Genomic DNA, 60,948 nt, shown 5'->3' on the forward strand with positions numbered 1-60,948 from the left:
AATCTGAGCGCGTGCACAGGTATGTGTCTCCATAATTTCGTCTCCATGTTTGATGTTCTTGTAACCCTAGTAACCAATTTCATCTCACTTGTTGCAGGCTTTCCAGATCTGTCGTCCTTTCTTTGTCCGTCTGCTTTTGATTGTGGTGCTACCGCCAGACCTGTGTGGTATAAGCATTCCTCCAACCCCCCTTATTCTTCTTATACTTCGGTATTGTTGCATGGATGATGTCGGTGCTGTGTATATCTAGATCTGTGAATGAAATATACTTCTGAGCTCATGTCCAAGTCAGTGATGATGGTCTTTAGATCTGAGCATTTGTCCAATGCCAATGATGATTTTCCCGTGCTTATTCATATTTTCTTTGAAACAATGTGAGCATTGTCCATTGCTAAAGATTTTTGTCCATGCCTTACTTGTTGGTTTGTATTTTTCTGAGCACTTGTTCAATGTCAATGATGATCTTGATGTAGTACTAAAGATTGACATAGTACAGGAAACCAAATATACCCTTATTTTTATTGCTTTGTTGTTTGGTTGTGTTCATTGCACATGTGTTGCTTTGGTAGATGGCTTTGGAGGACCAGCGACGACTGTTGATTGCTCGGGCTGCTGCTCTTATCACTGCTATGTACGCCCTCTTGTTCGCTAGGCTTAGAATGCATCATGAATCTAGGCCTCGGATAACTTATGGTCCTCTGCGAATCATGGATGAGGAAAGACAAAAAAAACTTGGATTTAATTTACAACTACAATATTGATGTAGAGTGTGTGAGCATGCTCCGTATGAGAAGAGCTCCTTTTTTTAGGCTATGCCAACTGCTTAGAGAAAGAAACTTGCTCACAGATAGCTTGCATTGTAGAAGAGCAAGTAGCAATGTTTCTTCATATTGTTGGCCATAATCAACGCTTTAGAGTTGTTCATGTCAACTGGAGAAGGTCCATTGAGACAGTGCATAGATATTTTAAAGAGGTCTTGTATGCCATTAGCGAACTGAGGCACGACTTGATTAAAGCTCCATCTAATGAGACACCACTTAAAATAAGCAACAGCCCAAGATGGTACCCATACTTTAAGGTAATGAACAAGCCATGGAGTTTGTAGGATGATGCCCCATATTTGGATACATATTTAGTAACATCTAAATGTTGGGTTTGGATGTAGGATTGTATTGGGGCAATAGATGGGACTCATATCCATGCTAGGGTCCCAGCAAGGATACAAGCAGCATTTAGGGGTAGGAAGAACCACCCCACCCAAAATGTTCTTGCTGCTGTTGGCTTTGATTTGAAATTTACCTACGTGTTGGCCGGCTGGGAGGGTTCAGCACATGATGCTACCATCCTTGCTGATGCACTAGAGAGGCACGATTGGTTAACAGTTCAACCAGGTAATCAACTACATTAGCTAACTACTTAAAATCTGTCAATGCAAAACACTCAACCTAATACATGTGTGTACTTGTTATAGGGAAATTTTACCTAGTAGATGTTGGATATGCTTGCAAACCTAGATTTCTCCCACCTTATCGTGGCACCAGGTATCATTTGAAAGAGTACAGTAGGAGGAACTACCCCACCAACCCAAGAGAATTGTTTAATTTGAGGCATTCAAGTTTAAGAGTAATCGTTGAAAGGGCTTTTGGTGCTTTGAAGAACCGTTTTCGTATCATTGACAACAAACCATTTCATCCCTTTAGGACTCAAGTAAATTTAGTGCTTGCTTGTTGTATATTGCATAATTGGATCCTTAGACATGGGGTTGATGAGGTTATTCCTGAGGAGTTCTCTTGGGTGCCCAACAATAATGGTACTGATGACCATCTATTGCATGGGGATGACAATGCTGCTTGGGCTCATACCAGGGATGAAGGGATGAAATTGCTAATCACATGTGGGCAAACAAGGGAAACTCTCGCATCTAGTATGTACTGCAATGTGTTTGTTCTATGTACTCGAGCTTATCTGTTGGTGTTTGCAATGAATAACAACAACTGCTACTGTTCTATCTTTGCTGAACTATGTTTGTAATCTTTGATGCATTGAACAATGTGCAATGATGATTTATTTTGAATTCTGATGAGGCATTGGACAGCATGCTATGATGTTTTGTTTTTTAAGCTACTCTTCTTTTGAGGCATTGGACAAATGCAATGATGTTTTTTATGATGCTACACCTTACCTGAGGCTATGGACATGAGCAATGATGATTGTTTGTATTCTAATAAATCTGAGGCTACAGGCATGTGCAATGATGATTGTTTGTATTCTAATAAATCAGAGGCTTTACACATGTGCAATGATGTTTATCTATTACTCTAATTTACATGAGGCTTTAGACATGTGCAAAGATGATTGTCTCTTATTATGAGTGGGGTGTCCTGCTAACTAATTAGGATATGGCTGAGGACATGAATGTCCCGGATGAGCTTGTCTTCCCTGGACTTGTTGTCGATGTTGATGCTTTGCCTGGTCAGAATGGTGTTGCTATTGGGTCTGGTGCTGGGACTGGTCTTGGGGCTAGTGTTGGGGCTGGTGTTGCTGCTGGTGTTGGTGCTGGGCCTGTTGCTCAGAGGAGTGCCATGAGGTGGACAGATGTGAGCTCTGGCTTTATCCTTCGCCGTATGTGCCAGTTGATTGCAACTGGGGTGAGGAGTGACAAAGGGTTCAAGGAGGTCCATCTAAATTAGGTTGCTAGGGCACTTCAAGAATTCAATGGAAATGAGGTGATTGGTACATAGATCTACAACCACTTGAGGAAGTGGAGGCAAAAATGGATTAAGATCTCCAAACTCAGGGAGCTTAGTGGTGCTTTGTGGAATGAGGAATGTTCCATGATCGTGCTTGAAGAAGAGCACTACAATGGGCACATCAAGGTATTGTCTATGCATCTTAATCTTGTTAATTCATAGAACAAGTAGGTGTACCCAAGTAGCTGACACATTTTTTATGTAATACCAGGCACATCCAAAAGATGCTGAATATCTTAACAAGCCCATTATGCACTATAAGGAGATGCAAATCATCTTTGGCAATGGCCAGGCAACTGGCAAATATGCTATGGGGTCTAATGAGGCTCTGGGCACTCCCTCTGATTTTGCTGAAAGTTCACTGAAGACTAAGGTCACTGATGATACTAGAGGTGGGAAGATAGAGGGAACTGAGCCAACTAAGTCTGAACCAGGTGCTGGAGGTAAGAGGAAGAGGTCAGTGTTGTCTGAGGAGGATGTTGTCCTCTTCACTGGGATGACTCAGGCAGTTAACAATGTTGCTGATGCCATTCGTGAAACTAAGGTTGAGGATTCCCACCCTGATTTGTATGATGCTGTCATATTTATGCCTGGGTTCAGTGATGAGGCACTGTTGTGTGCATATGGACAACTTCTCGACAACAAGGCCTAAGGATCTGCTTTTGTGAAGATGAATCACTCTCACCGTGTGCTCTGGCTGAGAACCTTCTTGGCCAAGCACTTATATGTGTGACCTGCTTGCTCTCCGGTTGATCCATCTTTTGTGTGTAGTCTTGGCCTCTCCTTGTTGTATTTTGTGTGGTAGGTTTGGTGCAGTGACTGCCCCTTCCTCGCGGATGCATCTAGTGTTCTCTAGTGGCTCCTTTTGTGCATAACTTCCTCCTTCTGGTGGCCTTGGTTGTGCAATGGTTCTATGTGCAGTTGATTTTGATCTTGCCTTTCTTTTGTGCAGTTAACCTGCAACTCTCTACTATGGCTAATTGTTACCTGTAGTTAGTGACTTAGATATGCCACTATACACTTGCATTCTTTTAGGGGTCAACCAAACTAATGTTCGAATTGTAAGTGCAATCAAGCCCTATTGTGGGTTTTGGTGATAATGACAACAAAATTAGAGGACTAACAAGTTTTATCGAGTTAATGAGCAGGGGATCAAACTATAGAAGTGATGAACAGGTTGCTGGTGTTCTGAAAGCATGTTGGAGCTGATCCAAACTCAAGGACGTGTTACTCAGTTTTATATTCTTTATTTGAGTTTAGGAAAAGCCGCACTATAAAGGGGAATTCTAGAATTGTTGATCAATTGTGCAACCAGATGCTCATCTTTTCAAAACAACTTCCTCCTTCTCAGCCAAAGCAGCTAGCAAAACAGTTTTTCTCTTAAACCTGCTCTGGCCAGGGCGGCAGTGCCGCCCATCATGGGCGGCAGTGCCGCCCTCTTATGACCGTTGGGACCCAGGGGAGGTATATACCTCTGGACGCTCCTCACAACGGTAATCACCAACCTCAGACGACTTACCTCGTGCTCAGACAGAATAGAGCTCCCTCTCTCTCCCCTCCATTGTTGCTCCTCCTTCCTCAAGCAATCTTTGATTCCAACCATCAATCCTTGAGAGAAAAGGCAGCAAAACTCGATTGGAGAGTAGATCCATCGTTCCCCAAAGTCTAAGAGCATTTGGTTCACGTTTGGTCGGCGGTTCTAGGGTTTGTTACTCTTGGAGCTTGCTCCTAGCCGGCTAGGCGTCGCCCATGAGCTTGCCATCCTATGTGGCAGCCTTGGGAGGTTTGTAAACTTGTTCTTGCAGCTAAGAAATCACCCCTCACTTCAAGAGTTTACTCTCTTGACTTGAGAACGAGGGTAGGGCAAGCCTTTGTGGCAAGCCTAAGCCTTTGTGGCTTCCTCAACAACGTGGACCTAGGCAAGCCTTTGTGGTGAGCTGAACCACGGGATAAATCTCTGAGTCTTGTGTTCTCCTTGCAGTTTATTTCTCAAAGTTTTACTCTTCTAGGGTTTGGTAACCCGATCTAGTCTTGTGAGACTTTTCTGTGGTATCCAGTCTTCGTACTGGATCTGTTCTTTGTTTTGTAGGTTTGGACTCTTCTTTACCTAAGTTAATTTACTGCGAAGTCTTAACACCGTGGGATTTTTATTTGCAGGCCGGCAGTGCCACCCTCTGTTCTAACACAGTGTTGAGTTATTTTTAAACAGGCCTATTCACCCCCCTCTAGGCCTCCTTTACTTCTAGGAGATCCTACAAGTGGTATCGGAGCCTCGTTACTTCAGATACGCTTCACCGCGTGAAGTATGGAAGTTGGAGGAGGTTCGAGATCCACCCGAGAACCAAAGGATGATGTGATTGTCGAGGATACAAGCAGTGGCAGTGAAATGTCACTGTCCACAGCAAGCAATGCCACCCTCAAAGATGACAAGACCACCGATGCGGAAACAAAGAAAGAAAGAAGTGCAAGAAGAGAAGCAAGGAGAAAAGCAAAAGAAGAACAACAAAAGCATGATGAGAAGCTGAAGAGAAAAGAAGAAAGAAAGCGCATACGCGAAGAAAGAGCAAAAAGAAGGGCTGCAAGAACAAAGCAAGAAGAAAAGAAGACCTATGATGCTTCTTCTAGTGAGCTATCTAGTAGCTCGGAAGATGGTGATGATGATGCATCGTATCACATTTCCAAGGAACAAGAGAAGAACAAGAAAAAGGCAAACAAGGACAGGGAGAGCAGCAACAAGAAGAAATATTCAGCTATATCCTTTAATTATTCTTACTTGACTAATCGCGACCGCAAGTCCTTCATTAACGTGCCCGCCGGGAAGTTGCCTCATTTCGATGGGACAAAGTTGCCAAGTGGAAGCACTTAATGAAGGCTTATCTTATCGGTCTTCACCCCGGTCTTTGGGAAATTGTGTGTAGTGGATTTCAAGCACCGGAGAATCCCGAAGAGCCAACAAATGAAGAGCTAGCTGCTGTCCACCTCAATGGTCAAGCCACAAGCATTCTCCTTAGTGCTCTAGATGGAAATGAGTACAATAGAGTGATGAATGTTGATGTGACAAAACAGATTTGGGACACCTTGCATCTTGCACATGAAGGTGTGGACAAAGTGAGAAGAGCCAAAATTGACCTACTAATGGCTAAGCTAAATAGGTTTGTGATAATTGATGGAGAAGGTCCTCAAGAGATGTTTGATAGATTGATGACCTTGGTTGGCAAAATTAGAGGGTATGGTTGTGAAGAACTTGATGATCACAAGGTAGTAAAAATCATGTTGGAAGCATACTCACCAAGAAATGAGACCGTAGTCACCTTGATTAGGGATAAGGAAAAGTTTGAGCACTTCACACCAAATGATGTGCGTGGAAGATTATTGGCTTTTGACACGCAAAGAGAAGAAGCAAATGAGAGAAGGAAGCTCGGTGAGCTGCAAGCAAAACTAGATGGCATGAAGATTAAAGAAGTTGCTCTCAAAGCCAATAAATCAAGCAAGAAAGGAAGCTCAAACAAGATCAAGGACAGCAAGCAAGCATCAACAAATCAATCCAAAGAACCAAAACAAGTGCAAACAAGAGAGGACACAAGCTCATCTTCAAGTGAAGAAGAAGGAACACAAGGGACTGATTTCGAGAAAATTGATGACATGGCTTTGTTTATAAGGAAGTATCACAAGGGGCTGAAGCAAAATGGATATAAAGTTGTCCAAAGAAAGTTTCCAAACAAGAAAAAGAGAACTTGCTATAATTGTGGCAGCACCGATCATTTTGTTGCCAAGTGTCCTTATGAGAAGAAGGAGAATAACTACAAGAGGGACAACACTAGAGAAGGCAAGCATGAATACAAGAAGAAAAATAAGCAATTGGGAGAAGCACATATTGGACATGAGTGGGATTCAACTAAAGAGTCAAGTGATGAGGATATGAAAGTTGCAACCTTGGCGATTCAAGGATCATCCTCAACACCGAAGCTCTTCTCCAACATGTCCGATGACGATGATCATATCTCCCCTCACATTTGTCTCATGGCAAAGGGTGAGAAGGTAAAAACAAAATCCAAATCCTCTTTAATTCCTAGTGATATATCAAGTAGTGAACTTAGTGAAAGCTCTAGTGATGATGATCTTAGTGACAATGATGAATTCGTTCAAATAACAAGAAATTTAGATCCTACGACCAAAGTATTTATCACTAAACTATTGGAGGATTTAGAGAGTGTGCGAGCTGAGCTAGCAACAAGAGATGATGACTTACTTGAGCAAGAAAATATGTACATTGCTTGTAAGGAAGCTCTTGTGTTGGAGAGAAGTGAGGTGGACTCTTTGACCAAGGTCTTGACCGAGGAACAAAGAGAACATGCTCTCACAAAGAAGGCAAATATTGTACTCAACGATAAGTATTGTGTCTTAAAGGAAAAGCACAACAAACTCGAGAAGCAATATTATCTTCTTTTGGAGAGCAACTCACAGCCCTCTAGTACAAAAGACACCTCTAATTCCTCCACTAGCTTAAAATGTGAAACTTGTCATAATGTTGACAAAAATACTTATGCTACTAACCTTATGAACATATGTGAAATGAGAAAAGAGATCTCAAGATTAAATGTTGTGATAAGTAAGAAGTGCAACAAGGTTAGTAGTGGCAAGGAGAGTTCATCAAAGAAAATACAATACAAGGATGGAAGACACCCCTATATAAGGGATGGACTTGGTCTAAAGAAAGGGGCCAAGACAAATGGAAGAAAGGTAATGAATGGATATGAGTGTGTGAAATTTACTAGCAAAGGACAAATAGGTACAGAACAGCCTGCATAGAAGGTGACACCATGGCTGCCTCGAGCAGCACTGCCAACCAACGGCGGCAGTGCCGCTGTGAAGGGCGGCAGTGCCGCCCCCCACTGGAAAGGGAAGGCTACCCATACCTCCTACGCTAGTGACAAGTCCAAAAGGCATATGTTCCCGCAGGAGAAAAAGATTCAGAAGCCAAGAGATCCAGTCTGGGGTACATCAAGCAAGCTTAAGTATCAACCCAAGGCACAAATATTTCAACAAAGCTTGAACTCTAGTTTTGTGCTGAAAAACAACAGCAAAGAGGAAGTGATTGCCAAATATATTGGCAAGGACAGAAATATTTATCTTCACACCTCTATTTGGGTTCCTAAGGTTCTTGTGACTAACATGAGAGGCCCCAAGAATGATTGGGGACCTAAACCTAGCAACTAAACTTGTTTTGCAGGCATACTCCTCCGGTGGATCAAGTTGGGTGCTTGATAGTGGCTGTACAAATCATATGACCGGAGAAAGGAGTATGTTCACATCATATTCCCCAACAACAAACTCCAATGACAACATTGTTTTTGGTGATAACTCAAAAGGGGAAGTGATAGGTCTTGGTAAAGTAGCTATATCACTTGATCATTCTATTTCAAATATTTTACATGTTGATTCGTTGAGTTACAATTTGCTGTCCGTTTCTCAACTATGTGAAATGGGATACAATTGTCTCTTTACGGATAAGGGCGTGGAAGTTTTCAAGAGTGAGGATGCCTCTATTGTCTTTACGGGTCGGTTGAAAAATAAACTTTACCTTGTTGACTTCAGCAAGAGTGAAACCAAGATTGAGACCTGTTTAGTGGCAAAATCCAGCATGGGTTGGCTGTGGCATCGACGGCTAGCTCATGTTGGGATGAGGAATTTGGCCAAACTCTTGAAAGACAACCACATCCTTGGACTAACAAATGTTAGTTTTGAAAAGGACAGGATTTGCAGCGCTTGCCAGGCCGGAAAACAAGTAGGTGTACCTCACCCACCAAAGAGCATAATGACTACCACTCAACCCTTGGAGTTGATACACATGGATCTCTTTGGACCGGTCGCCTACCTAAGCTTTGGGGGTAACAAATATGGATTAGTAATTGTTGATGATTATTCACGTTTCACTTGGGTGTTCTTTGTCTATGATAAGTGTCAGGTACAAGACAAGGTGAAAACCTTCGTCAGACGAGCACAAAAGGAATTCGGTCTTCCCATCAAGAAAGTAAGAAGTGACAATGGGACCGAATTCAAAAACACTCAAGTTGAAGAGTTTCTTGATGATGAAGGCATCAAGCATGAATTTTCAACCGCGTACACCCCACAACAAAATGGTGTGGTAGAGAGGAAGAATAGAACACTTATTGACATGGCAAGAACTATGCTTGATGAATACAAGACGTCGGATATATTTTGGTGTGAGGCCATCAACACCGCTTGTCATGCCATCAATCGTCTCTACCTACACAAGAAACTCAAGAAGACTTCCTATGAGCTTCTCACCGGTAACAAACCCAAGGTGTCTTACTTTAGAGTGTTTGAGTGTAAGTGCTTCATACTAAACAAAAGACCTAGAACCTCTAAGTTTGCACCTAAAGTAGATGAAGGTTTTCTTCTTGGCTATGGATCAAATGAGCACGCCTATCGAGTCTTCAACAAAACTCTAGGTAGAGTTGAAGTGTCGATAGATGTGACATTTGATGAATCTAATGGCTCTCAAGTGGAGCAAGTTGATCTAAGTGTTGTAGGAAAGGAAGATCCATCTTGTAAGGCAATCAAGCAAATGTCCATCGGTGACATTAGGCCACTGGAAGGACAAGTCTCAGAAGTGGAGGATCCACCAGCTGTTGCTGCACAAATTTCCGCTGACGTACTCGACAAGGATGTGCAACACACACCTACTGGAAATCAGTAGGGCGGCAGTGCCACACCTAAGGGCGGCAGTGCCGCCCCCTCAACCTCAGCAGCAGACCCTCCTGTTCCTACATCACAAGTTGAAGGGCTCAACCTAGAGCCCATTTTTGAACAAGAAGAAGCTGAAGACTCAGAGGAGCAGACAAAGCTTAATGAGTATCCAAGACTTTGACAAACTATACAACGAGATCATTCCATCGATAACATTCTTGGAAGCATTCGAAAAGGGGTAACAACCAGATCTCATTTGGTTAACTTTTGTCAATTTTACTCGTTTGTCTCCTCTTTGGAACCACTCAAGGTCGAGCAAGCACTTGGAGATCCGGATTGGGTCATGGCAATGCAAGAAGAGCTCAACAACTTTGAAAGAAATCAAGTTTGGACCTTAGTTGAAAGGCCAAATACCAATGTTATTGGAACAAAATGGGTCTTTCGCAACAAGCAAGATGAACATGGTGTGGTGACAAGAAACAAGGCAAGATTGGTAGCTCAAGGTTTTACTCAAGTAGAGGGATTGGATTTTGAAGAAACATATGCACCGGTAGCACGGCTTGAGGCAATTTGAATGCTCTTAGCCTTTGCTGCCCATCATGACTTCAAGTTATATCAAATGGATGTCAAGAGTGCATTCCTCAATGGTCCAATACAAGAATTGGTCTACGTTGAGCAACCACCGGGATTTGAAGACCCCAAGTTTCCAAACCATGTATTCAAACTCCAAAAGGCGCTCTATGGGCTGAAACAAGCACCAAGAGCATGGTATGAATGCCTTAAGGAATTCTTGCTCAAACAAGGCTTTGAAATAGGGAAAGCCGACCCTACACTCTTCACACATAAAGTTCGTAATGATATATTTGTGTGCCAAATATATGTCGATGACATAATATTTGGTAGTACTAATCATTTGTATGTTGAAGAATTTAGTAGGACCATGACAAAGAGGTTTGAGATGTCCATGATGGGCGAATTGAAGTTCTTCCTTGGGTTTCAAATCAAACAAGTGAAGGATGGAACTTTCATAAGTCAAACCAAGTACACTCATGATATGCTCAAGATGTTTGACATGGTGAATGCAAAGCCTATCAAAACTCCCATGCCAACTAATGGACATCTTGATCTAAATGAAGAAGGGACAGCCGTGGATATTAAGGTATATCGCTCCATGATCGGCTCCCTTCTCTACTTATGTGCTTCTAGGCCGGACATAATGCTTAGTGTGTGCATGTGTGCTAGATTTCAAGCCAACCCGAAAGAGTGTCACTTAGTGGCTGTTAAGAGAATTTTACGATATCTAGTTCACACACCGAACCTTGGCTTGTGGTATCCTAAGGGTTCCAAGTTCAATCTACTTGGCTATTCGGACTCCGATTACGCCGGTTGCAAAGTAGATAGAAAAAGCACTTTGGGGACATGTCAATTCCTTGGACGGTCCTTAGTGTCTTGGAGCTCTAAGAAGCAAAATTGTGTAGCCCTTTCCACCGCGGAGGCCGAGTATGTTGCAGCCGGCGCATGCTGTGCTCAACTACTTTGGATGAAGCAAACCCTTAAAGATTTTGGATGTCACTTCACCAAAATCCCATTATTGTGTGACAATGAAAGCGCCATAAAGCTTGCAAACAATCCCGTAAGCCACTCAAGAACTAAACATATAGACATCCGACATCATTTCTTGAGAGACCACGAAGCTAAAGGAGATGTCGAAATTTGCCATGTGAGCACCGAAAAGCAACTAGCCGATATCTTCACTAAACCCCTCGATGAGTCAAGGTTTTGTGAGCTGCGTAGTGAACTAAATATCCTTGATTCTCGTAACGTGACTTGAAATCCAGCACACGTGTGTTTGTCAACCTAGCGACATAGGCAAAATCTTGAAAAATTGATTCACATGTTTTCAAAAACGTTTTTTTTAAAAAAATGTCTCTTAGTATTATGATCATAGTATGTATTGTTGATTGTGTTCTGATCATAATACTTAGAGATTATCATGTCCTTATCTAAAGTAAAGAACAGGAAAAGGTGTTAGCTATAACCCTGCAAGTTGGGCAGGGCGGCAGTGCCGCCCATTAAGGCCGGCAGTGCCGCCCTTTGAATTCACAGCGGATTCGGGTCCAATTTGACAGAGGCGCGGGGCCCATCTCTCTCTACCTCTTTTCTCTCTGGCTCCGCCCCTCTTCTTTCCCTTCTCTCTCAGTTGCGCCAGCACCTCCCTTTCTTCCTCTCCTCTCCTCTAGGGTTAGGGCAAGGTGCAAGTGCTCTTGGCCGTGATCTCCACGGCCCTTGGCGAGTTCCCAGCCTCTCCTCTTGTTGCTGGTGACTGCCTCCCCTCGCTCAAGCCTTGGGCATTGCTCTTCTTTCCTCTTCACTCAACGCATAAGGTAAAAGCCTAACCCTAACTTCTTTGATCCATGGAATATGATGCTCTGACTAGGGATTTGAGTTTCTGGGGTGAGTATGAAGGTTTTGGGAATAGTTTGTGTGAATAAATCGAGTTGATTTGGAAGTTCACGGTTAGGGGGATCTCGGGTAGGGCGGCAGTGCCGCCCCCAGCAGAATGAACCTGCTGACTTGATTTCTCTCTGGCAAAGGACTCTCAAATGGATTGGATTTATTCTTACAAAGTATTTCACAAAATCTCTCATACTTACGCTACCAAGTCTCTAGTTAGGGTTTCACTTGTTGATTGGATAGAACTATGTTTCTGAAATTGTGATATGTAGTAGAGGTTGTTGAAACAAGGATTTAATTAGAATGAGAAAGATTTGACATGAAGTAGTGAAGCCACTGAGGGCGGCAGTGCCGCCCCTTCCAAGCTGATTCAAAACAGTTGGCTTCATATCCAATCTTCTTCTTCTAATTAAAACCTGTTGCAGCTATCTTTACAACATACTTAAACAGTTTCTTATCCAGTCCTATTACCTCTTTGCCTAGATGGATCGAGGAGGAGATGATGCTAGAGGAAAGAGAAAAGTGTTGACAAAGATATTAGCTCGCAGAGGCAGGGGAGGACAGCTGGAGGCAGTGGTGCAGCACCAAGAGCCACTGATAGAGCAGCACATGATCAATATGTGGCTGAGGAGGAAATGAATCAAAGGATTGGATACACCATCCCAATTATGCATGGTACACCAAATCACCTCACTGAGTTTGATAACAGCTATATGAGGGACAATGGGGATGAGTTTGTTCTCACAGAGCCTCACAACAATGTGAGACATGCAGTGGTTGACTATGGAAGGAGTTGGAAGGCCACTAGTGATGCTAGAGAGATTGATCCCTATGCTGCAGACAAGCTTTTGGGGGTTGATTACAGATTTTGGAATGTCTTCCACTCCAACTTCTATGCCACAGCCATCATGACAAAGCCTAAGGAAAAAATCTGCAAAATGCAATATGTTGATTTCAATGAGTTGCAAGATAGAAGTGAGTTTGCTGCTGCAATAAAAACCTGTGATAGATTCCAGTTGACCGATATCATGAGCTTCAGGTATGATTGGAATAGAGAAATCCTTGCACAGTTTCATGCCACATATTTTTGGAACAGGGATGAGGATGAGATTCACTGGATGACAGATGGTAGGCATTATCGCATTGATTTTGTCACCTTTTGTCGTATTCTTGGTTTTGGACAGATTCACAGATCCTTTAGTAGGATCCATGATGTGCGTCGCCTTGAGCCATATGAGGTGAGCTTTATGTGGGAAGATCCTAGCAAGGCTGATGGGAGAAGGACAGAGTTAAAGGCAATTTATTACACCATGAACAACCTGTTTAGAATCACCCTCAATCCTAAGGACAATGCAACTGATCTAAATGGGTATATCACTAATGTGTTGTCTAGATTCCCGGATGGTGAGAGATTCAATGTGGGAAGATTTATTTGGGTTGAGTTGGCCTATGCCATGGATGATGGGAGAAGATCGCTGCCATATGCACCCTACCTAATGTTCATGATTGAGAGGGTTTCCGGTCAGAGATTCCCCAAGAACTGCGTTCATGGTGTCTACAACATAAAGAAGACACATGGGGGTAAGGATAGCAGCGGGGCAGCAGCTGGTTCACCCATTAGAGAGACTTCCTTTGCTCACAGAGATGTTCCTGAGTCCTCTAGGAGTGGCAGGAAAAAGAAGAGCAAGAAGCTAGGGAAAATGAGTGAATGGATCAAGGCTATTTTTGCTACATGCACCTATGCTGCGAACACTGCTTATGAGGATCGTTTGGAGAACAGAGAGGCAGTTAGGGAAGCTAGGGAGTTGGCTGGTCTTCCCCCTCTTGCACCAGTTAGGCCTCCTCCTCAATTCCCTAACCTACCTAGTCTGTCAGACACATCTTCTGAGGATGAGCAGCCCCATGGAGATACACAGGAGCAGCATTTTGAGCAGCCTGATGGTGATGACAGTGATGATGAGGGAATCCGGGCAGCAGAAGAAGATCCACAGGTTTAGGAGACCTTGCTGTGTGTCTACTCTCGTCGCCCTCGTGACCCTTCAGAGGCAGCTGGGCCTTCTTCATCAGCTCCACCCCGCCGTTCAGGACGCTTCACCTCGACCACTCACGTTCAGGGATGGGCTAGAGTTGACTCCAGCAGCGATGACAAGTGATTTCTCTTCTTTTCTCTTCTCTTTTTGGTGCTTGACGCCAAAGGGGGAGAAAATTAGAGGGGTCAAATTATTTTTGAGATCTAGCTGCGTTTCTTGTTTCTTGTTTTAGCTTGTGAGAGAGATCAGTTAAAAAAAACTCTACTTTATGTATTATCGCTACCTTATCTCACTATTTGCTTTGGATATGGACATGTATTTAAGACCAGCAGTTTCTTTTTGGTGTTTTAGTTCACTGTGTTGTTTCTCCTCTCTAGTTTCTGCTGTGTTTTTCTGTCTGTGGTCTGACTGTTGGGTGATAGACCGGCAGTGCCGCCCTGCTAGGCCGGCAGTGCCGCCCTGTGCCTCAATAGTCAAGCAGCTTTGTTGTTTTTCTATCTGTGCTTCACGTCTTGTCTTGTGACACTTTGCACTTCACCCCATAGCAGGCATGGATGTAGGGGGAGGCCCTCCTACCTGAAGTTGTAAAACCTTGCATCATAAAGCAAGTTCTTAGGATTCAATCCTCATTTACATCTTCAGGGGGAGGCCCCTATTTACCTAGCTCGAAAATCTTAATTCTTGTTTATATTGTTGGAAGCTCTAATTAGGTTGTCATCAATCACCAAAAAGGGGGAGATTGTAAGTGCAATCAAGCCCTATTGTGGGTTTTGGTGATAATGACAACAAAATTAGAGGACTAACAAGTTTTATCGAGTTAATGAGCAGGGGATCAAACTATAGAAGTGATGAACAGGTTGCTGGTGTTCTGAAAGCATGTTGGAGCTGATCCAAACTCAAGGACGTGTTACTCAGTTTTATATTCTTTATTTGAGTTTAGGAAAAGCCACACTATAAAGGGGAATTCTAGAATTGTTGATCAATTGTGCAACCAGATGCTCATCTTTTCAAAACAACTTCCTCCTTCTCAGCCAAAGCAGCTAGCAAAACAGTTTTTCTCTTAAACCTGCTCTGGCCAGGGCGGCAGTGCCGCCCATCATGGGCGGCAGTGCCGCCCTCTTATGACCGTTGGGACCCAGGGGAGGTATATACCTCTGGACGCTCCTCACAACGGTAATCACCAACCTCAGACGACTTACCTCGTGCTCAGATAGAATAGAGCTCCCTCTCTCTCCCCTCCATTGTTGCTCCTCCTTCCTCAAGCAATCTTTGATTCCAACCATCAATCCTTGAGAGAAAAGGCAGCAAAACTCGATTGGAGAGTAGATCCATCGTTCCCCAAAGTCTAAGAGCATTTGGTTCACGTTTGGTCGGCGGTTCTAGGGTTTGTTACTCTTGGAGCTTGCTCCTAGCCGGCTAGGCGTCGCCCATGAGCTTGCCATCCTATGTGGCAGCCTTGGGAGGTTTGTAAACTTGTTCTTGCAGCTAAGAAATCACCCCTCACTTCAAGAGTTTACTCTCTTGACTTGAGAACGAGGGTAGGGCAAGCCTTTGTGGCAAGCCTAAGCCTTTGTGGCTTCCTCAACAACGTGGACCTAGGCAAGCCTTTGTGGTGAGCTGAACCACGGGATAAATCTCTGAGTCTTGTGTTCTCCTTGCAGTTTATTTCTCAAAGTTTTACTCTTCTAGGGTTTGGTAACCCGATCTAGTCTTGTGAGACTTTTCTGTGGTATCCAGTCTTCGTACTGGATCTGTTCTTTGTTTTGCAGGTTTGGACTCTTCTTTACCTAAGTTAATTTACTGCGAAGTCTTAACACCGTGGGATTTTTATTTGTAGGCCGGCAGTGCCGCCATCTGTTCTAACACAGTGTTGAGTTATTTTTAAACAGGCCTATTCACCCCCCTCTAGGCCTCCTTTACTTCCAGGAGATCCTACAAGAATTTATATTTGTTGCCTTGGCAGCTGGTCATGTGTCCCTGCCTGTGATCTGAACTTGTTATCCTGAGCTGCTATGAGCACTGCCTGAGACTATTATTCTGAGCACATGTTTGTTGCCTCTGATGATTTTGATTTCATATTTGAGCACATGTCCATTTACCAGTGATGTTACTTTTCTGTCTTTTATTGTTTGTTTGCCAATGATGAGTATTACTAAGTTATATTATGTCATGCCTGTCATCAAAGAATGTGATAGTGAGTTGGCCTCCACAAGGTTCTTACTGACTTTGTTGTGTGGTCAGCTCACTACACATTCTTCCATGGCATGCATGAGTTTCATTACATACTATGAGGTTTTGTTTTGGCCTATGATGACAAAAAATGTATGAGATGGCTATACTGTTTTTCTTGTGTCATTCATCACATCGGAAGGAACCATAAACTTTACTTAGCAACAATTGGGTCCATGACTCAAGGTGATGGCAAGAAGTTTATGGTCCTCCAGATGCCATGGATGCCATGATTGTCTTAAGTAAAATTTATGCAAAACATTAAGATCTGAGGCCCCTATTACAATTTATGTGATGTTAATTGCCTGTGATGATTTTGATTTTATAAAACTGAGCACATGCCTCCTAGCCAATGATGATTTTTTTGGCAATGTTTTAAATCTGTTCCTCTTAACTTTAAAATTCCTATGATGAACTTATTTGTTGTTTCATTTATCATTTAATATCAAGTTATGGCATGGTATGTTGTGCACCGTGGGCGCAACCCTGGTGTGTACGCGAGCTGGGACATTGCTAAGGATGAAAACGGTCGGAAACGGTCAGAAAACTCTTAAATTATTTTCTATTTTTACATTTGAAATACGAAAACGAAAACGAAAACGATAAAGTCAGACACGAAAACGAATACGAAATTACGAAATATCGAGAATTTTGAAAACGAACCAATTCGATCGGATTTATGTCGAACACGGTCGATATACGAAAACTCAATATGAAATACCGATATATAGTACCAAATACATGACTAAGTATATGCAGGATCAAGTTCAAGTGCATATAATAATTAAAAAGTGCATAATCCTTGGTCTTAGGTATTTAATACAATAGCCCACACATAAATACAACTATACAAGTCTAGAATAAGCAATTAATAGCTAGCAAGAATGCAACTAGCCACCAGTAGAAAGAACGCAGATGCATAGTGAGTAGTCTGTAATTGGGCTGTTTGACCCTAAAGTTGACTAAATTCGGTTTAAACCAAATTTTGAATTTGAAATATTTCAAATTAAAAGTAGAAAAGTAGAAAACGGTCGAAAAACTGCCAAAACTGTTTTCTACTTTTACATTTGAAATACGAAACATCTAAAATACGAAAACGAAAACGATAAAGTCGGACAAGAAAATACGAATTCGATCGGATCAAATATAGAAAGCGGTTCGGTTCGGTTCGGGATATTTCCGTTCCGTTTTCATCCCTAGACATTGCACATGTTCAAGTCAATGGTTTCAATGGAGCTTGCTACAAAAAATTCAGGAGTAAAGAGGAAGCTGATCAAGCATTCTATGGCCAGGAAAAAGCAGAGAAAGAGCCACAAGCTAAGACTGACATGCATGATAAGCCTGCTATTAGACAAATCTAATTCAAAATCACTCATGTAATTATTTTAGTTCAGTCTGTGGTAATCGTTTTTCTAAGTTGGAAATCGATGTCCAGTTAGCATTGCTTGTAATGTAAAACCCTTGAACTGAACTTGTTGGTTGTAATGTTACCACTTCTTGCAAGAGGTAAGTGGAACTTATTCTATGCAGCCAACCAAACACACTCCATGCATCTGTTTTTTTTGAATCGTGAAGCATATGCAACCAACCAAACATTATCTACTACTAGCCTGCCTGGGTGCATGCAGGTAACCAAACATGGCCATGGTGAGCTGGTACGAGACAAGCTAGGTACCTGCAGGCATCCAAACACGTCATATATATCCAGATATGTGTATAGTACCTGATTTCCTGACCACATACTACGGTCTTGTTTATTTCCACCCAAAATCTAAATTTTTTTCAAGATTTCCTGTCACATCGAATCTTTAGACACATACATGAAATATTAAATATAAATGAAAATAAAAACTAATTATACAGTTTGATCGAAATTTACGAGACGAATTTTTTGAGTCGAGTTAGTTCATGATTGGACAATAATTACCACAAACAAACAAAAGTGCTACAGCGAAAAATTTTTAGGAAGGAACTAAATACATGCATGTGCTATACTACTAGTATGGCAGCGAGCGACATACGGACGCGCTGCATGCATCGTCCCAGGCCCAGTTACTTTTGTGCGCGTCGTGGTAAGAAAGAGACACGGTCTCAGGAAAAAAGGACCACACATCGATCTTGCGTTTGCGTACCATGCGTGCATTAGCCCCACACGGCGAGTTGCGCAGACATTAGTTTGCTGTCTCCGCTAATGCTATCAGGCTAAAATCTTGGGTTATTATAAAATCTGGATAGTGCAAAATCAATCTACAACATGCCAATATGCATATCCCTACGACCAATGCATAGTTTTATGATACAGTTACCAAGACTATAAACTAGATAACAAGTCACATGAGTTTTATGAGGATGAAACTCCTCTCTTATCTAATAAAATTCTTTTATTTAATGACCCTGCTAAATCAACAATTTTGTTTATGTAATATTCTATTTAATATATATGACACTTATGAAATATACATTAAGACTGGTCTAACTGTAAATAGTGTGGTCGCATTTGTTTGTTGGCCATAGGTCACATGAATGTATGTGTATAGTACATATACGATCACTAGGTTCATAGTAGTATGTCACATGGATTTTAGAAAAGAGTTAATTAAAACTTCACCGTTAATTATGAATTCGATGTGTCTAAGACACGCCACTACTTCTTGCCTAATAATTTAAACCTAGTGCCTTTATTAATTCTTACTCATTCAGAGCTGAAATAAGAGACTCCCTTTTTCAAAAAAGGAAAAATCATGGTATTTGCAACTTGATTAGGAATTCGAAGGAATTTCACGGAAATGGTATCCTATTCGGCTATTCCTATGCAAACATATAAAGCATCCACACAGCTCAATCAAATAACTTTGGTACTTTGAGGTCCCTAGAAATCATTTGATATGCCATCTTTTATTGATGGATAAAGTGGAATATAGTGAATTCTATTTATTTAATACTTTTTATATAAAAAACATGAATTTAGTTTTTCCCCTGTAGTATTTGCTTCCGGTGGGTCTTAAACTTGGAAAGACTCGTAGGCCACATAAATAAAAGCTTAAACGATTCCATTGTCTATCTTGTGTTCTTGTGACATACGACATTTGCATTTGACGTTCAAACATTTTTATCTCATATTACGGGATAGTTCTAAAGAAAAAGACACAACTAAGGACAGAAACCTGATTTTCGATCAATTTATTCTTTTAGTGACAGATAAAAGTATAACAAGTGTATATATTATAACTTTGTTAAAAAATTAAGATCTACCGTCTCCATTTTCTTAGAAAGTGTTTATGATGGTAATGTACTCTACTGGTGAGGGTCCCTGATTAATTAAAAAAAAAACAATTCAGGGACCAGTTTGAAGCAATATAAAATGCCGAGGACTAAACCCGAAAATCAGCCGCCGCAGAACACGGTTCTCTCTCCTTTTTTTTTTCCTGTGTCGGAGGAAAGCCTACTACTACTGCTCCTTGGTCCTTGCCATTTGAACTCAGCTGGACAGCTGCTCTATTTAAAATAGACGCGCACCTACACCTGGTTCTGCGCAAGCACGCGGCGGCACCGCCAAGCAATCGTCTCATCTGCTCCACCTCCACCCCATTTAACGCACTCTCCCCAGCCTCCACTCTCCGCTCCCTCCTTCGCGGCGGCACGGCAGAGGCCATTAACGCCGCTGCGGCGAGCGCCGAGAGGAAATGGGCGGCGACGGGGACGGCACGAGGGCGCTGGACCAGACGCCGACGTGGGCCGTGGCCGCCGTCTGCGCTGTCATCGTCGCGGCATCCATCCTCCTCGAGGGCCTCCTCCACCACCTCGGCCAGGTTTCGCCGCCGGCCCGAACCATCCCCTTCCCGGCTTTCCCCCCATCAATCCATCTCTCCCACGACGCTCTCGTTGTTTTCCTTTATTGATTCGTTTGGTCTGGCTCTGTATTGAGCCTTCGAAATGATCCTCTGCTGCGTGTTTTTATTTCTGATTTGTTCTCTCCTGCGGGTGCTGTTGCTCTGCCCCAGTTGCTCAACAAGAAGCGGAAGATAGCGCTGTTCGACGCTCTGGAGAAGGTTAAATCCGGTAAGAGATTGAACTGCATTCTTTTCTAACCTTCAGTCACTGCTGCTGTCGTCCGTAGGCGAAGTCGAATTTGACGCGTTTTCGAGTTCCGTTCCGTGTGCACAGAGCTGATGACTCTGGGGTTCATATCGCTGCTGCTGACCGTGACGGGGAGGTACATAGCGCACATCTGCATCCCGGAGGGAGCCGCCAACACCATGCTGCCCTGCCGCCGTCAGTCCGGCCACTCGGAGGCGGAGGAGCCCGAGGACCATGGCCGACGGCACCTGTCTGAAGATCCCACCAACCTTTTTTCCTGCCCCAAAGTGAGTCACTAAGGTGGCATGATTTTGTCTTATTTGAAACCTTGGATGCCCAGATGTATGTCCATCGTCCTGCTGTCTGGATTTGGCTTCATCTTAGGAGGGACGCCAGGCGATTCTAGATTGTGCTGTTCATCTGTGCTAATCCGAATGGCGGTGGCAGGGCATGGTGTCGCTTGTTTCAGCCGACGGCATGCATCAGCTGCACATTTTCGTCTTCTTCTTGGCCGTCTTCCATGTTACCTTCAGTTTCTTCACAATGTCCCTGGGTAGAGCAAAGGTACGGTTGGTCCTCACTTTGTGCTGGTTTTCTTTTCCCAAAGCAATCATCGAAGGTTGCAAGCTTGCATTAATTCTGGATGTTTCTTTGCAGACTCGTATATGGAAGGTGTGGGAAAAGGAAACTTGCTCCCCTGAGTATAATTATTTAAATGGTACTGTATACCATTTTGATTGGCTACTTTTTTAAGTATGTTTTTATGTAAAAATATATAGCAAACAGTTGCAAAAATCATTAAGTATGCATAGTTGATTTGATATTTATTTGTTTACTATCAAGCTGTTTTGGTTTGTTCACTAATTTGCAACTTTATGTCATACATTTAACTTATTATGCAGACCCCTCAAAGTTCAGGCTCACGCACCAAACATCTTTTGTGAGGCAACATGCAAGCTGTTGGAGCAAAAGCACAATCACTCTCTATTTTGTAAGTCATTTTATCGCTCCTTTGTCCTTTCTGTGGCTACACTAAGTTTTGTAGACTACGTAGTACTTTCTTCTCAGTTAACACTTAACACACACCATCTGAGTGGTGTCTTCTACAAAATTCAAACATGTAAAACAATCTAGCGGTCCGTTTTGGGCCAAGAAATAACAAATCAGGTGGGGATTATGCCCCCCTCCCCCGGTCGACCTTCAAAAACACACACAATACTTTTTGTAGATGTACTAAATATCGTATTGTTTATTTCATGTATAAATTACTGAACAAGGGAGTTAGGGACCCAAAACGTCTCCAGAATTGTACAGCAAAAGTTTAGTAATAGAATGATTATCGACCAGTGAAAAAGTGACCGAACTAAACTTTAATGCTTCTTCTAATGATGTTCTGTGCACATGGAAATGAACCTACCGACTTCAAGGCCCATTGTAGTATGCTTACACTTGATATCAAACTGTAGGTGAGCTTCTTTAGGCAGTTCTTCCGATCTGTTCGGAGGACAGACTACCTTACTTTACGACATGGATTCATTTCTGTAAGTAATTTCTGATTCACGAGTAACCTCCTGCTGTCAGTTTAGGTTGCTGAAAAATCATTTTATAGGCTCATTTATCTCCGGGGACTAGGTTCAATTTTCGAAAGTACATTAAAAGGTCCTTGGAGGATGATTTTAAGACAGTTGTTGGCATTAGGTAAGAAATGTTGACAATTTACAATACCTTTTTAATGCAAACTGTCGAAATTAGAAAACTCCAGGCATTTCTAAGTGTCTTACTCGATAGATGAGTATACTAATCACAAATATGCTTCTGTCCAAGAATTTGATCAGTATAGTTTCTTTATTCATGTTCTTTGATAAAATTACGATTTGAATATTCAGTTTTGTTTTTGAAAAATGAATATGCGGTTATAACACTTAGTTTCTTTACTCAAGTAATGTTCTGCCTATTTCGTTATTATTTCTTGTTTCATCTTCCTAATAATTATTTACCCATTTGTATCATCAATTAATTTATCAGTCCACCGTTATGGGCTTCTGCTTTGGCTGTCATGCTCTTCAATGTTCATGGTGAGTTATATAATCTTAATCCTATTTCCCGACCATCATCTTCGATCCAGAAAACTGTTATGAGCATTCTCCTGTCAAACTGAACTATCAGATCACACAGAAATTAGAGCTTATTATCGCTTATGCGTGATTTGGCAGGATACAGTTTCTAGGGCACAGGGGTGCTTTGCAGAAATGGTACTAATTTATTTTGGTTTGGATTTTGCTTTGTCCAGGATGGCACAACTTATTCTGGTTCTCTACAATTCCCCTTGTAGTAAGTGTTTATAGTGTTTGTTTCATATCCCTTTTTGGTAAAGGTTTTGTTTGGTTGGTGCTAAGTGCTAACAGTGCTTTCCTCTATGTAGGTGATTCTAGCAGTTGGAACAAAGCTGCAGGCTATAATTGCTATGATGGCTATTGAAATTACAGAGAGGCATACAGTTATTCAAGGCATGCCAGTGGTAAAACTGAGTGATGATCATTTCTGGTTCGGGAAGCCTCGTTTGGTTCTCCACCTCATCCATTTCGCATCATTTCAGGTCAGTAAAGGCCCAGAAAGGTGCCTTAATTAGCAAAAAGCATGCTATCTTGAACGTAAAGTATCCATACTAACTTATGCATGGAACTTTCAACCTTGAGTTGTGGGCATTTATCAGATGATGATTATTACAAACGATTAACATCTGGACAGTAACAGTATAAACTAAACTCGAACACAAATAGTTTCCAGAAAAAAACATAATGAGATACACAGATAATATTTTGCTGGGCATATAATCATTGCCTGCATCTTCTATATGCACCTGGACAAACAAAAATGAGGTCTCAAGGCTGCTGAACATAGTTGATTTTATCTGACAGCTGTTCTTTAATTTGCTTTTGCAGAATGCATTTGAAATTACATATTTCTTTTGGATTTGGGTAAGATTGCTTTCGAGATTTGGAAACATTTTCTGTGGCACTATTGTAGTCTGCTGATGACAAACATCTGTGCAGTACGAATTTGGCCTGAGGTCCTGCTTCCATGACAACTTTGAGCTTATCATTGCAAGAGTCTGCCTTGGGTCAGTTTCAGTTGCTTTTGCCGTTTTATTATTGTTCAGAAATCTCTACCTCTTATTAACCATCTTCGTTCTTTGTTTTCACAGAGCTATCGTCCAATTTATGTGCAGCTATATCACCCTTCCACTCTATGCCCTTGTGTCTCAGGTGAACACACGTTCACATTCTTACAGATGTTTTCGTCAGAAGGCAGATAACTGAGTTAGTTCACTCCATAGTAGCATTCAGAACTCAGACGAGCTGCCAAACTCTCTGAGCTAGTACTTGCGTTGTCAAATGCGATTGGGTTTTGGAAGACTAAAAACATGGAATTGGTTTGTTTTCCAGATGGGTTCACAAATGAAGAGAACAATTTTCGACGAGCAGACAGCAAAGGCCCTGAAGAAATGGCACAAGGCCGTGGTGAAGAAGAAGCACCACAACAAGGGTTCATCTCACGACTCCTCCGAGACCCCTAGCACGGACACAGCAACACCGGCGAGGGAGGCGGGCGAGTGGCAGCGGCTGCACGACGTGCCGGTCCGGCACCTCCACCGGTACAAGACCATCGCGCACGTCGGCGGCGCGAGGAGCCCGCTGTCGGACTCGGACTACAGCGACACGGACGACACCGAGCCGCTGTCGTCGTCGCAGACGAGGCACCTGATACCGCCGGCGAAGCAGCGGAGCCTCGACACCGAGCGCGCGGAGGTGCGCGTGGACGTCGTAGAGACGGTGGCGGCGGTGGCGCCACGCGACGTCCTGCAAGACAGCTTCTCGTTTCCAAGGCTGCTTCCCCCTCGCCATGTGCCGGACAAGTGAAGTGAACACCGGCCTGCTTAGAACTAAGACTGTCTTATATATAGGGATAATTCAATAGTAGTTTCAAAGTATAAGTGCTTTTGGTTTTTCTGTGCTACGTCTATGTAGCAAAGGTTATGAATTTAGAAAAGCCAAAAGGATTTATTAGTTTGAAATGGAGTAATAATAATAGTATAGTAGACTAGTAGTCGAAGCTAACCTACATGAGAGATAGTGTTTTCTAGTCGATTTTTAGATGATCGTAATCCAGATTCTTAGTATAGGTGCCTGTAAGTGATGTCTGGATTGATGAGTGTTGAGTGGGAATGTTTCTTTTTCGGGCTAATTTTCTTGGACGCTAAGTGATTGCACGGGACAGTAAAGCCGAGTGAAATCGGTGGAGCCTTCACTTAGAGGGCACTTTTGCTGCACTGCACGCCTGTACCTTCAAACTGAGCAATGATACTGATAGGCAGAGGAGCTGAATAAGAAGCTAAGGTGATACTGCTGCTGCTAATCATCCAGTGGAACACGAACCTTGGCATGAAATTATTGTACCAGTAATGAGGCTCACTGTTCACTGATGCTAACATTGGACAGCAACTTGAGCTGATTCTTTTCAGTCGTCAGTTCGTCACTCTGTTTGTACATCTGACCTTTGGGCTTTGGCTGTTTGGGCCAAATGGTTTCCCTACTGGGCCTAATCTGCGTGATATCCAGCCCAATTCGGGTCGCACCACTCTTCAGTCTCCAAGGGCGTGTTTGCGAGGGTGGCCCAGCAGGCCGGCTGCGCCCTCGGGCTGCAATCCCCCTTGTTTGTGCAGTTGGCCCAAGCCGCAGCCCGGCCTCGCAGAGCTAAAAGGGGCGCCTCCGCCTGGCCTCAGAGAAACGCCGCTAGGGTTCGTTTCTCTGGAGCTCGGCTGGTGACGGCGCGCGGCGGGCGGATTTGGGGGCGATTGGCGGGCGCGAGGGTGGCCGAGGCGGCCTCGCGCGGGAAGGTGAAACCTCCGCGCGCGCTTTCCACCCCGGCGAAATCGTTCGCCTATAAGTATTGCTCCCCTGAACCCTAACTCCTCCTTCCTCTCTTCGTCGATTCGGCTCCCTCTTCCCTCGTGAGATACCGGCGGCGGTGAGCACTGCTGCGTGCCGACGGTGTAGTCCTCCCGTGGTCTTCTCTCCGTTCCCCTTTGGTACAACGTCGGGGCGCAGCTGCCGTTGTCGGGACTCCGCGGTGGTGGTGGCCTCTTCCTTCTCTTCACGCCGTCTCCAGTCGAATCTGCTTCCCCTACATCGAGATCTACTTCCTCTTCGCCTACGTGGTTACGACCCCGAGCCCAAGGTGAAATTGAACCACAATCTTGTTATACCTTTGTTAGGGTTCGGTGCAAATGCAAGTTGTTTACGATTGCTTGTACTCTTTGGTTCATTTGTGTTGTAATACTTGTTTTTGTTGTGCCCGGTTAAGATGATGCGACAATGTTTGTGATTTCGTACATGTTTTACTTCCGCAACGTTAGGAGGATGTGAAAAATGTTATCTTTTTTTAGTTTTGGTCGATGATGTTGTCCATTTGTAGCACAGGGAGGCATCACTTGTATGATGCAGCCGTGCTTTCGTGTTGAAATGATTCATTGTGCAAACATGTTGATGTCTGGCAGGGCTTCTTTAGCTGAATGGATATCTTTTTTTTGTATGCATGTAGATGGATCCCTCTATGAGCCGTGACATGTTGTGTAGGCAGGCTGCTGCCTTGACAGTAGTGATGGTTTCAGTTGTTAGTAGCAGGCTGAAGAGGAAACAACCTGAACCTGAAACTTTCTGTGACCCCTTGGCACCTATTATCAGAGAACAAAATGAACAACACAGACAGAGGACATTGAGCCTCATTTACCACTCCACTGATGTCGAGTGCATTTCCATGCTTAGAATGAGGAGAGCACCTTTCTTTGCTTTATGCACAATTTTTAGAGAGAGACAGCTAGTCAATGATAGAGAAGGGGTCTCTGTAGAGGAGCAGGTTGCCATGTTCCTCCATGTTGTTGGCCATAATCAAAGGTTTAGAGTAGTTCACAGTTCCTTTAGGAGATCCATTCAAACAGTACACAAGCACTTTCATCAGGTTCTGTATGCTGTTGGAGAGCTTAGGAGTGAAATCATCAAGGCACCTAGCTCCAGCACTCACCCTAAGGTATTGGGAAGTCATAGGTGGAATCCATACCTAAAGGTAATTGTTTACCTAGGGTTCATTAGCTGTTCATACTCTATTTTGTATCACTCACTTGTCTGGTTTTAGGATTGTCTTGGTGCCACTGATGGCACCCATGTGCTGGCAAGGGTGCCTAGGCACATGCAGCAAGCTTTCAGGGGTAGAAAAAAGGAACCCACTCAAAATGTCATGGTTGCTGTTGACTTTGGGCTCAAGTTCACTTATGTACTAGCTGGTTGGGAGGGTTCTGCCCATGATGCTCTGATTCTGGCTGATGCCATTCAGAGGGCTGATGGGTTCACTGTACCTGAAGGTAATTGCACAATCACATTCCTGACATTGAACACCTAAAAAATATCACATTGCCTCACAGTAGATGTGCCATTGTAGGTAAATATTATTTGGTCGATGCTGGTTATGCATGCCGCACTGGTTTCCTACCCCCCTACAGGGGGGTGAGGTACCATTTGAGTGAGTTTGGCAGCAGGAATCGACCCACCAATGCCAAGGAACTTTTCAACCTTAGGCATTCATCACTTAGAGTCACTGTGGAGAGGGCCATAGGTGCACTGAAGAACAGGTTCCGTATCCTAGACAACAAACCGTTCCACAAGTACAAGACACAAGTCAAGCTTGTGTTAGCTTGTGCCATCCTCCACAACTGGATCATTGGCTTTGGTATTGATGAACATGTCCCTGTTGAGGAAGGGTTCACAGGGAGCCTTCCTAATCCAGTAGATAGTGTTAGCCAAGAACAAGATTCAGTTGTCATGGCTCAAAAGAGGGATGCAATCTGCAATGCTATGTGGGAAGGGAGGGGAACCTCAAGGGTGTGATGCTATGCTGAGTAGCCCTGTCATGGAACTCTTGTTTGTACTATGAAACTTTGATTTATTGCTGGACCTGGCTGAGACCAATTTTTTTTGTGTGTTTCTTGTTTCACATGCTACTTAATAACATTTTTGTACAGTTGTCCTTATGCAATGTTTAACATGGTACTTTTGCTTCGGTTCTTATTCCTGATTCTGACATGGACAACACAGCTAGGATGACTTCTGTGCCTGAAGTTGTTGTTGGTGTTGAGGGTGGTTTTGTTGGAGCTGTTGATGTGCTTGATGAGATGATTAGGACTGGGTCTGCTGCTGCTGTTGTAGGAGGTACTGCAGGTGGTGTTGCATTAGATGCTGCACTACCTACTGATGCTGTTCCTCATGCTTCAGGGGGTGCTAGAGCTATGAGGTGGAACAACAACACCTCAGGTTTTGTGCTTAGGAGAATGGCTCAACTAGTAGGGGATGGTAGCAGGCCTGACAAGGTCTTCAAGGATAAGGATGTGAACCATGTGGCCAAAGCCCTTAAGGAATACTGTGGTGAGGTGGTCAGCCCAACTCAGGTGTATAACCACCTGAGGAAATGGAGGCAAAAATGGGCTAGGGTGGCTAGGCTAAAGGACCTTAGTGGGGCTTTATGGGACAGTGATGCCAATGCTATCATGCTTGATGAGGATCACTACCTTGGCCACTGCAAGGTAGTCACTTTTGACATCCTATAATTCCCTCCTTACCTTACTTGTATTCATTATCTCCACTGTAACTATTTCTTTTCCAACTAATTGTTCAGGACCATCCTAAAGATGCTGAGTTCCTGAACTGCCCTATTAGATTCTACACTGAGATGGAAGCTATATTTGGGGGCAACATGGCCACAGGCAGGTTTGCAGTAGGATCTGGTGAAGCCCTAGGTCAAAACCTAACTGATAGTGTAGCTGCCAAAGCTGAGGGCCCTGCAATGACCTATACCACCACACAGACAGAGATTAATGAAGGTAGCAAGGCCACAGAGGTGCCATCCACAGTTGTGGGTGGCAAGAGGAAGAGAGGGAATTTCAGTGAGGAAGAGATCCTAATGTTGACAAACATGTCTGATGCAGTCAACAATGTGGCTAATGCTCTGAGGGAGACTGGACCTGCCCATGTAGATGGTAGCTTGTACCTAGCTGTCATGGAGATGGAGGGTTACACTGAGGATGCCCTGATGGTTGCTTACACCTTCTTGCTGGACAATAAGGCACAAGGCAGGGGGTTTGTGAACATGAGTGATGGGCATAGGACCATTTGGCTAAGGAACTTCCTTGCCAAAAACTACTTCATGTAGTTCCAGTTCATGCTTGTCCAGCAAGGGGGTTGACTGTTGAGATGTATAGTTCCTCCACCTCCCTAACCCACTCTCCTCTTCTTTTGACTCCATCTTGGAGATGGCTTCTGTAGATCTTTTGTGCAGGCAGGTTGTAGGACTGACTGCTGACCTTTTGCTAAGGATTAGCTAGGAGGGTGGCTAACAATTTGGGCCCTATACCATGTTGGGCAGAACAACTTATTGTAACATACTTTGAGCAACCTCTGTTGGCTGCTTCTTATTTCATGCATGTACTTTTTCTGCACTATCTTCTCCCTACTTATGCATGTGCTGGCTAATTTGGTTTCTGATGCTTTGGTTTCCTTTTTGGCCTATGATGACAAATCTACGAGCTGACTATCTTATTTTTGTTGTGTCATTCATCACATCTGAAGGAACCATAAACTTTACTTTGCAACAATTGGGTCCATGACTCAAGATGATGGCAAGAAGTTTATGGTCCTCCAGATGCCATGGCTGCCATAATTCTTAACAATCTGAGGTGGCTAAACATCTATATTTGCTGCTGGTTGTAGGGTTCATTCATTCATGGGTATCATCAGGCCATGAGATACATCCATCCCCAATGCAACAGGAGTTCCACTTACCACCTGATGGCTGAGGATGGAGTGTCTCATGGCCCCATGGTAATCATGAAAAAGTTCTTTAAGATCAAGATAATTGCCACCCGGGATGATTGTGCTCAAATATTACGATCTGAGGCCCCTTTTGCCTAGTTATTTTGTTGCCTATGATGTCAAATTGGTTACTTATGAAGCACCATATGGTTGCGGCATGGAAGAACTTCCATTTGGCTCAAACCAAACTGGAGTTCTTCGATGCCGCACTCATAGCTGTTTCAAATTTGTGGTTTATGACTGAGGCTAAGTCGATATTTGGCTTTTTTTGAAGGAACATGACTTGGTATGTTGTATACAAAGGCTACAAGCCTGGAGTCTACAAAAACTGGACAGAGTGCAATGCCCAGGTTGCTAGTTTTAAGAAGAACTGCTACCAGGGGTTTTCAACAAAGGAAGAGGCAGTAGCCTCTTTCTTGGAGTTCATGGGCTGTGATGAAGATGCCATGGAAACCAAAGTGTTTCAAAATCAACAATGCATCAATGAGCCCAAGAAAGTTGTTGCTAGGATGAACATCTTCCTTCCTATTGCTATATCTCTATTTGTGCTTTGCCTTGCCATGCTATTGTATGTATCTAAATCTTCCTGCACTTGTCCTGCCAATAAGTAGGTCCTCCTGCTGTTCAATGACTACTATCTGCTGAACTTGCATGAATTTCACTGCCAGATGATGTTGTAACTGAGGACCAAATATGATGTTCTAGTAGGGCACAATGATGTGTGGAACATGCATTTCCTTGACTGTTGTAATTATGGGCCTGGCTGTGACCTGGTGCACAAACACAATCTCATTGTGGTAGTTGAGGTAGTTGGTTGTTAAGCCAGGCTGAGTTCTGGTTCACAAACACAGACTCATCACGACCAGACCGGTTTTGTGCAAATGCACAAACAAGACTGCTTGCAGCCGTTTGGACAGGCTAAACCAGGCCAGGGCCTTGGGGGCAGGCCTGGCCGCCCCCGTTCACCCTCGCAAACACGCCCCAAATGGCTGTTCCTGGCCGGAGATCCATCCTTCCCTTGCCGCTTGCCGCTCCAAATGCGAATGCAGCTTCCCGCCTTCCTCGCCGACCATCGCCGCCTCCGCCGCGTCCTCTCCTCCTCCTCCTCCTCCTCTCCCACCACGGTCGCGGCGCTCACCCGCCTACACGCGCTCCTCGTCGTTTCCTCCTCCCAGAACCTCTTCCCCTCGCTCGCCGCCGCATACGCCCGCGTCGGCGCGCTCGACGCTGCCGAGTCCACACTCGCCGCCTCCCCCTCCTCCCGCTCCTGCATACCCGCCTGGAACGCGCTCCTCGCCGCGCGCTCCCGCGCCGGCTCCCCCGGCGCCGCGCTCCGCGTCTTTCGCGCGCTCCCTTCCTCCGCGCGGCCCGACAGCACCACCTTCACGCTCGCGCTCACCGCGTGCGCGCGCCTCGGGGACCTCGACGCCGCTGAGGCCGTCAGGGTCCGCGCGTTCGCGGCCGGATACGGTCGCGACGTGTTCGTCTGCTCGGCGCTGCTCCACGTCTACTCGAGATGCGGCGCCATGGGAGACGCCATCAGGGTGTTCGATGGAATGCCGAGGAAGGACCACGTCGCGTGGAGTACGATGGTTGCTGGGTTCGTGAGCGCTGGGAGACCGGTGGAGGCGCTTGGGATGTACAGTAGGATGAGGGAGCATGGCGTGGCAGAGGATGAGGTAGTCATGGTTGGGGTCATACAAGCGTGCACATTAACTGGGAACACCCGAATGGGGGCCTCTGTTCATGGCCGTTTCTTACGGCATGGTATGAGGATGGATGTTGTTATTGCCACGAGCCTTGTGGACATGTATGCCAAGAACGGGCATTTTGATGTGGCACGCCAAGTGTTTAGGATGATGCCATACAGGAATGCTGTCTCATGGAACGCGCTCATTTCTGGGTTTGCGCAGAATGGCCATGCAGATGAGGCACTTGATTTGTTCAGAGAGATGTCAACTTCAGGGCTTCAGCCTGATTCAGGGGCACTTGTTAGTGCACTGCTTGCTTGCGCTGATGTGGGATTCCTGAAGCTAGGGAAATCGATACATGGTTTCATCTTGAGGAGGCTTGAGTTCCAATGTATTTTGGGTACGGCTGTCCTTGACATGTATTCCAAATGCGGCTCCCTGGAAAGTGCCCGGAAGCTTTTCAATAAGCTTTCCTCAAGAGACTTGGTTTTGTGGAATGCGATGATTGCATGCTGTGGCACTCATGGATGTGGTCATGATGCCCTTGCTCTGTTCCAAGAACTGAATGAAACTGGAATAAAGCCTGATCATGCAACATTTGCTTCTCTTCTGTCGGCTCTGAGCCACTCTGGTCTTGTGGAAGAAGGGAAATTCTGGTTTGATCGCATGATTACGGAGTTTGGAATTGAACCCACAGAAAAGCACTGTGTATGTGTAGTTGATCTCCTAGCACGTTCTGGTCTTGTGGAAGAAGCCAATGAAATGCTCGCATCAATGCATACTGAACCGACCATTCCAATTTGGGTTGCTCTTCTTTCAGGTTGCTTGAATAACAAGAAGCTAGAGCTTGGCGAAACCATAGCGAAAAAGATCCTTGAGTCACAACCTGAAGACATTGGTGTCCTTGCACTGGTATCAAATCTCTATGCTGCTGCAAAGAAGTGGGACAAGGTCAGGGAAATCAGGAAGCTAATGAAGGATAGTGGCAGCAAGAAAGTGCCTGGCTACAGCTTGATAGAGGTCCATGGAACACGTCATGCGTTCGTGATGGAAGACCAGAGCCACCCTCAGCATCAGGAGATCCTGAAAATGATCTCGAAGCTCAGTTTTGAGATGAGGAAGATGGGCTATGTTCCAAGAACAGAGTTTGTGTACCATGACCTGGATGAAGACGTGAAAGAGCAGCTTCTCAGCTACCACAGTGAGAGGCTGGCCATCGCCTTTGGTTTGCTGAACACCAGCCCTGGAACGAGACTCGTGATCATCAAGAACCTCAGGGTCTGTGGTGATTGCCATGATGCCATCAAATATATCTCAAAGATTGTGGATAGGGAGATTGTTGTTAGAGACGCGAAGCGGTTCCACCATTTCAAAGACGGAGCCTGTTCTTGTGGAGATTACTGGTGATCGTCTGTCGAGGCACACATGTCCACTCTGTAGCTTGGGCAGTCTGCTCTCCTAGTGCTGATTTTTTGGTCCAGTTGACTGCAAAGAACCAGCAGAATGAATATCTGTTGTGTTAGGGAGGGAGGGAGCCTCAAACATCCTTTGATGCAAAACAAACAGTTCTCTGAACCTTGTGCTGATTTTGGTTTAGTTGACTGGAAAGAACCAACATAAAAGAAGAGCAGTTGTCATGTTCATGCAAATCGGACCTCAACAATCCTTTGATTCACTAGTAGACAAAAGGATAAAGAGATGAAATGCTGAAAGAAGTTTCCTCCAGTCAACTGAAGTACTAAATGGTCCTCTTAAACAATATTTTGATGCAAACACATAGTTGGCCAGGTCTGTCTCTTTCTTTCTTACAGCATCCACTTACCTTATCAATGGAGTCGTAGCATATAGCTCTGCAGCCAGGGAGAATCGCCGGGACCATGCATTATTTTTCCTGACCTGGAATGACAACCTAAGCATCTTGGAACTAACGGCAGATGAAGCGAAAGTTGAGATGCACACAGTTCTGTGTTTTCGCCTCTCAGCCTACGTCCAAAACCAAAAGCATGGGGAACGCGCAACTCAGCATGTTGAACTTTCTCGACAGCGTTACTACAATCCATTGGAACATGGACAAAGGATGAACAACTGTATGATTTGGTTGAACAACGGGTTCAAAGCAGGGTGTAGAGTCATACTAGGCTTACACATTAATACTAGTTGTACAACTCAGTCACTCAGACATAGAGGTATGGCCATTTCCTTTCAGCAAAACACTCTGATTTGTGAGGGAAAAAGAAATCTGCCAAGTCCATGGGTCGAAGGAAGATTTCACCAGGATTCTTGTCATGTCGTCTCCACGATAAGAAAATGTTCCATCAGGGTCAGAGCTATGGCTTGTCACTGGGGTCAACTGACCCTGACGAATTTTATGGATTCCAATGGAAAATTGCTGTATATAGTGCTAATAGTTCCTAATGACCCCTACTCATTCTCTGATAAGACCCCAGTTGTCATCTGGCCTGGATTTGCCCTTTGGGTTCCATCATTCCACATTCCATTGCTATCCTCAAATCAGAGCATCTGCTGTTCCATTTTGGCAATTTGACTGCTCCAGCCTCAGGATTATGAGGAAAACAACCATAGTGTGAAGGATCATGCTAACCCCCGCTGGCAAAGTGACCCCTGTGCTCATGAAGCTTCAAGTGAGCTATTTGGTACAACCTTTGCTCCCCACATTTTCAGGCTTAACAGTATTTGTTGATCTGCATGGGCATCATTTGGTTTATTCTTCTACATGCATCAGTATGCACAGGTAGTTTACATTTGTGTCACCATTGCCAAATGGCCCATTTTTACTTCCATTGTTCTTGCATGCTAGACAGTGGCAGGCACATGGAGCTGCTTTAGGAGATGTGAAGAGTGCTACAGGAGCAAAATCACAAGATGCAATCCATGTTAGGGAGAATCAAGAGCTCAATGAAAAGTACCATTCCTAACAGCAGTAAGAGTTTGTTCTTCAGTCCCTAGAAGCTTATGTATGCCCAGGACATCATGCTTGGGATAATTTTTTGTGCAACCTGTCGTCTATGCATGTTTTGTGGTTACCGCTTCGGTCCAGGGGATGTACTGGGATGTACTGTGAACAACTTACTCCATAATAAATACATTCTAGCAGTTTGTGGACCTAAGTGGTACACCATGACAATTTCATGGATAGCTGTGTATTTAACTCTTTCAAATATTAGATATTTGCTGGGAATACTTGACAGTAACAAGTAATAGAGTATCATGCGATTGTTTAATGCTAAGCAGCAAACTGCACACACACCCATAATCGCAGAAGAAAAGTGTATGGGTCAGTCATTTGATGGACCTTAAGATGTGTTCAGTAATTCAGTTACATACATAATCAAGTGCATTGTTGAATTTTCATGAAACTAGGTGAGTAGGTGCCATTGTTCACTTCTTGTAACTGATTTCTTTGAGTTCTGCTGATGGAATATAAGTAGACTTGGTGGTTACTCCAGCAATCTCCTGCCCCCAGGTGGGTAATCTTTGGATGAATACTATGAGGTTCATTTTTTTGTACAATGTTTTCAAGTTGTACATTGAAATACCTGCATTTTTTTTCTAATTTTGAGCTATCTAGCAGTGCAAAAGGAAAAGAAAAGAAAAGGTTCTGCGCTATTTTAGCTAATGCCATGACACTAAAGTCATTAGCAAATGAAGATGCATACTTCATTCAAGTGGTCTTTGTTAATGAAATGGTTCTTAAGTTTTATTATTGAAGGTGCTTATATGATACGTACCATGTGTCAGTAGAAATTTCAATGATAATGTTATGAATAATAATCCCTGCCTCATGTCTATAACTTATTCTGATATCCTAAACTAAAAGTCAGTAATCTTATGTGTATTATTTCTTTGCAGGGGTAAGAACTGCAGTATCGTTCCATTCAGCAAGAGGAACGATGACTCCGGAGTAACGTCGGGCATGTTGCTGCGATGCGGCGATCACCGCCCGGAGGCAGGTCTTCACCCGGACCCGGTCCTTGGTTCCCGACTCCCCTATCCTGTCGGTGTTGCCCTCTTTTCGTTGAGCCATTGTAGATGCCGTCACATTCTCCAAGGGCCTTGTTTAGTTCCAAAAATTTTACAAAATTTTTCAGATTCCCCGTCACATCAAATATTTAGACGTATACATGGAGTATTAAATATAGATGAAAATAAAAACTAATTGCACAGTTTGGTCAGAATTGACGAGACAAATTTTTTAAGCCTAGTTAGTTCATAATTGGACAATATTTGTCAAATACAAACGAAAGTGTTACTATTTCTATTTTGCAAAAAAATTTGGAACTAAACAAGGCCCAAATCTATGCGACAGGTTTAGCCTTTTGCTCTGTTCTCAGCGCGTTTGTGCACAGATTGTGGGATTTCCATCCGACCACAGCCCGTGCTTGGCCCGGAGCAGCGAGGTTCGTCTCTGGACTCTTGGCTGCTCTTTTAGGTACGGATCGTACGGTGGTAGTTCCTGCGATTCTCTATCTCTCTCTCACCAGCTTCGTTTTTTTCTACTCTACTACAGTCTACTATACACGGACAACAGTATAGACCAAGAGTGGATGTGTCGCGGTCGTTGAGTTATCGAGCGAGTCCCTCCCACCGTCATTTCCGGCACCAACTCCACCACCACCACAAATGACAAACCCTACCTGTAGCCTGTCTAATACCCACCGGTGGTGCGGACGTGCGGTGCCTGCCACACCACCCCCCGGATCGCGACACCGGTCGCCCGCCGTCCTGCACGCGCATTCGGTGCACCGGCACCATGCCCCGTCCACCCGCCCGTCCCTCCACGAATCCTGACGGCCCGCGCACGGGTGCCGCCAAGTCGTGCACGTCTGTCTGACCTCCAACGCGTCGCGCGCGGCCTGCGTGGGGCGTGGGCACGACGCGACGCTGGCCGTGGCCGGGACAGCGACGGCGGGCGAGGGCAAGCAGACGCGCTCCGGCCGGGGCGTTGCGCGGCGCGCGCGAGACCGAGAGGCAGGCAGGCGCCTCGCGTCGCGTCCCCCGGGGGCCGGTGGCCGTGGGCGGCCTTGTTGTCCTGTTCCTGTTGCGGGGAAAAGGAAAAGGACTCGATCGGGAAGGCAAAGGTGGCTTCAGAGGCGATGTGGACGAATCTCGCGGACGGGAGAGTACGTGGTCCTAGATAACCTTCATTGGACTCTGTGGGCATCGTCGTCTCGTCTGCTTCGGGTGGGGCTTGTGTGAGTGTGGTGCAAAGGCGCTTTGCTTGCTTGCTTGCTGCGTCCCAACTCCGAAGACCGACCCATCCATCGAGTTCGAACGACCGGACCTCACCTGCCACGGCCCCGTGGCCATGTGGGATCGTGTGCCAGTGGCTGCCGTCTCAACGCACTGCTGCCAAGTGCCAAGTTTGGCCTCTGCCGCAGATGATTGGGAACAGCTTTTTTTAAACTCTGCTGCAGGTTTGTTCGCTCATTGAGCTGGCCCTTGATACAGATTCTGCACGAAAATTCGATGATGCCATTTCTTCTCTCTCTCTCTCTCTCTCTCTCTCCGCTTGAAGCAACCCTAAACACTAGCAATTGACATGTGTAACTGGCCAGTTAGACTTTGATCACTACTAGTCTACTACTCATGTTATTTGGCCGTTTCCAGGTAGTCATAATGACTGATTAGTGTGGTATATTACGCAGCATTTGCTGCTGGGTGATTGATGCCTACATATAAAGTCTTCGAAACGTCCAAACATTTCCAAGGGAATTACCAGACATAGCTCCGACGATCTCCCCATTTTCTATATAAATCCCCATTTGTTGAGATAAGCGTATACTCGAGTCGTCGTTGTCGGGGGGAGAGAGGGTGGCATTACGTTTTCAGGTGGTCTAGCTAATTGTGCAACAACTCCACCACTTCGCATCCACTCTGGAACTCACACGCTTCATCTTGTCAGTGCCATCGTCTTCTCCCAGCGTATCAAGTATTTTTTTTCCTGCTCTTCACCAAATCCAACATTATGGCCATATTACTAATCTTCATCATACCCAGATTGTGAGCTATGCTCTCAAGTCTCAACATCTAATGTTCGTTCCAAAATATAAGGATTTAAACTTTGACCCGTAATATAAGGATTATAGGGATAGTCCTAACCTAAAACCACTAGAAAGAGCTTATTTGGCACAACTCAGCTTCACTAGTGAAGCCGTTTTTTCTTTTTGGAAAATGTCTTTATGAGTAATTTTTTAGGTGAAGCTGAGCTGTTTTGAAAAAAAAAATATTTGGTAAAACAGCTTCACCAACAACTTCATGCATGGATAACAAAAAGAGAAACTAGGAAGACGACTAAGATAAGCTATTTTTTTTTTCAACTCCATGCCAACTCATATGTTTGTGAGAAGGGGAGAAAAATAACTTCACCTATGAAGCTATATTGGAAATGGGTGTTTGAAAAAAAAAACAACTCACAACAACTTATAAAGCTATTGTGAGCTATGTCAATCAGACCCATAGTCTTAGCTCACACATCAGCAAGAAAGTTCATCTAGAGATTACGTGCCAGTTTGGCACGGCTCTAACTCCAACTCCTCTTATATGGAGTAGCTTAGCTAAAACCATTTTGAAAAAAAAAACATATAGAAAAAAAGCTCTAACCATGGTTTTATAATAATTCGTGTCAAATTTGTGAGGAGCCGAGAAAAGTCGTAGTTCCAACTTCTTATACAAAAATGTAAAATGGCTCTGCAACCTCGTGAATCCTTACAAGGAGCCATTTTTTAGATGGTTGTTTGGCACGACTCCACGGCAAGAACCACAAGAAGTTGATTGAGGGGGGTATCAAAGTCATTTCCGTTTCTCGTATTATGTTTTACTAAAATTTCTAAAGATCCTTGTATTTAGGTGCATATTTGCACGGACCTTGTTATACCAGCATGGTAGAGCTGTAGAGGGGCAGAGCCAATGGATGGGAAGTGTTGTTAGGAGTCTAGGACCAATAATGTAGTTGGATTTTTTTCCCCCCTCCAAGAGCTACTGTAGGAAGCTTGCAATGCGGGGAACACGAAGGGCATAGTCGTCAAATGCGCCGTTCCGCCCACAACGCAAGGCAGTCCGGGTCCGGCAGTCCTCCCTCCCACTCCCTACCCGAAAGCTTCACCCGGACGCTTGCCCTTCTCCGTCATTAACCATCCCAACCTCCGAGACCGGGACGGGTCGGGACCTCCCCTTTGCGTCCTCTCGCCGCTCCCTTCTGACGGAAACGCCCCTCACCCACCGGGCGCGCGACCGACGCCGCCGGCGATGCTCCGGCCGTCGTACTCGCGGCGCCTCCTCCAGAGCAGCAGCGACAGCGGCGGCGCCATCCTCCCCAACCCGAACCAGAGCCCGAGCCGCATCCCGGGCATCCCGCCCGCCGACCCGCCCCCGGCCGTCAACTCCGATGTCGTGGTGATCCTCGCCGCCCTCCTCTGCGCGCTCATCTGCGTCGTGGGCCTCGCCGCCGTCGCCCGCTGCGCCCGGTCCCGCCGCCGCAACAGGGGCGCGGAGGCCGACGACGGCGCCGCCCCGGCGTCCCCCTCGAGCAACCCGGGCAGCGGCGGCGGCGGCGGCGGCGGGCACCACCACCACCACCACCACGCGCAGCAGGCCACCGGCGCGAGCGTGGCCACTAACACCACTACCGCCGCTGCCAGCAAAGGGCTGAAGAAGAAGGCGCTGAAGGCGCTGCCGAAGCTGGCGTACGCGGACGCGGTGGCGGCGGCCGCGGCGGCGCGCGGCGCGGCGCCGGCCGCGGAGGGCGAGGAGGAGGCGAAGGCGGAGGAGCTGCTGGCGGAGTGCGCCATCTGCCTGGCGGAGTTCGGCGAGCGGGAGGAGGTGCGCGTGATGCCGCAGTGCGGGCACGGGTTCCACGTCGCGTGCGTCGACACCTGGCTGCGCTCCAACTCCTCCTGCCCGTCCTGCCGCCGCCCCATCGTCCTGGACGACCCGGCGCCCCCCAAGCGCTGCCGCAAGTGCGAGGCCGTCGTCCTGGAGGCCGTCCTCGCCTCCTCGTCCGCCGCCGGCGGCGGTGGCAGCAGCGGAGGCCGCCGCGGCGGTGGCGGTGGGGGATTCTTGCCGTAGTATATCAGCAGTAGTTGGCCGGTTGTCTGATTGTCTGACGGGTGGGGCCAGGCCGGTCCTACTCCTGGGTTGTTGAGCTGCCACCATCAGCCCGTGCCCACATGTCATTAGCGCAGCCAAGATCCCCTCTAAAGCAATGAAAACGAAGAATAACTAGTAGAAGGAGAGAAAAAAATGTGATTCTTTTTGTACAACCTTTTGGAGTTCAGCAGCAACTTTGGCTTGTGGGGGGGCATCACATCTGTTGGAAACTTTGCAGCTGGTAACTGTAAAGGGAAATTGTGAATTGGGGTAAAAAATATATATTTGTGTTATATATACTAGTAGTAGTTTCTAGTTTGTACTGAAAGGCTATTTGCAGTGACTGAAGTAGAGAGGATTTAAACCATGGATGTTTTTTTTATAAAAAAAACATGGAGTTTCTCTCATCAGTATATACTAGACTAGGTGTGCTTTGGCATTATATTTCTGTGATGTTAACAGCTTGGATGCTGACAAGCCGTTGGATCATCTTCTAGCAAGGTGTCAATGTGGGTGATGGGGGATGGGCAGGGGAGGGGAGATGTGCGTCCGAAGTGGAGTGGTGGAGCAGTCTGCTTCAGGGGTTAGGTCGCTGCCTCGCCTCGCATCGCCAGGATGGCCATCAACGAAAGCTATAGCATGTGCCTGAGCGCGAGGCTTTTGTCTTCCCCTTCCATCTCAGATAATTGGAAGCATCATCGGTTACCGCGTTAAACAATGAGAGAATTCCTAGATCCTAAACCTGCTCCATTTCATTATTGCTGCCGTCAGATCAGATGAAACTTGCAGTGCTGGCTGGCTCAACAGCTCACACGCTGAAGAAACTTGAGCTTGGTTTACCGCTTTATGGGATCCATGGTCGATCTGCATGATCTGCTGGTGAAAAAGGTGGTTCCATTTCCATTTCCACCCGCGCACGAACTTCAGCTGTGCGCATGCAAGCACGCATCCTGTAGAGTAGGGCCTCTTTTACTTTCAAATTTTTTTGCAAAATAGGAATAGTAACATTTTCGTTTGTATTTGACAAATATTGTCCAATTATGGACTAACTAGACTTAAAAGATTCATCTCGTCAATTCCGACCAAACTGTGCAATTAGTTTTTATTTTGAGTAAAGTCCATCAGCGGTCCCTAAACTTGTTTGGGTGTGTCATCCCGGTCCTTAAACTCCCAAAACGACTGTTTAGGTACCTAAACTTGTTCGGTTGTATCATTCTGGTCCCTAAACTTAAAAATCTCTCATATAGGTCCTCAAACTTGCTCAATTGTGTCATCCCGGTCCATAAACTTGTTTTTAAGTCTCATCTGGGTCAAAACAGGACGAATCTAAAAACTTTATATTGAAAAATAACTCATAACTTTTTCATATGAACTCAAATAAAGATAAACTTTATATCAAAATTGTAGGCAGCGACGTGATCTACAACTTTGCAGTTGAAAAGTTTTTAAATTAAAATCATTTAGGGTCCTAAAATATTTTTTATAAGTTTATAGATTTTGAAATTTAAAATTTAAAATTAAATTTTATAACACTAAACAACTTCAAATAAAAAACTTTTCAACTACAAAGTTGTAGATTGTGCTCAGGACTATAACTTTGGTATAAAGTTTGTCTTTATTCGAGTTTATATGAAAAAGTTATAAATTATTTTTTGATATAGAGTTTTTAAATCGCTTTGTTTTGACTCAGATGAGATTCAAAACCAAGTTTAGGGACCGGGATGACACAACTGAACAAATTTAAGGACCTAAATGGGTGATTTCTAAGTTTAGGGACCGGAATGACACAACTGAACAAGTTTAGGGACCGAGATGACACAGACGAACAAGTTCGAGGACCTACACGATCGATTTGTAAGTTTAGGGACCGGGATGACACGACAGTACAAGTTTAGGGACCGGTGGTGGACTTTACTTTTTTATTTTCATCTATATTTAATACTCCATGCATATGTCTAAAGATTTGATGTGACGGAGAATCTGAAAAATTTTGTAAAATTTTTGGGAACAAGGCCTAGACTAAGTGTAGACGTGTAAGTCACCGATTTGGCGATTTCTAGCTCGGACATGCACGGTTATAGCCAGCCGTGATGGTGACGGCGGCCGCGGACAGGCGGACACGACACGAGGGCGATCATGCCATGTCTTCTGGTTGGTGGTGCCAACGTGACGAGACAAATAGCGTCAGCCGTCAGCTCCCAACTGCCACCAGCCCGCAACACGGAAACTCTTTTCTGCCTCTGTTTTTACAGTTATTACTTTTTTTTTGACTGTCTACAGTTATTACTTAGCTCTCACAGCTCGAAAATGTACGGTGTCTTCTTTTTCCCTAAGGTATTTTTTTCAAGTTCGACCATTTGTCTCACTTAGATTATGGCCCGTTAAGATCAAACTTCTTATAAGCTGCAATAGTGTCAGAGAGAGTGAGCTAATAGTTTTTTTATAAACGAGGTTGCGTAGTTTAAATGGTCTATAAACTAGACTATAAGATGGGTTGTTTTGATTAGTTACAATTTTTTTACAGCTAGCAGCTTATTTTAGTTTATGTAAACAAGACCTTAGTTTTATCATGACGTCTTACTGTCTTAGGCCCTGTTTAGTTCCTCAACCAAAGAATTTTCATTCATCCCATTGAATCTTTAGATATATGCATAGAACACTAAATGTAGATAAAAAAATAAACTAATTACACAGTTTGGTTGAAAATCGCGAGACGAATCTTTTAAGCCTAGTTAGTCCATTATTAGTCTTAAGTGCTACAGTAACCCACATATGCTAATGACAGATTAATTATGCTTAATAGATTTGTCTTGCAGTTTCCTGACGAGCTATGTAATTTGTAATTTGTTTTCTATTAGTTTCTAAAAACACCTCCCGAAATCCTTCCGACATATCCTATTTGACACCAAAAAAATTTTCATCTTCAATCTGGGCCTTGTTTAGTTCTAAAAAAAATTTGCAAAATAGAAATAGTAGCACTTTCGTTTGTATTTGATAAATATTGTCCAATCATGAACTAACTAGGCTCAAAAGATTCGTCTCGTCAATTTCGACTAAACTGTACAATTAGTTTTTATTTTCGTCTATATTTAATACTTAATGCATGCGTCTAAAGATTTTCGTCTATATTTAATATTTGTCAATGAAGTTGGAAAAGTAAGTGGCGGCAGAGGGAAAAGGGGAAGAGGGAGTTCGCCACGGACATGGTAGGGGCTCGCTGGAGCTCCACGACCGCAGCCGTACCACACCGCAACGAGGCGATGACGGCGGGGGAGCTAGCAGGTGGGAGGTGGGAACGGGATTGTGAGGACGAATATGAATAAGACGTGATGCAATCTATAGACCGTCCATTTCCTATCCAACGATTGAGATCCATCGCCTAAAAAATAAAATCAAGCAAATGAATTTGACAATTCCCGTTCTCAAATCCTACAAAGAACAAGAGCAAAAATGAAATAGATTTCAATATTCACCAAAGAAATGTTCTAATATATACATTTTTTGTCCGCCATGTATGCTCAAAATTAAATGATCAACACGCTGTGAAGATTCTCACTCACTGCTTGGCCTGGGCATTCGGTTAACGAGACCAATCGGTTTGGTTCCTCGGTTTTTTATGAAATTCGGTTAGCATAAAATTAGGAACCGATCAATCAGTTAGCAAACTAGGAACCGAGGAATTTTGGTCTCGGTTAGTTCGGTTCGGTTTCGATTAGAAACGAGCTATCCATTACACAACAACGAAACAGAAGAAAAAATCGAGAAAAATGGGGGAAAACATGGCATCAGTTCTGGCACTCCTCGTCCCTCGCCGGCAGCAGAGGCGGTGTGGGGGTATAAACCCCTATACCTTTACGGCTAGACTTGGGCAAGGAGGCTTGGCCCATTACCAGACGAGTTTGAGGCTTGATCTGACTGCTCGGAGTTTCGCGCAAGGAAACAAGATGTGGAGATCAAGCAGGATTCTAGTCGGTTAGAATAGGAATTGATATCGAACTATCTATGGCAATTGTAACCGACTAGGATTAGTTTCCAGATCTGTAACCCTGCCCTCCGGACTATATAAGGAGGGGCAAGGGACCCCCCTAGGACACATTATTATCTCAACACAATCCAATACAATCAGACGCAGAACGTAGGTATTACGCCCACACGGTGGCCGAACCTGGATAAAAACCTTGTCTGTGTCTTGCATCACCATCGAGTTCGTAGCTTTCGTACCGTCTACCGATAAACTACTACCGTGGGTATACCCCAAGGTAGACTGTCGACTAGCTTTCGTCGACAGGCGATGGCGGAGGACTCCAGGCAGTTCGATGACTCGCCCTCCATGCTCCAGTCCAAGCAGCGGGCAAGCACGCGGCTCTTGCGAATGCCCCTCAGGTCCAAGCGGTGGCGCATGGTGGCTCCCCTCTAGGCGAGCGCGGCAGATGCGGCGTGATAGTGGGGAGTGGGGACGGGGATTGGTGGGCACCTGGCGGTGGGAAAGGAGCTGAGGAGGCTGTCAGTGGAATAGGAAGGGGGAGCATATGTGCATGCGCCACACACAGTGCCTGGCGCCTGGGGAGAGGAAAAAAATGGGGATGGTTGTGTCTTAGGGTTTGTGTAGCGAGGAGGAACAATATATACCTATACCAACAACTAGTGGGCTGAGCTATAAAGGCCTTTGTAAACTTCGGTTATTTCGGTTAACCGAGCCCAGGAACCGAATTAACCTAGTAAATTTCGGTTCTGGAAAAGTAGGAACTGAATTAGGAACCAAAGTTCTCAGTTTCGGTTTTAGTTATTTCGGTTCTCGGTTATTTTTGCCCAGAGTGACTCACTGCTTGCTACAAAGGCACGGTGTACACAGGCATATAATGTAGGAGTATTAGTTAAGTAAAGTATTTAGTTTCACCACTAAATTGACAATAAAAAATACTAGTATGTCTCCTCTTTTCGTTCATCAATCAAATTAGATTTGGCACCCCTGAAATCTTGTCCAAGATCCGCCATCAGGTGTCTACACTGACTTTGCAGCTAGTAGCCAACAAAAACGGAAACACAAAACCTGCAGTGGCATGATCCGATGCCACTCCAGTACGTAGCGTGACCCTGATATATCTGAAAAGCTGCAAATGAGAGGACCATCTCTCATCCGACATCTTCCTCCAGATATTCTCCACACAAAGAGCTTTGCCGGCAACTTGGGACCTCAGCTTTTCCATCGCGATCCTTCAAACCAAAGGGACCCACTAGAAGCGAACACATGGCCTTTTTCTCTGTGCATAATATATATGGGTCGCCAAAGCAAACCATGAAAAGCCCTAGAACTGATCACTGGCTACACTCAAACAGCCAACAGGGATTATGCTTGCCAGTCTCAAATTGGAGGCCTACGTATCAGATCAGACGGCTATAATTCTTCATTCTGTCTCCGGGAGACGCACTCATGCACTCCGCTAGTAGCTGCAATTCTACTTTCTCTGCCACTAATGGAGATGACCACAGGAACAGAACAAACCACCAGTGATCTTTCCTCAACAACCGGAAGTCGAAGGCCCTTTCACTTTACCAGCTACCAATAAACTGAAAACACAACTGCACTAGCATTCTGCCAACAACAGGATTTCCACGCACTCGCTGCGCAAATACAGTACTGACAGAGATGAAGTTGACAACACAAAGAAACCAATAGCATAACTGTCATACACCACTAGTTACATAGGCCCCCAAAAAAAAAACCAACGAACACAAGCACAAAGTCTCCAAGCAAAAAAAAATAACAGATGATGATCTACACATCCTTCCTAGTTCTGAAGGCCAGTCTATGACAGAATCAAGCCTCACAATGTACAGCCAAATCATCTCTTTAGGTGCCCTGCGGTCCCCCGGTCCCCACTTCGTCGGTCAAGTTTCTTTCACAAGACATCACAGGATTCAACCACAGCGAAGTATGCAAACCACAAAATTACCGCAAGTCCGCAAGCGATGCTGATATCTGGGTCTGGGTGATTAATCTTCCCTGGCTTCCTTGGCTTGCTTTGCTCCAACGGAGAAGAACTCAGTGATGACCTCGAGAGGCATGCCCTTTGTCTCTGGCACCTTGATGAATACAAATACAAGAGCCAGGATGCAAACGACGGCGTATATCCCAAAGACACCAGCGAGCCCGATGGCATTCAGCATCACAGGAAGTGTGTATGTCACGATAATGTCACCAATCCAGAAGGTTAAGGCGCAGATGGCTATGCAGATGCCGCGGACGGTGGTGGGAAAGATCTCTGCACAGAGAATGTTGGGAATAGGCCCAAACCCCATGACAAAGAAGCAGAAATAGACTATGACACTAATCGTGGAGAGTGCAGCATGCACCATGGTTCCCACATCCACAATATTGACCACGACCAAGATAGCTAGGGCAACTATCAAGATAGGGATTGTCGCAAGGAGAAGAAACCTGGATGAGAAACAAGATACAAGAATTATTACGGTTTTTACTTGTACTGAAGAGTGTCTTTAAGCAAAGATAAGGAAGCACAAAGCCTAACCTCCTTCCAGACATATCCATGAGCCTCATTGCAATACCAATGCTTGGAAGCATCAATAAGGTTGTCAAGGCACTAATAAGAATTGATGCAGAAGATGCGCTAAGGCCAATGTTCGACAGAAGAACACCAACACCTGCTTGCTCAAGAATTTGAGGAGTGTAGTAGAGAACACCATTGATGCCAGCAAACTACATAAAAGATAGTTAATGAACACAGTAACACTTTATGTACCTCATTGATGAAGAAACAGTTAAAACAAAAACAAACATATGCCACAAACATGAAATGTTATGCTGAAACATTTTAAAGCCATATATGACAAATGTATTTATGGGGAGAAGATATTAGCATACTGTTTCCATACTTCTGATAAATAACATTACTCAAGTTCTGTGACCTAAACTACACCGAAAAGCACCACTGCCGACTCACAGCAGTTTCCCAGTATTTTTTATTTATTTATTAGAGTTGCGTTATGCATTACACAACAGCAAAAAGAAATTATGATTAACTGGCTAACAGCTACAAGATATCAAAGCTGACTTCACTTGTGCTAGGAACTAAAGAGTTATTATTAGGATTTGCAGTTTGATCGAAAAACTAGCTACCAGATTAGCATCAGCCATATCATCAGGTTTTTTTTGTTCAGAAACAGCAGTAAAATACCACTGAGTTGCTTACCATAAATCCCAGGTTCCTGTCTTTGCTGGTAAGGCCAAAAGTAAGAACTTAAGAAAGTTACTAGCGGAAGTAAAGCACAGGTCATGAGCATGCTTAATTTACCTCATTAGTTTTGAGAGAACTTTAATGCATCAAAGGACTAGAAGAAATTCTTTTGGCATTTCAGAAGTGCTAAATTAAGTACCAATACCAAGTGCAGTAAGGCGTAAGGGGTGCATGTTATTCGATACAGGCAAAGACTTGTTACCTGTTGCAGGATCTGTATTCCTATGCCAACAAACAGTGCATGCTTCACTCCAGGCTCAAACAGGTCAGCCCATCTTGGACCTTTAGCAACTGCCTCAGATGGATGCATCATCGCAGGACCAGCAGCACGTTGCTCCAGCAGTTCCTTTGAGTAAAGAGCTGGTTGACTCACAAGAGCTGCAGCCTGGACGAACTCACCACCAGGAGGAACATCCCCTCCTGGTAATGACAATATAGAACCCCTGCCTTGTACGCCCTCCTCATGCAAATAAATACGCTGGAAGCCACCTTCCTTTTCCCCATCTTCGCCCTCTCTCTCAGTCCATTTCCACGCCAACTGCCATCCTCCACCAATGCCCATGCTGCTTACTGCCTCCCCTCCCTGCAGGCTACTGCTTCTTCCCACAGCACCCATTATGCTACCATGAGGTGCAGCAATCTCCTTTCCTTCCACACTTGTTGCTTGACGAGAAATAAGTGGGCTTTGGAGGTTATCCTCAATGTCATCGCCACCATGATCTGAAGCATAATCGTCACCCTCCCTTTGACTCTCGGCATCCCAGTCAGCCTTCACCTGCTGCTGTTCGGCAACACTAAACATGCTGCCAAAGTTGGGAAACAATGTGCTCCTCATGCTCCCCATTATCTCAGGCATCTTTTCATGAACACTTCCGAAAAGAGTGACCACAGGATCCACGAGGGGCTTACCCTGACTAGCCATACTCCCATGACGAGAGATGAGACCTAATGCGCTTCCAAGAGCACTTTGTCCCCGAACAGGTCGGGCAACCCAAGATAGACCTTCTTCAGGTCCATATAATTTGATCTTCTCTGGATCGGGAGCCAGCCCTTCATCAGCAAGCTCGTCATCAGGGCCAATTATGTATTCTTCAATACGTGTATCTTTCCCAACCCCCAAACCTTCAACTAGAAGAGCCATTTCCCCTGTAAATTCAATCCAGACCAGCATGAGTACTAATTAACAAAACTGTAGAGAAACTACCGCTGCATATAAACTATATCATGCAAAGTCATACAAACCTGAGACATCTTCCCTTCCCCGCAGCCTTTGCAACACTCGCTTTGCCTCAGCCATCCTTCCTTTACTCACGAGCCACCTTGGTGATTCAGGCAAGTAGAAGATAGTCAATCCAAAGTAAATAAGTGATGGGATCGACAGAACTCCAAGCATGAGCCTCCAATCAGGTGTGGGCATGAGGGACATTCCAAACACCATACAGTAGGAAAGGAACATCCCTCCTGAACCACTGAACTGCGGTAGTGTGTTCAACAGCCCTCGAATATCCGTCGGCGCAGTCTCAGAAATGTACAAAGGAACAAGTGTGACGGCCAACCCAATACCAAACCCATCGATAAGCCTTGCAAGGAGCAAGACATACACATTTGGCGCCCAGAGCATCACCAGCCCACTAACAAAGTAGAGGATAGCCGAGGCGATCAGCATGGGCCTCCTACCAACAGAGTCGGCCACTGCCCCAGAGAACGTCGTGATGACTGTTGCCCCAATGAGGGACATGGCCACGATGAGGCCCTCAATTAGGGGCTCGCTCTGCAAGTTGAATTCCTTCTTTATGTACAAGACCGCTCCTGGAGAGATCAGACATCAGGTCAACAGGGTCAGAACATAGTCAAGCTATCTGTGTCAGTTCAAAATTTGACACATATTGACTTGGATGGCAGCAAGTTTAAGGTGGAGAGATCATGCGTGGTGGATCCACCAGTTATTTAATCACGTTAGCAATAGAATCGAATCGCTTGAGGAAATCACCGCTGCCCGATAAATTTGCGATCGAAGAGTAACAGCAAGAATATTTTTCTACTATGACGCAAGCAATTCGACCAAACACACAGCATGATCTGGACAGGAATCCCAACAATTGCAACTGTACCTAACATGGACCCTAGCGGCAAGTATAGAAAGGTATCTAGGAGCAACTGTATAAAGAAATTTAAACTTTTTTCTATCGTGAATTACCAGCAATTGTCGCATTGTCCCAGCCCTGCAGCAAGTTGCCGATAGAGGCCGCGATGGCGACCAACACGGCGCCCCCCATGGCCGCCGAAATCTACGCCTGCAGAGACACCACACACACGCACGGGACAACAGCGTGCGTCCGTCGTCAGTTCATCACTCATCATTCATATTATCCTGCAGTCCTCCAGCAAAGGAGGCGAAACAAAGAACAAACTGGGTTCGAAAAGAACCAGGCTACAAAGAACAAATCGGGCTCGAAAAGAACCAGCCTACAAAGAAGAGACCCAAGCAGGAGGGAGGTGTCTCGCTTACGGCTTACCTCACTCCGGCGGCGGCGGCCAAGATTCGTGATCCTCGATCGGGCGCGGGGCCTTCTTAAACAGCGGCGGCGGCGGGTGGTGAGGTGGCCAGACAGGAGTAAGTGCTGCGGTGAATTTTGGCAAAGCCCCGAGCTTTTCTTTGCGCCGCGCGTTGGGATTGGAGAGCGCGGGGGGCAGGGCAGGGCAGGGCAGAGCAGAGCTGCCGCCTGCAGTCTGCGGAGGCAGTAGGCCGGGGTGGTGGAGGGGGTTGGGGTGAGATGAGAGCGAGGAGTGCTGGGTGGGGGAGCCAGCTTGTGTGCGTGGAGAGAGGAGAGCGAGAGGCAGCGTTGGTTTTTCTTCTCTCCAACGGCACCCAGTCTGCAACCCGTAGTGAGTCTGAATGTGGGGCCGGTATATGTGGGGTACGAATGTCGGGAGGTGTGTTGAGCTAAACTTGGCGTGTGAATCAGCGCGCAGAATGCCTATTGACAGGTGGGCACAGGCAGGGGAGAATTATTGGGCGGGGCAGGAGACTCCCTGGACCCAAGCTTTAACATCGTGTGGGACACCTAGGCCTTGTTTAGTTCCCAGAAAAATTTGCAAAATTTTTCAGATTCTCCGTCACATCGAATCTTTAGAGGTATGCATGAAGTATTAAATATAAACGAAAATAAAAACTAATTACACAGTTTGGTCGGAATTGACGAGACGAAACTTTTGAGCCTAGTTAGTTCATGATTGGACAATATTTTTCAAATACAAACGAAATTGGTACTATTCACATTTTGCCAAAAATTTTGGAACTAAACAAGGCCCTAGGCATCTCAAAAAACAATTTACATCCAATCTTGCCGAATATTTGAACACATATTACATATACAGGACACTTGTTTAGTTTCAAAATATTTTGAAAAATAGACACTATAATACTTTCATTTGTATTTGACAAATATTATCCAATTATAGACTAGCTAGGTTCAAAAAATTTGTCTCGCAAATTACGCATGAACCGTGTTAGTTTTTATTTTCATCTATATTTAATGTTTCGTGCATATGTATAAAGGCCTTGTTTAGTTGGCAAATTTTTTTGTTTTGTAGCATTTCGTTTTTATTTGACAAACATTGTCCAATCACGGAGTAACTAGGCTCAAAAGATTCATCTCACAAATTACAGGTAAACTGTGCAGTTAGTTTTTATTTTTGTCTATATTTAATGCTCCATGCATGCGACCAAAGATTCGATGTGACAGGGAATCTTGAAAATTTTTGCGAACTAAACAAGGCCAAAGATTCCATGTGACGGAGAATTTGAAAAATTTTACAAACTTTTTTGGAAACTAAACAAGGCCACAGAGTTTAAGACTAAAAAATAATTAATTGTACAGACTGTGACTAGTATGTGAGACAAATCTTTTAAGTCTAATTAGTTTATGATTTGATAATAAAATGCTACAGTAACACATGCCCTAATGATAGAATAATTAGGATTAATAAATTCGTTTACTAATGAATTCTATATTTTATTTTTTATTAATATTCGAACACTCTATACAACACCCCCTATGTGACACTCCAAAACTTTTATATCTACAATCTTGAACGGCTTAAGCTTTAAGACATACACAATTTTTGCTAGACCTTTTTGAATATCACGAACTAAATTTTAATTATCTAAATTTTAGACCTAGATAAAGAGTTGAACTAAAAGTAAACTAAATTTTAATTTTCAATTCAACTCGTGGTGGTTATTCATTAGTTGACAACCAGCATTGATCGGAACAACCGGTATGGACCCGTATTGAGACCAATACGGGATGGAACGACTTCTATACTGGTTTACTCACTGATACAAGATATTTTAGACATTCCGGACGGTACCTAAACAGAATTAATATGCTTATGAAAAATGATAGTTACCTCATATTGATAGATTAGTATATTTTTTTGAATTTTCATCGGGGGAGGCGTTCCCCACCTAAATTTTATAGATTAGCATATTCCTTTTCCCTCAAAAAAAATACTAGTATTCTTTAGTAATAATATAATGATTACCTTGCTAATCAACTCATATTGTCAGTTGACGTCAAAAAAGTAGATCAAATAGATAAGGGCACTTTATAAACATTAAATATCTTTCATCCACTTTAGAAAAGGCAAAAGAAATTGTTTTGCTAAATGTTTTTTTTCTAAAGATTTCAGCTCCACCGAAGCTAGAAACCTACCAAACATTCTCTTTTGGTATGTTGTAGCAGGCCGGCAACCCAAAGAATTTTAATTGCATTGCACCTGGAATGGTCTTTTGAATGAAGTTTAGCTTTTCATTTGAAAAGAGGGAGAGCAAAAAGAAGTGTTACCTTGCAATCGGCTATCACAATTTTTTTTGTTAGTACTACAAAAACATATATCGCTGCGGGTTGCTTTGCAACCAACAATGATAGATGGTATATCACTTTTGTTCGTGGCTATGCACGATAGTAAAACCCATCAATATGTACATAAAAAATCTATAACTTTTTCATATGGTATTAGATGAAAATAAATTTTGTATTAAAATTGTAGATCCCAATAAGATCTAAACTTTTTCATTTGAGATATTTTAGATGTCCAATTATTTGATATAAGTTCTCATATTAGACAATCTGCATTGGAGACAAGATCTACGTCAAAGTTATAATATTAGACGAGATCTACAACTTTATAGTTGTTTTTTTATTTGAAGTTGTTTAGAGTGTCAAATATGTAATACAATAAATATTCATAAATATGAAATTAAAAGAATAACATCAGTATCTGAGATGGTATGGACTTTTCAAAGAACCTTGAGGTTGTGATTTCAAATCTTAGATAGATGAAAACATTCATTATTTTTCTATGATAAATTTAGAACCAGCAATGATATATGTTTTTTAGTAGTGTATGAAGATCTGGTATGATCTTATGTTCAAGTGATTTTGATTTTGCATTGCCCTCGTGTTTTACGGTCAATTTTAGGGAACTTCAACTTGGCCTTGTATCTCAAATTCTAGTAGGTTTTGAAAATATTTGTATCAAGATTTTAGAAAGGAGTACTGACTGGGTTTTTGTGGTCTTGATGTCTTTCAGGAAGAGAGGGTCCAAAAAAAAGGAAATAGAACAGAGTCGGGGATGAACAAAGATCCTAAACGCAGGCACATCGAAGGAATATAACTTATAAGTAAAGAAAAAGGAATATTGTGAAATTCTGTATTCCAAACACGCCCTAAGGCATACACACTTTGATTCCCCGAAAAAAATATATGAAAAGAAGCATATGAAATCATTTTGATTCCCTTCTGCTGCACCTGGCTTTTCATGAGAATAGATAGAAAGCACAAGCGATGGGTACAATAGTTTGTGAAACGGACGGCTACGGACCAGGTTGCTCCAAAGAGTGGCCCATCCTTACACTGTTAGCACATCCTGTGGCAACAAAAAAGGATCACAGAAAATGGGCGACCTGGAGGGCCCAGAACTCCATTTATAATCTACAATGCTAATCGAGATGATGGTGACATTCTTGGACGACCTACAAGTGGGATTATTATGCATTGTGCAATTCTCTATCTGGAGATGCGTCATGATGAATTCCTTTACTTTTATTCGAAATGGCGTCCTTCCATTGAGGCAGCAACGCAGAGGTAGTCCACATGTCACTCTCTTTGTCCATTGCCCAGAAATCTAATAAATCAATTGCTCTTTTTAATATTCTTGTAGGTAAGCTTCTGGTGGTATGGCTCGTTGTTTAATCCAGCAAGGTTTTCGAGAACATTTCAGAGATCTAAAGCGGTTAGATCCATGTAATCTGTGGTCAAACATATCATTATTTTTTCAATAACATATACAATAGTAATAAACAAGAGGATAGCTTAGATATTGTTCATTTGTCTAAAAAGTCATAGCTGAAAGTATATTCACTAATTTGTTGTGGCTGATAAATTCGATAAATAAGCTCAAACGAATAGACTTACTTGTAATATGAGTCTCCACGTTGGTGTTTTTGCCCTTCACCGATATTTTCTCTAATGTATAGAGTACAGATGATACGTTACTACACTGCCACTGATTAGGAATTCGGGATCGATCGTTAGAGAATGAGGCTCTGAAATAAAAAATAGAACGAACAACTTAAAACTTAAAACACTATTTTTACCTTACTTGCATAGCTAATGGCTACTTGTTTGGTTTTGCATATCGTTGGGTCTAAAATAATTCGATCCTAATAAGACTGAATCTAACATGTTTGTTTGGTTCACATCGTCAGTTTTCGTGTCGTCCGTCACCAAGTAATAATCTCATCAAGCCAATCTCGGGAACCAAACCATTCCTTGTAAAAGCATCGGACAACCTGATTTCGCACAAACTCATGCCAGACGGAGTCGATCCACAAATCAAACACGCTATAAGCAGACACGCTGATCGCGTCAGCAAGCCACTAATCAATCTCAATTTCAGGCGACATGAATCGTGAAAAGAAAATTGATGTAGTCTGTGGCCACTAAAGGACCACCATGTGGCCATTGTTAATTTTAGATGATTTCACTTCAGACCCCATAATCGTCCTAGATAGATATATAGTTGTATGTGTAGATTGTGCCAGCACACAGTAGAACTAGTAGGCATCACGTCACGGCACGTTGCTTTCAGCGTGGCACGATAACATCGGTCACCTTTTTTTGGAGCTTCCGTAGCCATAGTATGGGTCCATGGCTGCCAAAAAAACGTCACTGTAACTTAACCAGCTGAATTGCCTTTTATATTCACATCAAAGTATCCATAAGCCTCAGAAGAACTCCATTACTCTCTTCTTGACTCTAATTGCCGACATGCTCATTTTCTTCTTTTGGTCACTAATACGGTACCGAAATTAGCTTTATTTATTAGATATAGAATAATGTTTTTTTTCACGATAAATCAACATAGTCAAACAAACAACCAAAATGTATCTCTTATATATAAGAAATTTTTTAATTGATATGGTTAAACAGAAATACCATTTATCGATAGCCTACTAAAGTGGGTTTTTTTTGTTAGTACTACAGTACTCTGCAACAGTAGTACTCGTGCTACAGGATTTTCCCATGGCGGGTCTGGGCTCTGGCCTCGCGTCCCCTGTGCTGACCGCCGAGGATGAGAGAAGAAGAATGGGCGCGGCACAGGTGTCAGCGAGAGCCCTCCGTTTGGGTGTCTCGCCGATGAGTCACCGGCGGTGGCTGCCCACGTGTGTGTGCGTGCGTGCCGTGGCCCGTGGGATTGGCCGGTTGAGATTGAGACTCACAACGCTTGAGTGATTAATCGGCGGTCGGCGCTGGACCACCGCAACGCCAGGGTTTGCCTCAGCTCTGAGAGACATCGGGGCGAGCTGGATGGAGGTGGCGTGGCTCGTCTCTCAGGCAGACGGACTCATTAGCGGCTGTCCGTTAACCCGCATCGCTTGCCGCAAAGTTTATATACGGATTTGCAGTCAGCCGCTAAGCTATAAACTTTGCGGATAAATTTTCCGCGGACATAACAGACTAGGCTGCTAAACATGCGAGACCCGCTATACTACATGAAGACTATGTGGATACTGTCTCTCTCCACGTATATACTATAAGACAGGGGCGGTTCTAGAGTAGTAGCATGGGGGACAGCTGTCCCCCCAAATTTTTTGAAAAACATTTAATATATATACTCTTTAATAATATATACATGTATAATACATTGTTATACATAATTGCTAGTCTACTCAGCTTATATGACAACCTTAACACTCTATATTCACAACTATTTTATCACCGTTTAGTGATCTAATTATGTTATGTTTATATCGATAAACTATATCGTTTTCGTTCGTACCCCCATGATTAAAATCCTAGATCCGCCACTGCTATAAGAATTTAGAATCTATAAGCTAAACATTTATATCCAATTAATTAACGAGCACAGATGATACAACTTTGCACTTATCATTTTAATTTTCATATCCCGGCTATCTATATATTGTACGTTCTCAAATATAACAACATCAAGAAGTACATGTATAGAAACAAAGACAAATATCTTGTAACAAAAGTTATTATTACTAAATAAAGACATAACTTATGTATTTACTCTTCATTCTTGCGGGCTCTTGCGGGTTCTTGTGAGATTGCTCGTTCGCCCAACGGGCTTGGCGGGTTGGAGTCACTAGGCCACGAAAAAATTGCAGCCCGTCCGCAATAGCCGCGAAGCCAAATTTTGCGGGGCGAGCGAGCGGATTATGTTAACAACACGCCCCGCCTACAATCTGACTCGTCTCTGAAGGCATCTGCTTTCGTAGTCTTTTTTTCTTTCTCTCTGCACGCGATCTCGAAGAAATATTCGGATTGCCGTTTTTCTTAGGGCAAGGCCTTGTTTAGTTCACACAAAAACTAATTTTTTTAAAAAAAATTGGTTATATCGAATCTTACGGCACATGCATGAACTAAATATAGATGAAAATAAAAATTAATTATACAGTTTATCTGTAAATCACGAGACGAATCTTTTAAGCCTAGTCACTTTATAATTAGATAATGTTTGTTAAATAAAAAAGAAAGTGATACAGTGTCAAATTCAAAAACTTTTCACGTCTAAACAAGGCCCAAATTTATCTGCGATAGTTGTGTCAACTGGTCTGAGCATCGTATTAGCACATGTGCCGCATGCACGAGCGTTCATGGTCAGAAAAACCGTTTGGCAGAGTTTCTTTGAAAACAGGCTCTTCATCGACGAAGCTAATTGCTGCGAAAGTACAAATTTGGATGCATGATGATATTCTGCACTGTAGAGCTCTTTTCTTGAGCTGGCACCTCTGCCCAGACAAATGTATCCTGACCAGATCTGTGAGTTCTTCCTGTTCATGCCATATATATGGTTGTGTTAGCACTGTACTCCTACTAGCAGAGGGCAGGAGAAAGGGGAGAAAAATATCTTCACATGAACATTGCAATCGACAATACAGTATCTTGGATAATGCTCCGGGGGGAATATGTGCGCGCGATTGAACACGACGTCGTTCTCGATAACTCCCATACAGTAGTTATATTTGTACTGCATGAAAGCAGCGTGACAGCGTGAGCAACAGCATCAGTGTACAAAAAGTGACTGTGGCCTTGTTAGTTCCGAAAAGTGAAAACTTTTCGGTACTGTAGCACTTTCGTTTGTTTGTGACAAATATTATCTAATTATGGACTAACTAGAATCAAAAGATTCGTCTCGTGATTTCCAGCTAAACTGTGTAATTAGTTTTTATTTTCGTCTATATTTAATGTTTCATGCATGTGCCACAAGATTCGATGTGACAGAGAATCTTGAAAACTTTTTAGTTTTTAGGGTGAACTAAACAAGGCCTGTGACTGTCCCGACAAAAAGAAGGAACTTGTGCTGCGACATCATGGCTCCGGTCCGGCCTCACCCGGCGCACTGATTGATGCCGTGCTGTACTGCTACGACATGCGAGCGAGTCAGTCCATGGGCATTGCAGAGTTCTTGGGCTTCAGAGGTGAGCAATTCCTTCGTTCTTGGGCTTTGAGGCCCAGTCTAACCACACTCCAAGATAGGGAGCGTGAACAAATTCTAAACCTTTTTCAGAATCTGGATTACTCTACTCCGTCCGTTCAATTTAAGACGTTTTTTTTAAAAAAATATATATATATACTCTGTCTATCTCAAATTATAAGTCATTTTAAGAATTTTAGAAAGTCAAAAGTTTAACTAAATTTATATGATAAATAATAATATTTATGATACTAACTAAGTATTATTAGATTCTTTTTTAATTATATTTTTATAGTATAGCTATTCAATTTTATAAATCCATGTAACTTTGTCTATGATTTTGGTTAAACTTGAGATGCTTTAACTTTCCAAGATTCTTCGAATAAATTATAATTTGGAATGGAGGGAGTATATAATAATTTTGACCAAGTTTATAATATAATATCTATAAGTTTCATAAACAAATATGATATCTATAATATCAACTTTTTCTTCTTCGTCATAAAATAATTCTTGATAGTGCGGCGGTTTTTTTTGGGTATCGTATACTAGCATATTTATTAGGCTTTTGATCCAAGCATAGCAACATGAAGGAACAAATGTAAATTTGTAACTACCATACAAACTGCAAATCCACACCACTACACTACATACATATACAACCAGAATCTATGAGATTACATCATCATGATGCAAATCTAAGCCCGATGCGCTCATGCACTCATGCTGCACGTAGTCACCGCAGATGACGTCACGTGCCGCCGCCTTTGCCAATCCTCACGTCCGGGTTCCGCACCGTCTTCAACCACATCCCGGCGAGCACCCGCGACGACAGGCTCCACACGACGTCGGGCCGCTGCACTACTCTCGCCCTCCCCTGCGCCGCCGTCGGCGTCGTCGGCGTCGTCGCCCTCTTGCCGGCGCGGGCCGCCGGCCCGTGCGCGAGCATCCACTGCATCGCCGTCAGCTTCTGCCTCTCCGCGCCCCAGCTCGCGCTCCCGCCGCCTCTTCCGGACGGCGGGCACCTCATCTGCACGCCGCCGACGTGCAGGCTCCTCACCTTGAACCTCCCGCCGCTGTAGCCCGCCGCGCCCAGCAGCCTCGCCGACTGCACGACGGCGACCATCGGCGCGCCCACCGCCTCGTACCGCCGCCACGGGTCGCGCACCTGGATGGCCGCTACCAGCGTGACGCGCCCGTCGGAGCCACCGCCTGCAGCAGACTCGGACCACTCGTCCGACGGCACCAGCGAGTCGAACACGCTCGTCGTGTCCCCCGCCGACGCTGACACTTCGAACGGCGCGTCCTCGTCGGCCATCTCGGCCTGGACCGCCAGCGCGTCCACGGCCATGGTCTCCAGCTTCTGCAGGGAGAAGGCGAGAACTTCCTCCAACGTCTCCGGGTCGTCGCCCGCGGTCCAGATGCCCGTGGAGACGCGCTCGCTCCGGCCCTCGGACAAGGCCGTGGCGAGCTTCCGCACCAGCCGCACGGACCGGGCGGCGCTCGAGCTCGCGCCCTCGGTGCGCCGCCCGCCGATGACCGCCGCCGCGATGCCCTCGAAGCCCACCTGCTCGGGCGTCTTCCCCGTGATATTGTCCATGCCACCGAGCGACGCCACCCTATCCCGCACCTCGTCGGCGCCACCGGCCGCCGCCATCTTTTGGAGCACGTCGAACCCTGTCGTCGCCGCCATGGCGCCCGGCAGTACGAAGGGCCTGGACACCTGCATGGCGAGCTTCGGGGGGCCATCTCGGCTCGCCAATGGCAAGTCGAACGGGTTCATGGACACCAGGAACCCGCCATCACGCGTTTGCACGGCAGGGCCGATGCCCCGCCCCAAGTCCGGCACGACGGGCGGAGTCGTCGTCGCCGCCTTCCTTGGCGACGGCGACCCGCTTCTTGGCGTCACGGGCAGCTTGAGCTTCTTCTTGTCACCGACACCGTCCACCTCGAGCTTCCTAAGAAACTCCACCGTCACCATCTCTTCATCCGCGTCCAGGCGCTGCTGATCCGCCGCCTTGGGCGACTTCTTCCCGCCGTTGGTCATCAACGCCTCGATGGCCTCGATCTGGTCGGCAATGGAGTCGAGCTCCCGCAGCACGTCGCGTTGCGCCTGGTAATGGACGACTTCTTTGACCGTTTCAACGCCCTTCTCCACGACCTCGTACTCGGGGAGGCTGAACACGTCGCCGGCGTCGCTGGTGGACGCCGAAAGCTCGTCGTCGCCGGGCTTCCGAGGTATCAGAGACCTTACCGCAGGATGATGATGATCAGGATCTCCATTCTCGTCGACGCGAAGCCTATCGACAAGCTGCTTGTAGGCTCTCATGGAAGGTGAGATGGAAGCGTCAGATGACGAAAGAAGCTTGGGCGTGGTCGAAACGCTGAACGAGTTCCTGTTGTGAGCCCTGGCACGAGAGGAGGAGGCCGGAGAGTACTTCTCGTCCCTCTCCCCGGCTTGCGTGTAGAGGCTGAGCCCTGCGTCTCCCATGAGCTGAAACCCGAGCTTGAGCTGCAGCTCTCCGCCGGCGGCGGCGGCCGCCGCCTTGCCGGAGGAGAGCGCGAACGTCTTGTGGAACCACCTGACGCGGCGTCCCTCGGAGCTGATCTTGTCGAGAGACTCGATCACCAGCGAGCTGACGTCAACGGTGTGCGCGCCCAGAAGCGCGCCCCGTCCCTCGACGGCGACGACGGACACGACGAACCTCCGGGGCTGGAGCCTGAGCGGCTTCCCCGTGCCGGCACCGCCGGTAAAGTAGAGGCTGCACCTGACGAAGAGCGTCTCGTCGAACTCCGCGGCGCCGTCGCGCACCCGGCACGGCATGGTCTGCACGGCGCCGGCGTCCCTGCTGGTCTCCGCCTTGCGCACGGTGACGGCGAGGCGGAACCCTTCCATGGACGCCGGCACGCCGCGGGCGGCGTCGACCTGGACCGAGAACAGGCACCCCGCGCGGCGCTTCCCGAGGTGCGACAGCGCGCGCACGGGCCTCCAGCTCCTCCACGTCGACGACCCTCCGCCTTTATCCTTGCCACCCCCCCGCGCCCCGGCGCCCGGAACGGGTGTTCTCGAATCAACGGCCGTCGCCCTATTGGAGCGCCATAGCGACAGCGAGGGCCGTCGGCGAGACGACTGCGCCCTCCGGTCCTCCCGCCCGTGCCCGTCGACGACGCGCGGGCCGTCGTCGTCGTCCCCGGCCGCCCGCGCGCCGCCGGAGCGCACGATGGCGAGCGACGCGGCGCGGCGGTGGATGGCGTTCGGGCGGTCGAGGTAGTCGGTCATCAGGCTGGCGCCCGCGGAGCTCGCTGCTGGAGCCCCCTCGCGTCCCGATCCCGCCATGACCACACCCCACACACCCACACGGTCACAGTCGATCGCTTGTACGTACGTACTCTCTACTGGGGTTTCCAGCTCTTGAGCTGGAACAGGAAGTCGGGAGAACTCGTACGTCCTGGGTCCTCGGTCGAGTGAGTAGCTTTTTAGCGCTGCCGTGTTGGCGCCAACACGCAGGTTGAAAACCGAAAGCCTACCTACCAACAACTGCTCATCCTATAGTGTAGCTACATGTCTATCATATCCGACGGCTGCTCCTTCTCCGGCGGCAACCGCGTCGTTGGTCCGATGGACGGCTCGCGATGGTGCCATGCGCCTTCTCCGGCGTCCGATGGCTGTGGCTTATCCACGGCGCGCACGGCGAGCGAGTGACGGAATTGAGGCCACGAGACACTGGTGCCGGCCGGGCGGATGGTCAGAGCTACTAGTGACTCATGGGCATCGTGTGATCAGATGGGTCGATCAAGGGCGAAGCAAAGTTGATGTGATCCGGCGTTAATGCGAGAGGAAAACGAGGGCGTCGTCCGCGGTCCGCCTGCTACGTACAGCGTTGTGTGTGTTTGCTTGCCTGCGTGTAGTCGGTCCTTGCCACGACAAGATTTACTGGGATGGGAACGCGGAGCGTGTCGTCTTGCATGCCCGCGAGCTCCCGGCGCCACGGAAAGCTGGCCGGGGAAACCAACCGGTCGCGGTCGCCGTCGCCGTCGTCGTCTCGCCGACCGGAGCTACGGCACCGTGCAAAGTTGCCAAGGAGAGACAAACAACGCGGTTCCGTTTACACGTGTAGTATCTCAGATCCGTACTCGGTGTGGTGCAGGTTCTTATTCCAACAAAGCGATCGATCGACCAGATGGGGAGCACTGATGGGTGAACAATAATTTTGCTGGTGAAAGGCGTCATCCAATCCGCCATTTTCTTCGCTGGTACAGTAGTTTTAGTTACCAAAATTGTTGGCCACTGCTGATCGTAGCGAGATCCGATCATGATATACATATATTAGACTATACTTATGCAACCTTTGGTTGACTTATGGTTTTAGTATTCGCTCACGAGTCATTTCGACGAGATATTGTTGTTCCCTGATAATGAGATGATCGCGTTCATCTTGAACTGACGCCTGTGAAGGGACGACGCTCGGCTCGGTCTGGAGTACGGTTGAAAAGACGTGGTTAACCATATGAATTGTGATACCTTGACAAAAGAAAAATGCGACAAAAAACGCGCTTAGGCATGTGTTCACGAAAAGGAAAAAAAGTACGTATCTTCAACAAGAGATAAACATGTAATGTAAGATATGATGTGCCAAGAGGCCCTGAACTTTTCATGAAAAAAAAAGAGTTAGTGACAAGCAGGTAGTGCCATATTGGCACATTTCATCCCTTTC

The 60,948-nt window shown here is 45.1% G+C and overlaps 5 protein-coding genes and 1 pseudogene across 8 annotated transcripts; 4 read left to right on the forward strand and 2 right to left on the reverse strand.

Moving 5' to 3' along the window:
- On the forward strand, positions 878-3,402 carry LOC8058807 (annotated as a pseudogene).
- LOC8062857 (MLO-like protein 9) lies at positions 19,689-24,674 on the forward strand. The gene is made up of 15 exons (XM_002464963.2): positions 19,689-19,983; positions 20,176-20,233; positions 20,339-20,538; positions 20,699-20,815; positions 20,909-20,969; positions 21,154-21,242; positions 21,718-21,792; positions 21,861-21,949; positions 22,277-22,326; positions 22,542-22,582; positions 22,674-22,847; positions 23,194-23,229; positions 23,305-23,372; positions 23,457-23,517; positions 23,698-24,674. The coding sequence occupies exons 1-15, from the start codon at positions 19,858-19,860 to the stop codon at positions 24,169-24,171; spliced, it is 1,719 nt and encodes a 572-aa protein (XP_002465008.1). The 5' UTR covers positions 19,689-19,857; the 3' UTR covers positions 24,172-24,674.
- LOC8062858 (putative pentatricopeptide repeat-containing protein At3g25060, mitochondrial) lies at positions 30,107-35,347 on the forward strand. Of its 3 annotated transcripts, XM_021454136.1 has the most exons (3): positions 30,107-33,514; positions 33,679-33,801; positions 34,731-35,347. In XM_021454136.1, the coding sequence occupies exon 1, from the start codon at positions 30,207-30,209 to the stop codon at positions 32,265-32,267; it is 2,061 nt and encodes a 686-aa protein (XP_021309811.1). In that variant the 5' UTR covers positions 30,107-30,206; the 3' UTR covers positions 32,268-33,514; positions 33,679-33,801; positions 34,731-35,347. The 3 variants fall into 3 exon arrangements, with proteins under 3 accessions (XP_021309811.1, XP_021309814.1, XP_002465009.2); XM_021454139.1 differs by lacking the exon at positions 34,731-35,347 and having other exon boundaries at positions 33,683-34,010; XM_002464964.2 differs by lacking the exon at positions 34,731-35,347 and having other exon boundaries at positions 33,679-34,005.
- LOC8062859 (RING-H2 finger protein ATL80) lies at positions 37,567-39,408 on the forward strand. Its single transcript, XM_002464965.2, has one exon. The coding sequence runs from the start codon at positions 38,127-38,129 to the stop codon at positions 38,943-38,945; it is 819 nt and encodes a 272-aa protein (XP_002465010.1). The 5' UTR covers positions 37,567-38,126; the 3' UTR covers positions 38,946-39,408.
- On the reverse strand, positions 44,536-49,021 carry LOC8062860 (monosaccharide-sensing protein 2). 2 transcript variants are annotated; one of them, XM_021463323.1, is made up of 6 exons: positions 48,739-49,021; positions 48,420-48,516; positions 47,465-48,031; positions 46,425-47,368; positions 45,497-45,684; positions 44,536-45,405 (listed from the first exon to the last, which is right to left on the reverse strand). In XM_021463323.1, exons 2-6 carry the CDS (start codon positions 48,496-48,498, stop codon positions 44,961-44,963), a joined length of 2,223 nt encoding a protein of 740 aa, XP_021318998.1. In that variant the 5' UTR covers positions 48,499-48,516; positions 48,739-49,021; the 3' UTR covers positions 44,536-44,960. The 2 variants fall into 2 exon arrangements, with proteins under 2 accessions (XP_021318998.1, XP_002467580.1); XM_002467535.2 differs by lacking the exon at positions 48,739-49,021 and having other exon boundaries at positions 44,575-45,405; positions 48,420-48,537.
- Positions 56,822-59,817, reverse strand: LOC8058808 (protein PLASTID MOVEMENT IMPAIRED 1). The gene has a single exon (XM_002467536.2). The coding sequence runs from the start codon at positions 59,568-59,570 to the stop codon at positions 56,985-56,987; it is 2,586 nt and encodes an 861-aa protein (XP_002467581.1). The 5' UTR covers positions 59,571-59,817; the 3' UTR covers positions 56,822-56,984.

The sequence above is a fragment of the Sorghum bicolor genome, chromosome 1 (assembly GCF_000003195.3).
Source record: "Sorghum bicolor cultivar BTx623 chromosome 1, Sorghum_bicolor_NCBIv3, whole genome shotgun sequence".
Taxonomy (NCBI): Eukaryota; Viridiplantae; Streptophyta; class Magnoliopsida; order Poales; family Poaceae; genus Sorghum; species Sorghum bicolor.

Excerpts from the sequence above, each read along its gene's own strand:
- LOC8062860 (XM_021463323.1), bottom strand. The coding sequence starts at position 48,498 with ATGGGGGGCGCCGTGTTGGTCGCCATCGCGGCCTCTATCGGCAACTTG. Across the intron at positions 45,685-46,424 it reads GAATACAGATCCTGCAACAG|TTTGCTGGCATCAATGGTGT; the intron begins GTAACAAGTCTT and ends TCTTTTATGTAG. Across the intron at positions 45,406-45,496 it reads ATGGATATGTCTGGAAGGAG|GTTTCTTCTCCTTGCGACAA; the intron begins GTTAGGCTTTGT and ends TTTCTCATCCAG.
- LOC8062859 (XM_002464965.2), top strand. The coding sequence starts at position 38,127 with ATGCTCCGGCCGTCGTACTCGCGGCGCCTCCTCCAGAGCAGCAGCGAC.
- LOC8058808 (XM_002467536.2), bottom strand. The coding sequence starts at position 59,570 with ATGGCGGGATCGGGACGCGAGGGGGCTCCAGCAGCGAGCTCCGCGGGC.
- LOC8062857 (XM_002464963.2), top strand. The coding sequence starts at position 19,858 with ATGGGCGGCGACGGGGACGGCACGAGGGCGCTGGACCAGACGCCGACG. Across the intron at positions 22,327-22,541 it reads CATGCTCTTCAATGTTCATG|GATGGCACAACTTATTCTGG; the intron begins GTGAGTTATATA and ends TGCTTTGTCCAG. Across the intron at positions 22,848-23,193 it reads TCCATTTCGCATCATTTCAG|AATGCATTTGAAATTACATA; the intron begins GTCAGTAAAGGC and ends TTGCTTTTGCAG.
- LOC8062858 (XM_021454136.1), top strand. The coding sequence starts at position 30,207 with ATGCGAATGCAGCTTCCCGCCTTCCTCGCCGACCATCGCCGCCTCCGC.